Below are 71,409 nucleotides of genomic sequence, written 5' to 3' on the forward strand. Positions count from 1 at the left end.
CTGAAAGACACACTAAGTCTTCATCTGAAGCAGAGTTGAATGTGGAGGTTGACCCTCGTTTCAAACCGTTTGTTTCTCGTGGATTTGTGTCAGTAACCGGTGAGGAAGCAGATAAAGTACCGGTAACTATCCTCAGAGATACAGCCGCCTATCATTCATTCATGCTGGCTAGTGTTCTGCCCCTCTCAAACGAAACTTCGTGTTCTTCTGATTTGTTAGTGTGGGGAATTAAAATGAGTGAACTGAACGCCCCACTTCACATGATCCATTTGCATTCACCGCTTGTGTCGGGACGTGTGAAAGTTGCCGTGCTCCCACGGTTTCCGATTAGTGGCATTTCGTTTATTTTGGGTAACGATCTGGCCGGAGGAAATGTGTTTCCTCTGCCAGAGGTCGTCAATGATCCCATTTCGGTTGCACCTGCTTGCTGCCCCACCTCTGTTTCTTCTGCTTTGTCGGTGCCAAATGTGTTTCCTGTATGCACAGTTACTCGCGCACAGGCTCGTAAATTGGGTGATGTGATGGATTTGTCTAGCTCGTTTATGGCTACATTAGATGAGGGTGAGCCCTCCTTTTCAGTGTCCCCCACTACTGAATGTGAAAAGGTACCAAAAGGTGTCATTGAGCTTGATGTGTTTCCTACTGATTCAGACTTGAGTTTAAACATGACCCGAGAAATGTTGATGAAGGCTCAGAGACATGATCCGTCTCTAACTTTGTGTCTGTCCTCTGTTGTAGCTGCCGAGGACGACAGCCAGCCTTGTGGGTTTTTCTTGGACAACGGTGTCTTAATGAGACGGTGGAGTCCCGAATCCAGTGAGATGCGCGTTGTTAATCAGGTGGTGGTGCCAACAGACTATCGAGCGCAAATTTTGAGTCTAGCACATGACTCCAGCTTAGCTGGCCACCTCGGTGTCAAAAAGACATACCATCGTGTGTTGCGCAACTTCTTTTGGCCAGGGTTAAAAACCGACGTAGCGAAATATTGCCGCACCTGTCACATTTGTCAAGTTGTGGGAAAGCCCAACCAAACTATTCCTTCTGCACCCCTACATCCGATCCCGGTGCTTGGGGAGCCGTTTGAACGAGTGTTGGTTGATTGTGTGGGCCCGTTACCAAAAACTAAATCCGGACATCAGTATATTCTGACTGTGATGTGCGCTGCGACGCGGTACCCTGAGGCCATCCCACTGCGCTCTCTCAGAGCAAAACCAGTTGTAAAAGCTCTAACTAAATTCTTTTCAACTTTTGGTTTGCCCAAAACTATCCAGAGTGACCAAGGTACAAACTTCATGTCCAAACTTTTTGCACAGGTAATGAAAGAGCTAAAAGTTAAACATGTGAAATCCAGTCCTTACCATCCAGAGTCCCAAGATGCGCTTGAGAGGTTCCACCAAACCTTAAAATCGATGATGCGCAAATACTGCCTTGAGTCTAACAGAGAGTGGGATGAGGGCCTCCCTCTTCTGTTATTTGCTGTGCGTGAAACTCCTCAAGAGTCTTTAGGTTTCAGTCCCTGTGATTTGGTCTTCGGCCATACCGTGCGCGGTCCCCTTCGGCTCCTCAAAGAGAAATGGTTGTCAGAGTCGCCAAAAACTGAGCATAATGTGCTGGATTATGTCAGTTCTTTTCGTGAGCGTCTCAACCATGTGTGTCAGTTAGCCCGTGACAGTTTGGCACAAAGCCAAACTAAAATGAAGCGTCGTTATGACAAAAAATCTGTCTTCCGTGTATTCCAACCCGGTGAAAAGGTTTTGGTGCTGCTGCCACTACCTGGATCCAACTTACAGTCTCGGTTTTCAGGTCCATACACGGTGGAGAGAAAAATTAGTGACACCGACTATGTTGTTCACACTCCAGATCGGAAACGAAAGTCCAGAGTATGCCATATTAACATGCTGAAACGTTACTTATCCAGAGGGAGTGATCCCCCGCAGCCTCCTTCTGCGCCCGTTTTGTCTGTTTCTGCTGCTCCTCCTCAGTACCATCTTGCTGAAGATGGTTTGGCAGAGAAAAGTGGTTTGATGCCGGCCGCTCGTTTGAGAAATTCAGAGATACTGAGTAACTTGGAGGTTTTTTTGTCCCATTTGTCTGATTCGGCCCGTGCAGATATTGTAGCTCTGATTGGGGAGAATATATTGCTCTTTTCTGATCATCCTAGCCAAACCTCTGTCTTGTATCATGACATTGATGTGGAGGGCCACAAACCCATTAAGCAACATGCATACAGGGTGAATCCAACTAAGCGAGCCATGATGCAGACGGAGGTGAGCTATTTGATTGAACATGGTCTTGCTGTTCCCAGTACGAGTGCGTGGAGTTCCCCCTGCGTTCTGGTTCCGAAACCCGATAACACTACTCGTTTTTGTAACGATTACAGAAAGGTAAACTCAGTCACTAAACCCGACTCTTTTCCTCTCCCCAGAATGGAGGACTGCATAGATCGTGTAGGCTCCGCCAAATATGTGACAAAACTGGATCTGTTAAAAGGTTATTGGCAGGTTCCTTTAACACCACGGGCCTCCGAAATATCAGCTTTTGTCACTCCTGATACCTTCCTCCAGTACACAGTTATGCCATTCGGGCTGCGTAATGCTCCCGCTACGTTCCAACGGTTAATGCATGTCGTCTTATCCGGTGTTGAAAATTGTGAGGCTTATTTAGACGATGTAGTCGCCTATTCCTCCACCTGGTCCGACCATCTCCACACCCTGTCCGTCATTTTCAGCCGTCTTCGTGAGGCCTCTCTCACACTCAACCTTGCAAAATGTGAGTTTGGCAAAGCCACTATCACTTATTTAGGAAAACAGGTTGGTCAGGGACAGGTGCGTCCGTTGGCTGTAAAAGTGCAGGCGGTTATTGATTTCCCGGTCCCACAGTCCAAGAAAGCACTGCGCCGTTTTCTTGGAATGTGTGGATATTATCGTGGTTTCTGTCGAAACTTCTCTGAAGTGGTGGCTCCTCTCACAAGCCTAGTAAGTCCCTCGAAAACATTAGTTTGGTCCCCCGCTTGCCAGGCTGCCTTCGAGTCTGCCAAGGCGTTACTGTGTAGTGCCCCAGTCCTCGCTGCGCCCTGCTTTACACGACCTTTTAAACTGGAGGTTGATGCCAGCGCGTGCGGCGCCGGTGCGGTTCTCTTGCAGGAGGATGATCAGGCTATTGATCACTCTGTTTGCTACTTCTCAAGAAAGTTCAATAAGCACCAGCTTAATTATAGCACGATTGAGAAGGAAGCTCTTGCCCTCCTGCTTGCTCTTCAGTATTTTGAGGTTTATATCGGGTCTAGTTCACAACCTGTACAAGTGTACACTGATCACAACCCGTTAGTATTCCTCGCGCACATGCGTAATTCTAACCAGCGGCTTATGCGCTGGTCTCTTCTCCTCCAGGATTTCAATCTGGAGATTCACCACAAAAAGGGCACAGAAAATGTAATAGCGGACGCTTTGTCTAGGTGTTCCTCAGATCCACAGGAATTAAACATTCAGGGGTGTGTTTAATTCTTGGGTGTGGGGGTGTTATGACTGGTCATATTTTTGTAGTCTGTCTTGTGTGGTTGTGTGTGTGCCCTTTTGATTTTCTTGTATTAATCTACTATGCAGATAGGTGTGTTCCACAGCCGTGCGGTCATTGGTGGGAAGGTTCCATGCCCTGGATGGTGATTGGCTGAAACAACAACCACCTGATATAAAAGGAGCCAAGATGGCCGCCACCATGTGGGCTGCAAGCAGGTTGCAGACTCATCCTCCTCCTCTCCCAACCGGCCACACCTTGTACTTAGAACTTTGTATAGTATTGCGGCCGTTGTTAATCCAAAAAAAAGGGGCCGCGAGGGACTAAGCAGGGGAGGAAACACTGTGACGCGCTTGTATAAAGAATTCAGTTCCACTCCAATTATGCGTCTGAACATTTATTCTTTTCTTTGCTTGCACGTAAAAATAATCCAGGTACCAGTTCCCAAGACAACATTTGCGTGCGTGAGTGCGTGATTGCGTGATTGCGGTCAACAGAAAAATATCACCTCCTCGAGCTCACCCCCTCTCTGTCAAACCCTGAGCAGGTGAAGGTAATGAATGAAATACTATCATCAGCTGTTACCGCCCATGCCCCGGTGAACACGCCCACCACCCAAAGTGTCAATGAAATGTGCAGGTGCAATACGAGACCGTGAACATAAAAGCAGAGGAGAATTATGGCTCCTACATTCCAGCCCCTTAATTATTCCAATAATAATTACACCACTACACATTATATACAAGAAAAACTTGAGAGAAAGATACAGTTCCTTTGAATGTCCTTTTCTTCTTTAGGCCAACACAAAAAATAGTCCAAAGTCCATGTGACAGTGTCAAAATTCATAAGACAATGAAGTCTATGAAGTTCAAAGGTCAGCTGCACGTCCTCATGGATCTTCTGCTTCCTGTAGAAGGCAAACCTTTGTAATAGGTCTGTCCAGATAGCTGGTCTTCGTCTTGATCCGCACCTGGCGCACCAGTCCTCTTCTATCTGGGATCGTTTGCACAATCCTTCCTGTGAGCCATGAATTGCGAGGTGCTGAATCATCCACTATGAGCACAATATCTCCAGGAAGAAAGTTGCGCTTGACACTTGACCACTTCTGGCGCTCCTGAAGCAGAGGCAAGTATTCCTTGACCCATCGTTTCCAAAATAAGTCGGACATGTATTGAACTTGTCTCCATCTGCGACGAGCATACGTATCTTCTCTTTGGAACTGCCCCGGTGGAAACGATGGCATGGTCTTGAGCAACAAAAGATGGTTAGGAGTTAAAGCTTCCAAGTCATTGGGATCAGTGGATGCTCTGGTTATGGGTCGACTGTTGATGATAGCTTCTGCTTCGCAGAGAACTGTGTGAAGACCTTCTTCATCAAGGTTTTGCACCTTCAAGGTGGAATTCAGGACCTTCCTCACAGATCTAATCAACCGTTCCCATACTCCTCCATGATGTGATCCAGTGGGGGGATTGAAAATCCACTTAATCCCCTTCTGAAGGAGGGTGTCGTTGATTTGAACAAGGTTCCAACCTTCCATGGCCTTCCTCAATTCCCGCTCAGCTCCGACGAAGTTAGTTCCATTATCTGAGCGCAACTCCAACACTTGTCCACGTCTTGCTATGAAGCGTCGAAGAGCATTAATAAATGAATCCGTGTCCAAAGATGACGCTACTTCGATGTGGATGGCTCTTATTGCTAAGCAGGTGAAGAGAACTCCATATTTCTTCACCGTGCTCCTCCCCCGCTTGATTTCAAAGGGCCCAAAGTAATCTACTCCAACACGTGTGAATGGCGGTTCATCTGGAGAAACTCTGTCCCGAGGCAAGTCTGCCATTTGTTGGTGTGCTGGAGCAGCATACAGTCGCCGACAGACAATACATTTCGACAGGATTCTCCTTATAGCCACACTAGCACCTGGGATCCAATACCTTTGACGCAGGCTAGATAACATGTGGTTGCGACCACTATGTCCCACCTCCTGATGTATATGCTGAAGAATGATATCAGAAATGTGAAGATCTTTCGCCAATATGGCAGGATGTTTAGCTTCTTCAGGCATAGCTGCTCGGCTAAGACGCCCCCCGACTCTTAGAACACCATCGTTGAGGACTGGATTGAGCTTGTAGATATGGCTAGTCCTTTTCACACTCTCTCCCTTTAGCAAGCTGTTGAACTCATCTGGAAACCTCTTCTTTTGACAGAAGCAGATGATCTCCATCTCAGCCTTTCTGAGCTCCTCAATTGAAAGAGAACCACTAGCAGCTTGAGCCTTGACACTCTGCATCCCCTTCTCCATTTCTCTTTCCTGTTGGTTCTTATCCAGGCCAGACTGAGCAAGAGTCACACTCAATTGCCTCCTTTCCTGACAAAGACGCAGCAGCAGGCTCTTAAACCTGAGGATCCAACCAACCATTTTTTTTAGATGGGTCCAAGAGGAGAAGTGATTGATCAAACGGGTTACTGCATCAACCTCCTCTTCAGCCTGTACCGCGTTCACCTGGCTCATCTTGATCTCAGGGTCATCTAGGGAGATTTTCCCAGAACTATCAGGGTTTACAGGCCACTCCTCTAAAGGTCCACTGAGAAACCGAGGTCCAGACACCCAAGCGTCGTCCTTCAGCAGTGACTCCACTTTGACTCCCCTGGAGGCCATATCAGCAGGATTGTTGGTAGTATTAACATACCTCCACTGAGACGGATTCGACACACTGAGTATCTTTGACACCCTGTTGGCTACGAAAATTCGGAACCTTGAGGTCTCATTCCTGATGTACTTCAGTACAGAAGTACTATCAGTCCAAAAAATTGAGTCATGAAGTTGCATCCGCAGCTCCTTCTTCCATATCTCATCCATTCGACTCGCCACCATGGCAGCCGTCAGCTCCATACGAGGGATAGTGATCGGTTTCAATGGGGCAACCCTGGCCTTCCCCATTATGAAAACACAGTGCACTTGCCTGTGAATGTTGTGTAATAACAGGTAAGTCACTGTCCCATAGCCGCTTTCACTTGCATCTGCGAAATGGTGTAGCTGAGCAGACACTACCTCCCCAAAATCCACTGGTTTCAGGCATCTCTCAACCTTGAAATCTGCAAGCTGACAGAGTTCCTCCAGCCATCCTGTCCATTCTTGTGCAGCCGACGTCGGTATAGCATTGTCCCAACCAAGTCCCTTTCTGCATAAGTCCTGAAGAATCTTTTTGGCAGATAGAACCACAGGCGCCAAGATTCCCAAGGGGTCATAGATAGAGCTGACTGTGGATAGGATCCCTCTCCTGGTTAAAGGTCTGTCTCTGATCATGATCTTGAACTTAAACATATCCGACTGCACACACCACTGTACGCCCAATGCTCTTTCTATAGGAAGTGTGTCATTGTCCAAGTCCAGATCCTTAACCTCCTTAGCTCTCTCTTCTGGAGGTATAGCAGTCAGCACAGCACGTCGGTTGCTAATCCACTTTGTGAGTTTAAAACCCCCTTTAGCACAAAGGGCACGCAGGTCTTGATATAGTGCTACTGCCTCCTCTTCAGAAGCCACAGATGAAAGGCAATCATCAACATAGAAATTGTGCAGGACTGTGTCAATTACCTTGGGGCTGAACTGCTCCTGATTGTCCTCTGCACACTTCCTAAGTGCAAAACTTGCGCAACTTGGTGAGGATGTAGCTCCAAACAGATGTGCAACCATTCTATGCTCCACCAGGTTCTGATAATGATCTCCCTCCGGCCACCAGAGAAACCTCAATAGATCTGAATCTTCAGGTGGTACTCTAACCTGGTGAAACATGGCCTCGATGTCTGCCATGAGCACAATGGGTTCCTTTCTGAACCGAGTCATGACACCAATCAGTGTGCTGGTAAGATCAGGACCCTGCAGGAGTTGTGCGTTCAACGATGTTCCCTGGAACGTAGCTGCACAGTCGAATACGACTCTGATCTTTCTCTTCTGCGGGTGGTATACACCATGATGTGGTATATACCAGACCCTACCATCACTACGCTCTAGGTCCTCATCTGATACTTTCTCTGCATAGCCCTTGGAGATGATGTCATTCATGAAAGCAACGTAATCTGCATGAAACGAAGCATTCTTATCAAACCTTCTCTTGAGGCTCAGAGCCCGCTGTTCGGCAATCCTTCTGTTATTTGGCATGTTCACATCCACTTTCCTCAAGGGTAAGCCAATACTGTAATGGCCATCGATCAGCTTTGCAGACTTTGTGACGTACTCCATAAAGCGATCGTCCTCTCTCGACAAGCCCATCTGCTCATCCTGACTGCACTCAGGGAAATCGACCTTTAGCTGCTGCTTCCACATGTCGTCAAATCTTGCCACAGAGATCCTATTGACTGTGACATGTGGCTGTCCACAAATAGCTGCTCTACTTCCCTCTCCTCCGAGAGGTCCATTTATGGTCCAGCCCAACATGGTTTTAACCGCGTATGGGCCTCCATCAACACTCCGAACAACTTGCCATGGCTCCAGTGCCTTGGGAACATTTGTTCCAATCAACAGGTCAATCTCTGAATCAATCTCTGTTATTTGTATGTGTTTCAGGTGTGGCCACCTTTGGAGGTCTTTCTGTCTAGGAATGTTACTTTGATGAACTGGCATGTTTTTCTGTGTGAAGATATCAGGCAGATCACAAAAACAATCACTATCCAATCCAGCCACTTCCAGATCTGAGACAACGTAGCTTTCAACGACCTTCTCCTGACCCATAGTGCGAAGGAGAATGCCTGTTCTTCTTCCCCTGAGATTCAACCTGTTCATCAGCCTCTCTGTGCAGAATGAGGCGGAGCTCCCAGGATCCAGGAAGGCATAAGTAATCATTGTTTCATGCCCCTTCTTAGGCTTGACATGAACTGGCACGATGGAGAGCGTACAATCATGCTCACCAGCCCCTGTAAGACCACTGGTTTGGACAGAGATCAGAGCCCCGCCCAGTGCCGACTCCGATTCTCCCTTGGTTTGCAGTGAACTTGTTTCTTTTTCTTTTGAGTGAATATGAAGTATGCTAGGGTGCTTCAGACTGCATACTTTGCATGAAAGCCGTTTCTTACAGTCTCTACTCATGTGCCCAATGCACAGGCATCCAAAACACACACCATGTCCCTTTAAGAAATCAATTTTCTCACTGTGCGCCTTCTTTTCCAATTGAAGGCACAGATCCAGTGAATGTCCACCTCCACAAAACAGGCAAACCCTTGTCCCAGATGAGCTTCTCTCCTTCGGCTTTGTCACAGGCTCAACTTTCCTTTCCACTGTGGCAATGGTGGTAGCAAAGCTACTCCCTTTTGTCCTAGAGCGAGGTTGAAACTTAACTCTCACATCCTTGGTTGCTGCAACTGATGGAGCGTCTTGTATATCCCCAAACAGTGGATCACTTGCAATCTTCACTTGTCGTTCAATGAAGCCAACAACGTCAGTAAACGTAGCTCTCCGTCCACGCCTCTCCTGCAGCTCACATGCCACAGTCCTCCACCTGTCCCTGAGTTTGTAGGGCAACTTTTTTATGATGGTTAGCATATTGGCAGGCATGTCCAAATCACACATGTATTCAACTTCTTCCATGGCGTTGCAGCAGCCTCTCAAAAAGAGACCAAATGCCTGCAGAGCTTTCACATCTTCAGATTTTATTGGGTGCCATGAAAAAGCCTTTTCCATGTAGGCTGAAGCAATTTTCTGTGCATTGCCAAAATGCTCTTGTAGCAAATTCTTAGCCTTGGCATATCCTCCATCAGGGACCATATGCTGACAACTCCGAACGAGGTCCCGAGGCTGCCCCCTGGTGTACTGTTCGAGGAAATATAGGCAGTCTCTTGAGTTGTCAGTCTTCTTTTCAATGCTGTTCTCAAAAGCCCTTATGAATGTGTGATATTGCAAAGGGTCACCGTCAAAAATTTGAATGTCTCTTCTAGGCAAAAATGAAAGAGACTGCTGTTGAACTAACAAGGCTGTTATTTCATTCTGTTTCTCCAAGACTGTGATTATGTTGTGCTGGTCACTGCTTGGAACCAGTGCTGCAGGGGGGTTGCTTTGGTGCTGAGGCTGTGAAGATGCTCGACTGCCTGGCACTGGTGCTGCAGGGAGATAGCCTTGGTGTGGCTGAAACAGAGGAGGTGCTTGAGTTTGTGTTGCACTTTGATGTATTTTAGCCTCTGAGCGTCTTGACAATGTGGGTGGAGGTTGTAAATCCTGATTTAAATATCCCACTTTAGGTCTTGCGCCCAAAACATGTGAACCATTCTGGCCAGCTGAAATGTTTGTATCAGGCACAAATGGGGTTGCATCAGCGCTGAGTGTCTTTAGTTTCCTTTGCCCCTTTTCAAAGTAAGAGGTCATGCCATCAGATTTCACAGATGTACTACTTGCTACACGAGATCCTCCAGAGCCTCTCAGCACATTCACTTTAGCCACTGATGCAGCTATCTCCGTTTCAAGTGCAAGTTGCTCCTTTTTCTTCCTTAACAGCTCCTCCTGTTCCTCCAATGCATGCTTGTCCTTTAAAAGCCTTTGTTTTGCCATGAGAGCGGCCATGTCAGCCTCAGCCTGAATGCGAGCTGATGATGTTGTTGAGCTACTGGACCTACTTCCAGTAGAGCTTTGCTTTCCAGACCGTCTGCTTCCAATGTTTGACACACTGTCGTATGGTTTAATGTCATCTTGTGCAACAGAGGCTCCATCATTTTGTCCCGAGTGCTTTGAAACATGAGATGAAACATGAGACTCTTTCTCAGCTTGATGTGTATCAGAAACTTGAATGAGAGTTGACCCCTGTTGTGTTACAGACATGGGAACATCATTTGTTCCATTTATTTCATCATTTAATTCATCATTCTTTGCAACCTGGGCAATGGTATTGCTTATTTGTCTCCCAGTTTCAGAACACCACTGCTGAGCATCCACAACAAATCCATTATTACATCTGAGCACATTTGCAAACCATTCATTTTGTTTTTCCTGTTCCTTTTTAGGAAGTAAAGGAATCAGAGACTCATGGAACAGGGTGGTGTTTTCAACCATTTGATTCAACTTCTCCATTTGAGACTGCACTTGTGGGAAATTATCATCATTTTGCATAAGATCCTTTATTGTGTTTGTTAAACCTTTAATTTTGTTAACCATTGCTTTACGTTCCTTCTGGAGAGTTTCAATTTTATTGAACAGGGCCTTGGTAGTGAGTTTAATTTCTCTTTTTTGTTCATCCATTTTTGAACCATTTTCAACTGAACTCGCCTTTGATCCACTCACTGACATTTTCCAGTAGCAAACTCAAAATCCACTTCAAAACGATCAATCACTTCACCGCTGCCTCATAAACGTCATCCACTTCAGCAAACGACACCAGCAAACAACATCACGTCCCCAATGGACAAGCGGCAGCAGAGTTTTCAGACTGTGCTCAAACAAACAATCCACACAGCAAGAACTGAAATCGAGTTTCTACATACCGCTTCTGTTGCTGTGTCGTTTGCCCCACCTTGTCTCCGTGGCTTCCTTTTGTGAATGAAAGAACGAATGAATGAATGAAGCGCGTGCACGCGCAGCGGTGCTCCAGGCGTTTCAATGTTTCCTTAGATCCAAAGCGCTCCAGCGCGATATGAGGAATCCTTAATGAACGAAAACAGTTTACTCCTCTTGATCAACACTTTGGATGAAAACTTTTCTGTTGACATATATTGCGGCCGTTGTTAATCCAAAAAAAAGGGGCCGCGAGGGACTAAGCAGGGGAGGAAACACTGTGACGCGCTTGTATAAAGAATTCAGTTCCACTCCAATTATGCGTCTGAACATTTATTCTTTTCTTTGCTTGCACGTAAAAATAATCCAGGTACCAGTTCCCAAGACAACATTTGCGTGCGTGAGTGCGTGATTGCGTGATTGCGGTCAACAGAAAAATATCACCTCCTCGAGCTCACCCCCTCTCTGTCAAACCCTGAGCAGGTGAAGGTAATGAATGAAATACTATCATCAGCTGTTACCGCCCATGCCCCGGTGAACACGCCCACCACCCAAAGTGTCAATGAAATGTGCAGGTGCAATACGAGACCGTGAACATAAAAGCAGAGGAGAATTATGGCTCCTACATATAGGTTTTGGAAGATATTGACTTTTGAGTAAAGTAAGGGTGGGCTGCCAATTCTGTTAACTTCGTTTTCTCCTGTTTATTTTAGTTAGGGAGGTAAGCCTTGTGTCATTTGTTTTCTTTTGTTTGACAGGTCAGTTACCTACTCCTAAAACAGGACCCTTTTGTTTGTTGTTTTGGCCTTTGTCCACCCTGAAGCCTAGCAGCTCAGTCTCAGATTACTTTTCAAGTTGATCTACTTTTGTTAATAAATCACTTCCTTTTTAAAGTGAAACCAAATCTTGTTTGTGGCTACTTGGGACTTGGGGAAGATGGGGCCTTTTCATGTTGTGTCCTAGGCACCCCTAGACTGGGGGCATAACAAAAGGGGAGGCATTTTCATAAGCCTTTTTGGCTTCCACCTCTCCTGCACAATGCTTCATTTGACCATTGTTTTTACTGTTTATACAGGTTCTGTTTTATGTGCAAATAAACCACACTAAACTTGGATTATTATATACATATTACTTTTCATTCAAAGTAAGTTTTTTAAAAAAAATGTAACTTTATCAGAGAAAGCTAAGTGAAAGGGTAAACAGTCTGACATCTAGCAGCATCTTTTGTGCCCCAGTGCCAAACATCTCCATCCTGCCCTCCTGCAGCATTAGTTTATCCCCTAACATCATCTAATCATTTATAAAAAGCATTCTTGTTCCTCTCCTAACTGAGTTGGCACTAGCCTCGCACATCTGTATGATCCTTCAGCGAATAACAGAGAAACATGAGTGGAAATGACAAATTAAAAGAAAATGTAAATGTTTAACTTGAAGGAAATCAATATGTAAATAAACTGAAAATATGTCAAATGAATGTAATTTAATTCCCTTTTAATGTATTTTCTATTATAGGAATTACACACATAAGAATGTCGACAACATTTCTGAGATTCTGAGCACGTAGTTGTAGTTTGTAAGAGGTTGACAGGTCATTATTATATATTTCTTGTAAACCCGTCTTAAAATGTAATACGGGACCTATTGTAAAATACTGTCGGAAAGGGATGTCTTCCCCTTTTCCCACGACTGGTGTGTGCCTTGAATGCAGCACGTGTTATGTTTCGTTTTCAATTCTCCACAATAAAACAATTCTAATCCACTGCAGCAGCGTCGTCAGTGTCTGAGTCTGACCGAGAACAAATATGAGTCTTGGTGAGTAGCCATTATCAGAATAACTTGATTATTTTTTTTTTTGTTGAAAGGTGCTTGCTTACAGTGTTTTGTATGAAGGTCAGACTGAGCTTTAAGTGGGCCGCAGCGGTACGGAGTACCCCCACTTCTCAATATTAGCCTCTGGGGTACCGGGACTTTTTACGGCGTACCAACAGGTGTTGTGCCAAAAAGTGATTGCCTGCCAGAATCTGATTTCTTCTGATTTCGGGCCGCGGGAGCGCGCACAGCAGCCCGTTGAGCGAGAGCACTAAAACGTCAGATTTTCAGATTACGAAGCTCAAGAATGAGATCAAGTCATATTTAGGCAGAAACAACTTTTCTTTTAACTGTATTTGGCCTTCAATCAATTTTTGGCAGGTGAAAATGCCTATTTTGTGTTGTAATGGTCCTTTAAAAGAGTTAAGCAATCCTGTGAGCTCTAGTGTTTATATTATGAAGCTCAAGAAATTTGATCAAATCATATTTAGGTAGAAACAACCTTTCATTAACTGTATTTGGCCTTCAATCAATTTTTGGCAGGTGAAAATACCCATTTTCAGGGTAAAAATCAGATTCTGGCAGGCAATCACTTTTGGGCACAACACCGGGACTTCTCATGAGCTCACAGTTCTCTGTTCTCTCCTTGTGATTTGGCTACAGTGGCGTCGCAACGCGACTGCCCCTCGTGAGACGTTCACTCGTAAAGCCTGATTTATGGTTCCGCGCTAAATCGACGCAGAGCCTTGTTGTGTTTTGATGTAAGCCCAGTGGATATTTAAAGCTTACAGAAGGCTGCATTTAACTGCTGCTATGTCATTCCTGCAGTATTTCTGCAGGTGTTTTGGTCACTGCTATTATTTGTAATATATTATATTATTTGTAATCAGCACAAATTATCTGTCCCCATATGATCAAATCCACCATCCCCCCCCTTTTTTTTTTACAACTCTCTGTACTGTCTGCCAGTGAATGTGAGCGTTTTCTTGTGTACACATAATTTGTTTGGAAAATTCAATAAAACAATTTTCTTTTTAAAAATCAGGATAATGTCCTAGTATTTAAATATATCACTTAATCATTTGCTGTTACCCACCGCCTAATTTACCTGACATCAGTTGAATAAGGAGAGTAGGCTACCGGCACTTATTTTTGTCCACTTAAAGCACTGAGCTGCTCAGTGATGTTTACAGTAACTGGTTCATGTGAATTGTCCTGTTTTGTTTCAGGAAAAGTCGCCGCCATTGCAGGAGGAACAGGTATGATTTCAAATAAATAATTTTATCTTTTCTTTCACACATCTGCCTTTTTTGTATTGTTGCTGTAAATACAGGACTGTCTCAGAAAATTAGAATATTGTGATAAAGTTCTTTATTTTCTGTAATGCAATTAAAAAAAAACAAAGTGACATACATTCTGGATTCATTACAAATCAACTGAAATATTGCAAGCCTTTTATTATTTTAATATTGCTGATTATGGTTTACAGTTTAAGATTAAGGGTGCGTCCCAATACTCCCCCTCGCCCTCCTTTTCTTCCCTAACCCTAACTTTTGCGCGTTCCCGTGAAGGTAGTGGTGTCCCAATTCCTCTTTTCACCTAGGGGGAGGGGGCATAACGAGGGCTAGGGGCTGAGAATAGCCCCTTCAAATCGAGGGATTTCAGATGCTGACTTGGCGAGCGAGGGGGTATGAAGATTTCCCAGAATGCTTTTCGTCGTCATTTGCGGGACTGAATCAAAAAAAAAAACATGGAGGACATTTCTGTTTTTTTTGGGAGTAAAATCAATATTTTGAGTTAGTTTCTGCATAAAAATGCATTTTGATTACATTTCTCGGCGCAAACCGATATTTTACTTTCATAATATTCACTCAGTGAATGTACATCATCCCTTTTTTGTCCGTTGTTCGCTAAGATCGCGCCGGAATATGGTTACGTAAGCTACGTAAGCTACGCCGTAGGCTGCGTCTAGCTCGCCGACCGAGGAAAACATGCTTTACAGACTCGTCTCGATTTTGAGCAAGCAAGCATTTTTTCATTTTTTTGAGTCAAATGGCGAACTGCAAAGAGCAGGAGGATATTGAACCCACAAATGTAAGTATAATGTCCCATGGAATTAAAAAAATCACAGTGCTTTTGTATGTTTTAACAGTTTGAACAGTACATAGAAATACCACATTGTTTATTGTTTATTTTTAATACCAAAGAGTGAAATTACCGGAGTGAAATTACTTGTTGGACAATGTTAGAACCTGGCCAATAAAGCTGATTCTGATTCTGAGTTAACGTAAGATAATATGTGGCTGTTCATGATGAGTCGGGTAGATAACATTGCTGTGTCCTGTTAACTACTCGTTAACTCTCATATTTTCTACAAATTTGTTGTATATTTCACATTACTATAAGGCAGAAACGTTATTTGGGGGGGGGGGTTACGAAGTAATAACGTCGCTTGCTGCCTTGTTATCATAGTTCAAACTTTTTTTTGTTGTTGTTTGTTTTTTTTTTTTTTACGAGGACGTTTGTGCATTGCAGTAATCACATTTCATTCCAGGGACTCCGGATCAGGTCCGACACTTAATAAGGTTTAGGACTACCAACGAGGAGAATTTCACTAAGAAGAAATATGCTGCTAAACCGCTGTGGGAGTGAGTGATCTAGCTATCTGCTTGCAGAATATCTGTGATGGGGTCCTTAACCATGGTATAACTACTATTCATCACTGTTTTCTGTTACAGGAAACTCATCAAAGAGCTGGAACTGGAGGGGAAGGAGACCACAGCAAAAGTTGGCAAAACATGGGAAAATCTTAAAAAAAATATAAGGTAAGCAATGGTTATGGTAATTAATATTATCTGCTGAAGAGATGATGCTTAACAAAAAAAAATCCATGTAAAGTATTTATTAATAATCTTCTGTAAATTGTGTGTGTGTGTGTGTGTGTGTGTGTGTGTGTGTGTGTGTGTGTGTGTGTGTGTGTGTGTGTGTGTGTGTGTGTGTGTGTGTGTGTGTGTGTGTGTGTGTGTGTGTGTGTGTGTGTTCCGAGACAGACAGTGGGGAGGCCACAGCAGCCTCATGGCCTTTCTACAAAGAGATGCATGAGGTTTTGGGGTCCAGACCTTCAATCCAGCCTCCATGTTTGTCGGCGTCTTATGAAGATCCCTCGCAAATACTCATGGTAAGTTTAGCAGTAAAAAAGCACAATCTTATTCCCCAGTCCTTCTTCCTATAGCTAGCTTGTGCTACGACCGGTGGTTCCTCCTGATTGTGAGTGATACGACACTACAGTACCTGAAGATCTAACTGTTATTTTCTTTTCAGAACATAATCGACCCTCCATCCTCACCGGTATCCTCTCTGACAAATTCAGAGGAAAGCACAGAGGTAATTTTTATTTATACAGTGATAATGAACCTGGTATGATGTTGTGGGTGTGTATGATAGTCCAGTCATGTGTGTAATCATGTGTATCCATCTTTTTTTTTATCTCAGAACACTTTGGAAGACGCCAGCACATCGGCCTCAAGCTCTGCCTCACCAGCTGGAAGAGGAAGCTGGAAGCTTCAGGCATCAGGTCCACTTTCCCCCCGATCCCCCCAAAAAAAGAAACTCTCTATGCAGGACTTCCTTCAAGCTGAGGCCGCCAAAGAAGACAGAAGATGTCAAAAGAATGAACAACACATGGACAGGTTCCTGAACCTTTTAGAGAAAATGGTGGACCAGACACCTCATCAGCAGTAGCAGCACATACACTGCAATATTTTTTTTGTACATATTTCTGTGCAAATTTTTTTATATGGAACAGCACCTTTCTTTGTTCTGCGTGCAATGTTTACTTTTTTCTTTTTAAAAATGTTATTTGAATATAGCAAATAAAGCCTTTTTTACTGCGGATTCTCTCACTATCCTTATTTTACTATTGATCTTGTTGTACAGTTTATAATTTGAGACATTACCTTACTTTGACAAACCCCAGAAGAGAAAACTGTTGTGTAACAAGTTTTATTAGACAATTTAAAAGTATTTCCAAGTGAGTAAAACCACACAAGTACAAAACTATATGAAGAACATATGGACAGGTTCCTAAACCTTTTAGAGAAAATGGTGGACAGGACACCTCATCAGCAGTAGCAGCACATACACTGCAAACTTTTTTTTTTGTAAATATTTCTGTGCACATTTTTTTATATGGAATATAAGTGCCATATTAACAGCGCTACAGCTGAAATTAAAACAGCTTTTGGCTCTCAGCTTCCTGATCAGGCTAGGGATGGAAACGAGGGGTAGGGGGAGAATTGGGACAGGCACCTGGGCCAAGTGCCCTAGATTTCAAGTGCCCTAAAATCTCCCCCTTCTTTTTTAGGGCTTAGGGAAGAAAAGAAGTGCGAGTGGAGAAAAGAAGGGCGAGTGAAGGAGAATTGGGATTGGCCCTAAGATTCCCAGAATATTCAAATTTTTTGAGATAGGATATTTGAGTTTTCTTAAGCTGTTAAGCTCGTATTTGTTATCTGCCTTGAAGAAGGCCTACATGGTTGGCAGTTTTTGACTTTTACTAAGCCATGATTCAATAAAGGCTTTTTATATTTTTCTAACTTCTTGAGTGCCTCGGTTTTTCTAAATTGTTTTTCAATCTTTTGGATCCCCATGCCGAAGAGCACCTGAAGTATACTTTTCATACACCCAGCAGCACTCCATGTGTTTGTAGTTGCACTTTTGTTACGTACTGGCAGTGTTGGGGTAGTTACTCAAAAAAAGTAATCCATTACATATTACTAGTTACTTTAAAAAAAGTAATCCCTTACACTACTTAGTTACTGGTTGCTGAAAGTAACTAGTTACATTACTTTTGGATTAGTCCGCAATATCACCTGAGCTGCACCATAACTCGATTGCCAATGAACAACATATACAGGACTGTCTCAGAAAATTAGAATATTGTGATTTTCTGTAATGCAATTACAAAAACAATTAAAGCTGCAAGCAGCGATGAACGGGCCCTCGCACTCACGGCCACCGCCCCCCATAAGCATATCAGAAATGACATCACCCACGACTTCCTATTTCAAACCATTCAAAAGTTATAGCAGAAAAAAGGGACAACCAATCAGAAGAAGGGGCGGGGCTAATTAAGGCCAACGAAGCTCAAGGACTCCATAACGAATCTGATGACACCACCCACGACTCTCTATGTCAAACCATTCAAAAGTTATAGCAGAAAATCGGGACAACCAATCAGAAGGGGCGGGGCTAATTAAGGCCAACGAAGCTCAAGGACTCCATACAGAGTCCCATGACACCACCCACAACTTCCTATGTCAAACCATTCAAAAGTTATGGCAGAGAAAAGTATTCTAGGGGGCGCTGTTGAGCCGTTAGGCCACGCCCATTAATGCAAACCATGAAATATCAAATTTATCGTCAAGTCTGTCTTGCATGCCAAATTTGGTGACTTTTGGAGAACTATGAAATATGGACCAATCAGATTTCAAAATGGCCGACTTCCTGTTCGGTTTCGGCCATGGCTCCAAGAGACTTTTCTTTAAGTTGTGCCATGATACAGGTGTGTAGCGATTTTCGTGCATGTACATCAAACCGTATTGTGGGGCTTGAGGCACAAAGTTTTCCGGGGGGCGCTGTTGAGCCATTTTGCCACGCCCATTAATGCAAACCATGAAATATTAAATTTATCGCCAGGCCTGGCTTGCGTGCCAAATTTGGTGCCTTTTGGGGAACTATCAAATATGGACCAATCAGATGAAGGGGGGGTGCGCTTGTTGGCGTCTAACGTCGCCACGGTAACACTTTTGAAAGAGAAAAGTAATGCGTGTAGTCGCAGGATGGAGACGCACATTTTGATGTATAACACATCTGGGTTCACGATACGGTTCGGGCCGTATTAATTCTCGAAGGAATGGCATATATTGCTCCAAAATTACGCGATTAATTCAGAATGTTCAAAATGGCCGACTTCCTGTACGGTTTCGGCCACGGCGCCAAGAGACTTTTCTTTAAGTTGCGACATGATACAGGTGTGTACCGATTTTCGTTCATGTACGTCAAACCGTATTATGGGGCTTGAGGCGCAAAGTTTTTTCTGTCTGAACCAATCAGATGAAGGGTGTGCACGCTTTTTGGCGTCTAGCGTCGCCACGGTAACGCTTTTGAAAGAGAAAAGTAATGCGTGGTGTCGGAGGATGGAGACGCACATTTTGATGTATAACACACTTGTGGGCACGTTACGGTTCGGGCCGTATTAACTGCCGAAGGAAGGCATAAATTTCGCCAAAATGACACGATTAATTCAAAATGGCCGACTTCCTGTTCGGTTTCTCGACATGACGCCCAGAGACTTTTCTTTAAGTTGCGCCATGATACAGGTCTGTACCGATTTTCGTGCATGTACGACAATCCGCATTGTGGGGCTTGAGGCACAAAGTTTTCAAGGGGGCGCTGTTGAGCCATTTTGCCACGCCCATTAATGCAAACCATTAAATATCAAATTTTTCGCCAGGCCTGACTTGCATGCAAAATTTGGTGACTTTTTGGGCACGTTTAGGGGGGCAAAAAGGCCTTCCTTTTGTCAGAACAATAAGAAGAAGAAGAATAATTCCTGCAAATACAATAGGGCCTTCGCACTGCAAGTGCTCGGGCCCTAAAAATGTCATACATTCTGGATTCATTATAAATCAACTGAAATATTGCAAGCCTTTTATTATTTTAATATTGCTGATCATGGTTTATAGTTTAAGAAAACTCAAATATCCTATCTCAAAAAATTGGAATATTCTGGGAATCTTAATCTTAAAATGTAAGCCATAATCAGCAATATTAAAATAATAAAATGCTTGCAATATTTCAGTTGATTTGTAATGAATCCAGAATGTATGACATTTTTTTTTTTAATTGCATAACAGAAAATAAAGAACTTTATCACAATATTCAAATTTTCTGAGACAGCCCTGTAGTTGGAACCTTATTACTGCAGTGCCCAGATCAGCACCAGAAGTCCCGTAAAATCACGTAAAATCCCGTCAAATCACGTTAAAGGCTGATTTATGGTTCTGCGTTACACCAACGCAGAACTTACGGCGTAGGGTACGCGGCGATGCGCACCGTACGGTGTCCGTCGTCGCGTACCCTACGCCGTAGGCTCTGCGTCGATTTAACGCGGAACCAAAATCAGCTTTAAATCAGACAAGTGTTGCGCAACATGTGCCCAACGCGTGAAGACCATGTGAAGACGCATGAAAGGCAAGTTTGATTTTCTTTTCTGTTCTCCTGTTCTACATGCTGAAAAGCTTAAAGTAACTAAAGTAACGTATTTTTTATTGTCTTAGAGTAACTATAACGGGATTACCCAAATTACAACTCTAACGCGTTACATTACTGCGTTACTGCCGAATGTAATCTCGTTACAGTAATGCGTTACTTTGTAACGCATTACACCCATCACTGCGTACTGGTATTATAAGTTTGGGAATGATCATCCTACGGATGTTTGAAAACAAAGTGGTAGCCTATATAAAGGAGCATAAAATTCAACAAAGAACACAATTTAAATATGCGCACAGTACAATATGTATTTCCTTGTTAATGTAGTGTATTTCTTTCAATCTACCCATACCAGCGCATCCAGTATGCCAGGCTCAATCACAGAGTAATTTCATTTTTGTAAGAGCGTGTAAACTGATGGTATCCTGAGTTAAATATTCCAGCTGTGTTATGACCAACTAATATTACTTTCCATTTTGAGCATGATGTCATTTCATTTTTGTAAGAGAGCGTATAAATTGATGGTAACCTGAGCTAAATATTATCACTATTTACTGCAACGTTTTTGTTCAACTTGCTGAAATTGTTTAAATTTTGTGGTCATAAATAAATTAATAACCAAATTACTGCCTGACTTGTTTGTGTTGGATCTAAAACTATCTTGCTAGTATTTACATGTATGCATTTCTGTTAACAAAGGGAATCTTAATTCAAACACTACTCAGATTAAAGAAAAGCAAGTCTTGTTTATTCAACACCAGCAGGTCAACTGAGGATTTGACTAATATAAAATGAAAACAAATGAAATTGAACCTCAAATTATGAATAAAAAAATGATGAAGAAAACTACATTTTGTCCTCCATCTTCTAACTTAGATAACAGGTCATCCCTCTTCTTTTCCCCCTCCTCCTCCTTTTCATCCAGCTCCCTCAGCCTCTTTTCTTGTCTTTAGTCTTGAAGAAAGTCCAAAACTTCATTTGTCCTTTTCTTGTTTTTCTTCCCTCCGTTTGTTGGTCGCTCCTTGTTTGTAAAGGAAATAATAGGACCGTTGAAAAATCATCACGGGACAACAGTTTCTGAATTTAAATCACCAGTAGGATATGTATTTATACTTACAGGTGAACTTCTTTCGTCTCGCAGTCGCACATTAATCTTTTCCTCCGCCCCCTGTTCTATTTCGTCCCTACTGACCGCCAGGCGGTGCTGTAAGCACTGGATATCTTCCCTCGCGCATGCGCAATGTCGAGTACAATACCAACAATGTCACGTCACCCGTGACCCCTGCATGACCCCCGGAAGGGTATATCTTCCGGCGTCAGCATGGGATCTTCTCCTTATTCTTCTCGCATCGCGCGTCTGAAGTACAGGACGGAAATAGGAGCTTTGTGAAGCTCCTTCCTTTCCTCCCTAAGAAACCCGCCGGCCTCTGTGCAGCTTCGTGCCGTAAGGTAGGAGTAACGATTTTTTTCGTCCTCCGAGGAGCTGTGGCCGACGCGGTATTGATGGTGTCGGGTTGCGGCGGCGTCTCCCCGCCCCGCCCCCCTGCCCAGCTGACAGAAGGTAAGATGTCAAGCTGCGCCTGACACCTGATCACAATCTGCGCAGGGAGACAGCGTTTCGCTTCCTCTCCCCACTTATTAATGTGACGACATTATTTTTTCCTTGCAGATTATTTTTTTCTTTTGAAAAAAAAAAAAAAAAAAGGAAAAAAAAAAAGAAGACGGAAAAGGATTATTTTTTTCTTTTGAAAAAACAATACAAACACCTTTTTTGGTCTTTCTTACAGCCGTGGTGAAGGCCACGCCCCTCTCCCACCGGCTCATTTGTGGTGACGGCAGCGTTTCGCCCCCTCTCCCACTTTATTAATTGGACATTATTTTTTCCTTGCAGATTATTTTTTTCTTTTGAAAAAAACAACACAAACACCTTTTTCGGTCTTTCTTACAGCCGTGGTGAAGGCCACGCCCCTCTCCCACCGGCTCATTTGTGGTGACGGCAGCGTTTCGCTCCCTCTCCCACTTTATTAATGTGACATTGTTTTTTCCTTGCTGATAATTTTTTTCTTTTGAAAAAAAAAAAAAAAAAAAAGGAAAGAAACGAGAGAGGATTGTTCTCTTCTTTTTGAGTAAAGACGCCTATTTTTGCCTTTTCTCATAGCCGTGGTGACGGCAGCGTGGCCCTCCCCTCTCCCGCCTGCATATTGGCGGTGACGGCAGCGTGCTCGCTGTGGTGACGGCAGCGTTTCCGCTCCCCTCTCCCACTGACACACCCGTATTGACGGTAGCGTGGCTGCTCCCCTCTCCCACCTGCATATCGGTGGTGACGGCAGCGTGCTCGCTGTGGTGACGGCAGCGTTTCCGCTCCCCTCTCCCAATGACACACCCGTATTGACGGTAGCGTGGCTGCTCCCCTCTCCCACCTGCATATCGGTGGTGACGGCAGCGTGCTCGCTGTGGTGACGGCAGCGTTTCCGCTCCCCTCTCCCACTGACACACCCGTATTGACGGGAGCGTGGCTGCTCCCCTCTCCCACCTTCATATTGGTGGTGACGGCAGCGTGCTCGCTGTGGTGACGGCAGCGTTTCCGCTCCCCTCTCCCACCGACACCTACGTGGTGACTGCAGCGCGTCCGCTCCCCTCTCCCACCGGCACATCCGTGGTGACGGCAGCGTGACCGCTCCCACCGACACATTCGTGTGAACGGCAGCGTGTCCGCTCCTCTCTCCTGCCAGCACATCCGTGGCCGCCCTGGACCCTGCGGATGACCAGGACCTCTGCGTGTCGTGCCTCGGCCCTGAGCAGCGGGGCCGTTGGCCAGCCTCCCCTCATCTCAGCCGGGGTCTTCTCTGAAGCGATCGGCAAAGAGAGTGGTGGGGGCCCCCAAACGACGGCGGATGACGAGCCAGCTCTCCTCGAAGGTAGATCGCTTGGCTGCCGACATGGAGCAGATGAAGGCGCCCCTCCTCAATCTGCAACCTGGTACTGGCCAGGTGGAACCTGCCATGCCAGAGTTTGCTCTGGGGTCGCCACCGCCGCTGCCGGAGGACGCCATATCCATTGCAGCCTCGGCGAGCCACTTCAACGTGTCATCAGGGGACCCGGCCTCACAGCGCTCGGGGTTCTCCTCGCACTCATCTGCCCAGAGCTCTCGGGAGGGGACGGTTTGTTCCTCCGTGCAGAGCATTATCCGCCGGCCCCCGGGCCTCGCCCCCGGCCGCCTGCCCACGGCGGCCGGCGCGGCTTTCAGCGGTCTGTGAGTCAGCCTGCTGGTGACTTTCGCCCCCCTGTGCGCGGACCGTCCCACCAGCGTCGGGGCGTTGATCCCGACCGTCGCCCCCCCCGGGACGTCCGGAGCCCGGGGGAGACGGCGCTAAGGCCACGGAGCCGGTCGTCAGCTACTTTTCCGGCAGCAGCTCGGTTACTGGGCTGCCTGCTCATTGGGGCCCGGGTGGTTTCCACCCTAGCCCAGGGGTACGTATTGCAGTTCCGACACCGGCCTCCTATCTCTGGCCGGGTTGAGATGACCATCGTCAGAGACCCGGCAAACATTCCGGCTCGGGCTCAGGTGTTGCCCGCCCTACTGGCCAAGAGCGCCATCATGCCGGTGGACCCCCCGCCGCGGCCTGGGGGTTCTACTTGAGCTACTTTCTCATCAGCAAGAGAGACGACGGACGTCGTCCCATCTTGGACTTGAGGGACCTCGACGAATACATGAAGGTCCTGCCCTTCCGGAGGCTTGACCACAGCAGATGCTCTGCGTAGGTCAGGAGGAAGTGGTTTGCAACTGTGGACCTACAGGGCGCTTGTTTCACGTGCCGGTCGCGGCACGTCACCGGTGGTTCCGGGGGCTAGCCTACCGGGGCCACCGTTGTCGGTTCAGGGTGCTCCTGTGCGGGCTCTCCCTGTCACCGAGGATTTTTTTTTCACCAGGTGCGTGATGGCAACCCTTGCCCCTCTTATACCTTTGGGCCTGCTGTCGCTACGCCCCCTGCAATGTGGCTGGACAGCCTCGCCTGGATGCCAAGAGGCACGGGCGCAGGCTGGTCAGGGTTTCGCGGGTGTGTGTCTATACCCTTGCACCCTGGAAAGGCGGGACATTCCGGCTGAGGGGTGTGCCCTTAGGCGCTGTCCCCTCCCTGCCGGGAGGCTGTCATCAGTAGTCCTCCCGGGTCCGCACGCGCCACATCAACGTGCTGGAGCTCTGGGCTCTGCACTTCACACTAACATTTTTTGCAACTCCCGTGGGGGAGGCACGTGCCGGGTCGGTCGGACAGTGTGTCCACTGTTCCTTGATCAGCCACCAGAGGGGGCCCCGACTCTGCACAGCTGCTGCAGGTGTCCCGGGGCCTCCTAGCGTGGACAGCTCCTCGCCTGCCCGGCCTTCGGGCGATGTTCCTGCCTGGAGACAGGAACCGGGTGACGGACTTCCTCTCCCGGCGCAAGCCGCCTTTGCAGAGGGTCCTCCAGAGGGCTCACGGGCTCCTCTTGGTGGCCCCCTTCCGACCGGGGAAACATAGTTTCCACTGCTGCGGGGGCTCTGCTGCGACACAACATGACGCCCCCCAGAGGGACCGTCTTTTCCAGCCGGGGATTCAGGTTTTGCACCCCGACCCCGTCGCTTTTGGCTCTGAGTCTGGCCGCTGCGGCCCCGACCCATTGTTGTCAAGCTGTCCTGAACCCGTCAGGGCTGGCATCTCGAATGCCCATGTGCCTCCCACCCGCCTCTGGTATGAGTGCGAGTGGGGGAGATTCTCTGCCTGGTGTGCAGACGGGGCAGAGGACCCTGTTCTTTGCCCCGTGGCCACGATCCTGGGGTTCCTTTCGGTCCCTCCTGGATGGTGGCCGTGCTCAGTCCACTTTAAGGGTGTATGTGGCGGTCATTTCATCGCAACATGCCCTGGTTGAGAATGCCACCGTGGGGTGCCACCGGCTGGTTTCTCTTTCTCAGGGGGGCTCTGAGGCTGCCCCCCCCCGAGGAGCCCAAAGGCCCCAGTTTTCGATTCCATTCGATTTTATTTATATAGCGTCTAATACAACAGATGTTGTCTCTAGACGCTTTCCAGAGAACCAGAACATAAACATGAATATAAACCCCCGAGCGGTGTGGGACCTGCCCATGGTGCTAGGTGCCCTCTCTTCTCCACCCTTTTGGGCCCTTGGCCCGGGTGGGCCTGAAGTGGCTCTCTATGGAGATAGCTTTTCTCCTCGCCATGACATCGACGAGTCGATGAGTTACATGCCCTGTCAGTCAGCTCAGGGGCTACGTTGTGGCCGAACGTGGCGTTCCTGCCCTAGGTCCTGCAGAGAGTGGGCCAAGCCCTTTGTGCCCCGTACGGGCCCTTGCTGCTTATGCTACCGCGCCTGTGCGACGGTCGGAGCAGCTTGTTCTCTGCCATGGTGGCCCCAACAGGGGGCGTGCTGTTTCTGGACAGCTCCGTCCCACTGGGTGGTGGACACCGTCGAGCGCGCCCACAGGGCCAGTGGCCGCCCCTTACCAGTGGGGGTAAGGTGCCACTCGACCAGAAGCGTTGCGGCTTCTTGGCTGCCCTGCAGGGGGTGCCTCTGGAGGACATCTGCACCGCGACTTCATGGACGTCGCCAGACACGTTCTCCAGGTTTTACCGGATCAATGTCGCCACTCCCCAACCATTGGGCGTGGTTCTACTCCCGGGTCCTTCTGCCCCTGGTCAGTGAGGTATGTGACCGGGATCCTACGTGACATTGTTGGTATTCGTCATCCAGTGCTTACAGCACCGCCTGGCGGTCAGTAGGGACGAAATAGAACAAAAGTTACGCCTGTAACTACGGTTCTATGAGTCCCGGATGACCGCCAGGCCTGCCGGTCACTCCGAATCCTCGTGCTCTCGCGAGAAGATTCTAGGAGAAGATCCCATGCTGACGCCGGAAGATATACCCTTCCAGGGGTCATGCAGGGGTCACGGGTGACGTGACATTGTTGGTATTGTACTCGACATTGCGCATGCGCGAGGGAAGATATCCATTTCTTACAGCATCGCCTGGCGGTCATCCGGGACTCATAGAACCGTAGTTACAGGCGTAACTTTCGTTTTGTTTACATTCTCCCTGGTAACCTCCTTTTATGTCACAACGCAATGAACTGTGGGTAATTCCCTTTCCAAATGTCTGCTGAGATGCAGACTTACGGTAAGTGAGCAGTAAGGGCTCTGATGTCTGCCGGGAGCCCTCGCACACTTAACGACTTTAGGAATGGGACAGCCCTGAACCCTTAACGACTTTAGGAATGGGACAGCCCTGAACCCTTAACGACTTTAGGAATGGGACAGCCCTGAACCCTTAACGACTTTAGGAATGAGACAGCCCTGAACCCTTAACGACTTTAGGAATGGGACAGCCCTGAACCCTTAACGACTTTAGGAATGGGACAGCCCTGAACCCTTAATGACTTTAGGAATGGGACAGCCCTTACGCAAGTCGCGGGAGCCTCTAAGTGTGTGAGTCTGTGAGGGTGGAGATTGGAATTCAGGGTACGTGATCTTGAAGGACTCTTATCATGTGACTGGCTGCCAGGAATCAAGCAGGTGACCAGGTGTCAACTCGTAAAATGTCTTGCAAGGGAGAAACTAATGACACATGATTAGCATAAAGTATAGAGGGAATCTTCAGTTATCTTTATCATTTGATTTGAAGATAAAACTTTGAATGTACAGCCTGTTTTCCTAAGAACAGTTGGAATATGTAATATTATTCAACCAACAGGGGTCCACAGATGTAGTAGGGCAGATTTTGATGGTGGCACATTCTGAAGTGCTCAAGTTATTGTGTATTTGCACACAATGAAGAAATTACAGAACGCTTTTTTACTTACACAAACTAAAATTTTGTACATGTTTGACATCAAGCGGTTGTATCCTTGTATCAACTGTAATTTTGGTGACACTACAGTAAGTAAAAGGGAAGTTATTGAATGTTTTTAATAGTAAAAATAGTCCCAAACTCTCCAAGATCACATGTTTAAGATCAGGCTGTTGTATCATGAACAGGAGATCGTGGATCATGGTCTGAGCAGATTTTGGTGACTTGCCAAACTTATTAAATGTGTTTTACACACAGATTTGGCAAATTCAGCTTTGCCGTATTAAAAAGATAATATTGTAGTATACCTGACATAGCATCGCTGATGCTTTCTTTTATTTTGGTGACACTACAGTTGGTGATGGTTAAATTATTAAATGTGTTTGATTATAAAACATTTTACAAAATTCTGGTGACAGTGACGTTATTGAATATTTGGGTTCCCAATTTGCAGATGTCTAAGTCAGCCTCTGACAGCCAGTTGCATATTGAAATCAATCTTTTGTGCAGTATAGAGTCTCCTTTTGTTAACCGTTTGGCTTGTAGCTTATTTTCTGTGTTTCAGTGGTAGAACAGAGGTAAGATTAATGCTTGTACATATTTTGTTTTTTGGAGTTATTGACTCCAGAAGTGGAAATCTGCTAATATATAAAAGTCCACCTTTACCGGAACCTGTAAACAAGACAATATCCACTCGTTTTTTCTCTCCATTTGTCTCCTTAAACAAAGACACAAAATCCATTATCTGTTCCCTGGTGTTATGCTAATCTATATCTAGGTTTAGCAAGAACCTTTATAGTTTAAGGGTCACATTATGTTTTTCGTTGTCTCCATGTAGACAGCTGTGTTAGTGTACTTCTTTGATTATTGCAATATTTGGCCTAAGCCTCATATTTGATTAGCTCTCTGATTAAAAAAAGAAAATAAAACACAACAAAGAACTGCTGTATAATTCAGAAACAATCAAGGCAGTCGTATGTAGAGTGCTAGCAGCTGCCAGTAACTATTATAATAATTGTATTTATATTCAGTGATTCATGATTGTAAAATGTAACTAAAAACATAATGCAATGCTTCACAAATCTCCTGAACCTGTACTTGAATCCCAATGGAACATTAAAAGAACATCAGATGTTGAAACTTAGATTTTTGATGCCAGCAGCACATCTCTAAAAAGTTGTCAAACGTTTTTGTGTGTCTTGTCTCGTCCATGTCCAGTGGGAGCAGTAGGGGCGGTGGCCTTGGCTCCTGTTGTTTTGACATCTATTGGTTTCACGTCAGCTGGAGTTGCAGCAGGATCCTTCGCTGCAAGTATGATGTCATCTGCAGCCATCGCTAATGGAGGATCAGTGGCAGCTGGAAGTGTGGTGGCGGTTTTGCAGTCTGCAGGTATTTTAATTTGATTGGTGCTTTAATAATTGCGTCTTAATGGTTTTGCGACAGATCTCCACTCATTGTGTTGCTTGTGTCTTTGATTGACAGGTGCTAGTGATCTGTCACAGTTTGCATTATTCACCAGCAGCCTTCTTGTTCTGAATCAGTTCTTTTACTCTTTTTTTTTCTTTAATTTTAATTTTTTTATAAATGTATTGGCTTATTTGTGAAGTTGCTAAAGTCAGTAGGCCTGCTACACCCTTTTTCCTTTTTATATCTCCTTGTCAGAACTACGTAAATGTGCAGTTCCTCCATCAACATGCTTCTCTTACTGAATTTAGTGAAATAAGTGCCGGGTTTCCTGTAATTTGACGTGGTAAAGAACCCCTTTTATGCGAGCACAAAGAAATCAGAGTACCACCAAGCGTTTACTTAAGTTTTGGGACAAATCTGGTTTATCCAAGAGGAAAAGCTGGACTGTGCTTAACTGTGTACTGTGGTGCACCACTTAGAGCTCTCTGCTGCTCTATAGTCTAATCAAACTTGTCATGTTTTGTCCGCTGGTGCCGCTGGTTTGTCAACGGCCGGCACTGCAGCCGTGGCCAGTGTTGGGGCTGGTGTTGGAGCAGCCGTAGGATGGGTGACGAGCCTTTTTAAGAAGAAACCGAAGCACGGCGACAATGATGATGATGGTGATGATGGTGATGATGATGAACAAGTTTTAAAAAATAAAAATAAAGAATAAAATAAAAGAGGAAAATTAGAATAGTAATTATTGCACCTCCAAGAGGTCTTTTACACTTTAGAAGTGTTGGTATGAATGACATGCTAAGTTAAACTGACAATTTCAGTAATGGAAAAAATCTACACAGACAGAAAACTAAATGAATAACAGCCAAATATCTCGAAATATCAGCAGTTCCAAAATTCCAAAAAACTGGAAGTAAAATGTAGATTAAAAACAAGATGTAATGATTTGCCAGTCTCAAAAACCCATATTGTTTTCCCAATTAAACATTAAAAAGAAACATCAGTTGCTGAACATTTGTTTTTGATGGCCCATGTGGATACTGAGCGACTGAAGATTGTGGAGACTGATTTTTGATTGTTTTTAATCAACCCTGAATTATCTTTGAAATGCCAGAACTCGTGCCTAAAATCCTCTGTAATCACAATATTGCTGAAAACAGCTTGTTATTCTTGCAACCCTTTTTCTTTTAGTCGTAGCTATTTCATTTACGGTTTCAGGCCTGGTGCGTGCCGATAGGCGCTGTCTGCAGTAGTAACAACATAATGTCATCATGGTCACTGTTTATGACCCCCCTCTGCAAATCCAACGTTGGCAAATTACTTTTACTTTATATAAAATAAAGTGACCACCACATCCAACAATACACAATAAACAGATTCATTTTCCTTTCATTTTATTCTTTATTTCATTCAAAAAATAAAACAAACAATTCAATACAAATACAGTACAAATGTTCATAACTTGTGAATGAAAAAGGAGCAGAAAGAAGAAGAATCTTATCTAATCTGCCCCTTTTTCCAAGAAATGAATTCACAAATAACATAAATTAAAAATAAAAAAACCAAAAACTAAGTAAATAAAAAACTAAAATAAAATAACCGCCATCTATGGGAATGTCAATCAAACTTAACTAACATTTCATTATATTTACTTAACATACAGGCTTTAATTGTTCTTTTGAATGTAATGTTTGATTTGGATTCTTTGTTTTCTTTATTCAGATTGTTCCATAAACTGATTCCTTTCACAGAAACACAACGTTCCATCAATTTAGTCCTGAATCTTGGTTTTTAAAAATCTCTGTTCCTTTTAAGTTATACTTGCTTTCTCTTTTTTCAAATCTTTTCTGAATGTTGATTGGTAAAGTTTTTTTATGAGCTCTAAACATAATTTGCAGAATACCATAGTCTACTAATTCATGAAATTTCAACAATTTTAACTGAAGGAATAATGGATTTGTAGGATCTCTATATCGTTTTCTACTGATTATTCTTATTGCTCTTTTTTGCAAAATGAAAATTGACTGAATATAAATGTTTTACAGGCATTTCCCCAAACTTCAACACAGTAGGTCAGATATGGAACAATCAGAGTATATAAAATAAAATGTACAGTGCTTTGTTGTCCAATGAATCCTTTACTTTGTGTAACAGAGCAATTGTTTTTGATATTTTTATCTTTGTATAATGTATATGTGATATCCAATTCAAATTCTCATCCTAAAACACCCAAAAACTTGGTTTCCCTTACTGTATTGATTTGAATCTTGAATCTTTTTCTTTATTTCGGCTTGTACACACTTTTTGCATAACAAGATGAAAAGGAAAGAAAAAACAACATTTATTATGCCGAAAAGGTGTAGGCTGAAGCCGTAGCTTATAGGGCCTACCCTTTTTTCTTATGATCAGCAAAAATATGAGACATTAGCTTTTACTCCGTGGAAACAAACAATACATAAAGAAGACAAAAATAAGTAAGACAAAATATAAAATTGACGTTTCACATTCTAGAATGTTTTTTTTTTTTTTTTTTTTTTTAATTCAAGATCTTTTTATTGAAATTTTCACAAAGTAAAAAAGGTGAAATGCTGAATGTTAATTACAAATATTTTGAGTAGGTATGGGCATGTTGATCATAGCATACACCAGTGTACAAAATATAAAAAACAATTAAACAGTATGAAAAAAAATGAAACAGTAACAAAAACAAACTACAGACCAAACTAATCCCTCCCCTGTCACTGCCAGAATACTAATCACAATATGAGGTCACTCTAACATCAAAAGCCTGCACTAGGAATACAGAAGAAATATGAAGTATAGTTCACAGGGTCTGGAATGCTTCTAGAGAAGGTCGTGGTCCCTTCGGCCCGGAGCCAAAAGGGCCTGTTGACCCACCGGTTGATGAAGCAAAAAGAGACAGATGAACGCGCAGCGCGGCGTTTTGATCCTACGCGCGCTGCGGTGACGTCATCGGTGCCTCATTGCAATTGGATGCGCGCCGCTTGTAGGCATGCTGGGGGTTGTAGTTCATGGCCAGGCTGCCATTTTTGGAGGCACTTTCTGGAACGTATTTGATTGCTGAAGCGAGTATCTAATTTTCTCCAGTTTTAAGCAGGACATGATGTCTTCCAGCCATTGTGCACGAGTAGGAGGGAAGGGATCCTTCCACCTGAACAGAATTGCCGACGAGCCAAAAGGGAGGCAAAAGACAAAGTGTGCCCCTGTGCAGTGGTTAACTTCCTTCCTCCCTCCATGACCCCAAACAGGGCAGTCAGTGGGTTTGGTTCTAATCTGATTTTAAGCACCAGAGAGAGAGTATGAAATACTTCCCTCCAGTACTTGTTTAAACATGGGCAGGACCAGTACATGTGGATGAGAGAGGCTTCTGCTACTTTACATCTTACACAGTATGGACTAATATCTGGGTACATGGAGGATAACTTTGCTTTGGAAATATGAGCCCTGTGTACCACTTTAAACTGAATTAAGCAGTGACGTGCGCACAGGGAGGTTGTATTAACCAGTTTGAGTATGGACTCCCAGGTATCCTCTGATAAGGGAAGCCCTAAGTCCTGCTCCCATGCTGCTTTGAGTTTATCTGTAGGGGCACTCTTAAGATCCAGCAACATGCCATAGAAAGATGAAATGAGCCCCTTTTTAAATGGGTCTGTGGCAAGAACTTTGTCAACTGTGGTCAAGCCTATTGATGCACCAGGGCTGGGTGTCTGGGAAAGAACAAAATGTCTAGCCTGATGATACCTGAAGAAATGTGATTTTGGAAGGCTGAATTTACTACTTAACTGCTCAAAAGATGCCATGGTGCCATCTATGAACATATCTCTAAAACGAATTATACCCCTCCTGTGCCATTCCTGGAAGGTGGGGTCCTCACGGGATGGTTTGAAAAAGTGATTTGATGCAATGGGGCTAAGAAGAGAGAAGCTGTGAAAACCAAAAAACTTCCTAAATTGGGCCCAAATTCTAAGAGGATGTTTAACCACTGGGTTTTTGATTGATTTAAGTGAAGGAAGTGGAAGTGAGGAGCCGAGTAGGGCAGGAATTGACAGGTCATCAGTTGGATGTAACTCCATCGCCACCCAGTCAGGGCGGTCAGCGCCGTCGCAGTAGAAGGACCAGAATGCAAGGCAGCGCAGGTTAGCAGCCCAATAATAATAACGAAAGTTTGGGAGGGCCAGACCACCTGCAGACTTTATTTTTTGAAGGTGAGTCTTGTTCAAACGTGGCCGTTTACCCCGCCATAAGTATGAAGATATAACTGAGTCAAGGGACTGAAAAAAAGAACCAGGAATAAAGAGTGGTAAGGTCTGGAAAAGGTAAGATGGTCATTTTAACTGAATTGATGCGACCCACAAGAGACATTGACAGGGGTGACCATTTTGTAAGGATTTGTTTGGTCTCATTTAACAATGAGATAAGATTCTCTTGGAGCAGGTCTTTGTGTTTCCTTGTCACAGATATGCCTAAATAGGAGAATTTGTCATGTACGATTTTAAAGGGAAAATTGGAAAGGTCTAAAGCATGCGATTCAAGATTGGTAGGGAAAAGCTCACTTTTGCTGAGATTCAGTTTGTAGTGTTGTGCAACTCGGGTAGCTTGGCTGTCCAGTTATCGAAGGCTATTAATGAATATTATTAATAATTATTAATAATGAATAAAGTTGACTATTTATCAAATTGAATTATCAAAATGATAATAATTCTCGTCGGGGCACCACCGCCGGGGCCTTACTCCGGAGGAATTGTGATAACTAAACAGCAGAAAATCAGTCTCATATGATTTGAATTATCCTGCATAACAGCAAATCCTACTATCAATTACAGGATAACAGTTGAAGGCGTGATATCCGAACACTAGGCTCTGCTTAAACAAATCAATTTGTGACCAAATCTTGCATGAAATAACAACAACCACTCATTAAAAATCAATCAGGATTTATTTACATACAGGTGTCAAAAGATGATACGCAACACCCCAAATAAACCTGATGGCAGAACTTAAGTATTATAAAACAATTAATTAACTAGAAAAACAACAATCAATAAAAATGAAATGAAAGTTAAATGCATGGAATGAAAAAAAGAAATCAAAGCAATAATAAAAATGATATCACGAACATGTACAGTTTAAAATATTGCAGTGTTTAAAGGAGCCGGGCTCCTGTGGTATTTTAAAGATGGCGGAACTGTAACCACGCCACGTGCAATTAGAACGGATGGTGATCCCGGTGTTTAAACCGTGATCAACTGGCGAAACGGCGCTTTAAAACATGAATGACTAGCAGAAAGTGGTGACTACAAATTAATGACAACAGTCATGATGATAATGTAATCTCAGCTCTGAACACAGATTTAGCTCTGAAAACGTTCTTAAGTTACTGATAAACAGAGGTCACGACTTCACACAGCTCTGAACCGTTCTTAGTCCTACTGATCTGCCGTTCACGGGCTCACGTTTCCTCTGGGATCCGGATCGGGTGCCTGCGGGTTTTGTCGACTGGGCCGTCCCTTCCCCTGAAACGGATTAGACAGCGGCGGGGCCGCCTCGTGCCGGGCCGTGGTTCCGGACCAAAACGGAGGCTCACACGCATTCCTAGGCGCGGCGGGGGACCGGTCTCTCCTGCCGTGCTTCCCTGCGCGCCGGTTGCCGCCGCGCGGCCGTCCGGGCCCCGGGGGAGCTCACGCCGGGCGAGACGCCGGCCGTCCGTCCCCGATCCCTGCGCGGTTAGCAGACAGGGGCTCGGAGCGGGGAGGGGGGGGGCTTCAGTCAGGGCGTTCAGTCGCAGCTGTGTTCCGATCTGGTTACCGGGAGCGCGTGGGCGTCGGAAGCTCGGATCTGTGAAACTTAAAAGGACAGAGTTTAGTGAAAGGCCGGAGCCTCCCGGAGGCCGCCGCTTCAACGGCCGGACCCCGCGGGCCCGGTCCCATGCGGGCCTCCTGCCTCCCCCCAGCCCGGGGGGGAGAAAGATGGGATCTTGGCCTGGAGCCAAAGATCCAGTGCCGATGAGATGAAGTGGAGAAGAGAGAGGAAAAGGAGAGAGGGATGAGCCGCGCGGTCCGCGCCGTGGGTCCTCGGATCCTGCGGCTGGAGCACGCGGCAGATCTCTCCTCTTATCCCCCCCTTTGGGGGGGGGGGAGGTCGTGGTCCCTTCGGCCCGGAGCCAAAAGGGCCTGTTGACCCACCGGTTGATGAAGCAAAAAGAGACAGATGAACGCGCAGCGCGGCGTTTTGATCCTACGCGCGCTGCGGTGACGTCATCGGTGCCTCATTGCGATTGGATGCGCGCCGCTTGTAGGCGCCACCCCCCCCACGCAAGGCATGCTGGGGGTTGTAGTTCATGGCCAGGCTGCCATTTTTGGAGGCACATTACAGCCGATTTTCAGCTGAGTCGTTTCAAAGTTGAATGTACACATTCACAAAATGTTCACATACATTTATAAGTTCAGAGTTCACATGGGCACATGGGCAACCCCAACAGTAGCCTGAGAGTTTCCCAAACTGACTGAGAAGTGACAGCGCAGGGGGTAATGAGGCCAGAGGGTGAGAGATGAAAAGCAAGAGGTCATCGGCATAAAGCGAGACCTTATGTTCCCTGCCACCTCTCCAGATACCAGACACATCCCCACAAGATCGGAGCGCTGTGGCAAGCGGTTCGATAGCTATGTCAAAAAGCATGGGACTAAGGGGGCACCCCTGACGGGTTCCACAATGCAGATTAAATGGTCTTGACCGTCGAGAGTTAGTACGAATTGAGGCTGTTGGGCACAAATAGAGAAGCTTGATCCACAGAGCAAAGTTTGGACCAAAACCAAACCTGTCCAGCACAGCAAAGAGATAATCCCTTAAGAAGGTTTGAAAGAAGTCTTTCGCTGTTAAGAGCTACTTAACTGATCTGGGAAACCGGGCCAATATTGAAAAGTCGCCTTGTGTTGAAGTAAGACTGCCTACCTTTAATGAAGCCAGTTTGGTCTTCAGATATAATTGTGGGGAGGGCATTCTCCAGCCTATGGACTAGGACTTTAGCTAAGACTTTAGCATCCGTGTTTAAGAGGGAGATGGGCCTGTAGGAGGCGCATTCAGTTGGATCCTTCCATTTTTTAGCTATGAGGGTGATACAGGCCTCTGAAAAAGAAGGAGGGAGGGAACCGTGGCTGAAGGATTCTGAAAAAACTGTAGATAGCAATGGGGAAATCAGAGTAGAAAATGTCTTTAGAAATTCCGCCGGGAAGCCATCAGGGCCAGGACATTTACCCGACTGCAGTGAAGAAATGGCTCGAGTTATCTCCATCAGGGATATCGGTTCTTCTAATGTCTTCCTTAGATCTGGTGAAAGACTGGGAATACTGAGACTATTTAAAAAGTCTGCAATCTCATCTCGATCAGTCTGAGATTCCGAGGTGTATAGCTGGGTATAAAAGTCCCTGAATGCTTCATTTATGAATAAGTGATCTGTAGTTACATGGCCATTTGGTAATCGAATCTTAGAAATATTTTGTTTAGCCTTAGAGCCTTTAAGTTGGTTGGCTAATAATTTGTCAGATTTGTCTCCATAAACATAAAACCTGGTTTTACTTTTCAGAAGTGACTGTTCAATTGGGTGAGTGGTAAGCAGGTCAAATTTGGTTTTAAGTTCTAGCCGCTTTTTGTAAAGATCTGGGGATTTAGTCCGAGCATATTCTTCATCGACCTCTTTGATTTGGCGGGCAAGGTCTGATCGCTCCCGTATAAGATTTTTGCCTCACCCTAGCAGTGTAGGATATAATCTGTCCCCGGAGATAAGCCTTGAGGGAATCCCAGACAGTTAGACTAGACATTCCTGGAGTCATATTCGTGGATAGGAAAAAGGCTATTTCCGTTTCCATTCATTTAACAAAATTTCTGTCCGACAGCAGAGTTGAATTGAATCGCCACTGTCTGTCTCTCTGAGGTAGGTCAGGAAGGGACATGGTTAGGACCACAGGAGCGTGGTCGGAAATGACAATGCTCTGATAAGCACAGGAATGAACCAGGGGAATCAGTTGATTATCAATAAAAAAATAATCAATCCTCGAGTATGTGTGGTGCACTTGTGAGAAAAAGGAGTATTCTCTGTCACATGGATGTAAAGAACGCCACACATCACAAACACCGTAGTCAGAAAGGAACGCCTGAATAAGACGGGCTGACTTACTTGCTGTGCCGGGGTTGGTAGAGGATCGGTCTAGAACTGGGTCGAGCCAGCAATTAAAATCACCACCAAGTATGAGAGAATATGTATTAAGGTTAGGGATCAGCGAAAACAGTCGTTCAAAAAAGACTGCATCATCTGAATTAGGGGCATAAACGTTCACAAGTACAACCAATGTATTGAATAATTTCCCAGAAACGATCACGTAGCGACCAAACTTGTCAGAAATCACATTGTGCTGCTCAAATGAAACATCCTGACTGATCAGAACTGAAACTCCTCGGGCCTTAGCTTGAAAGGAGAAGTGAAATCTCTGCCCTGACCACCTCGGGAACAGGCGGCTATTATCAGAACTGCAAATATGAGTTTCTTGTAGAAAGGCTATTTCTGTTTTAAGATGTTTTAGATGTGAGAAGACCCTTTTCCTTTTAACAGGGTGATTCAGACCCTTAACATTCCAGCTCACCAGCTTCAAGTATCTATTCATAATATCTAAGAAGAAAAATTAGGAGGTGAGCACAATGACCTAGGCAAAAAAAAGAAAACGGAAAGGAGGTTGAATGTGACCCACATTAAGTAAGGAGTTGAAAAGAGTTAATGCAAAGTTTCTGGCAGTGAATTATCCCCCCGACCCACCCACCCCAACTAAGACAGCTGCTATAGAAAAATAAAAAAAGCAGCAAGCTCTTCAAAACAAAGTGCAATAACGCATCTTCCTGTCCTACACACTAATAGCTTTTGCATACATATATGAAATTAGCACCTTAAAACGTGTAGATATAAATAAAAAAAAGAAATACCCTCTCAAATCTTGACTTGGAAGTCCCGATATGAGCCCAGAAATATTTGTACAAAAATATAAAATATAAAACTTCCGACTTAAGCAGCGTAAAAGTAAGGATAACAGCTTACAATTATTACGAAACTTATAGATAAATTGGAAAAGCTTTTATTCTTTCGTTTCTTTCTCTCCCTCTCCACTACTTCTTTCCTTTTTTTATTAAATAGCCAAAAAGACTGCAAATTAATAACATTTGCAAAGGGGCAGTCAAACTAACAACAGAGAAAATAAAGTTCTAAACCCACTAACTTCTTCTTCAATTCAGGCAAAAAAAGACTGAAAAAACAAAAACAGTTGTCGCGGGGGTACTCACCCACACCTCAGGATTATTATAATGACTCACGTAAAAAAAGAGAGAGAAAGAGAAAAAAAAAAAAAAGTCAGTGAGCGGCAGTGAACCACACCGAGCTGCAGAGTGGAGGTGTGAAAGCGTTCAACAGTCCCATTACGGCGGGTTTGGAGACTTGCTGCGACTCGCAATGAATTTGCGCGCCTCATCCACAGAGCCGATCCACTTTCTGGCTCCCCCGGACAGCGTGAGACGGAGCCAGATTATAAAGCTCGGACATAACTCCGCTGTATTCCGTTCGTTGGCTGGCAACTTCGGGGCTGTAATCCTCCACGACCCGGATCGGGTGGCCGTGATATTCCAGTTTCCCTCTCCGCCGCGCTTCCCTGACGAGGATATCCTTGGTCTGGTACCGGTGCAGGCGGAGGATGACGGGACGCGGTCTCTGTCCGGGGGGCGGCTTGGCGGCGAGAGAGCGGTGCGCTCTGTCTATTTCTGGCGGTGACGGCAGCGTATCGTTCCCGAACACCTCACACAGCAGCTTGGAGAAGAAAGCCGCAGGAGACCCGCTCTCGGTCGACTCCGGTAAACCCAGGAAACGTATGTTCTGCCTCCTGCTTCGGCTTTCCAAATCCACCACCTTGGCCTTTAGCCGAGCATTATCATCCCGTAAAGTCGAGCAGATGCCTTCAAGGTCCGTAACTCGCTGGCTGAGGTCTTCAGTGGCGAGTTCAAGGGATGAAACACGTTGGCCATGGTCCTCGACCGCGAGCCGCGTTTGGTCCAGTTTGGAGTCGAGCTGACTGAAAGTATTTTTGAACTCGGTGGCCAGGGCGGCTCGGTGTTCCTCCAGCAGCGTGGTAATGGCCGCCAGGGTTAAGACAGCGCCAGCATCGTCTTTTTTGCCCGACTTGCCGCTCTTCAAAGCCATCTCGGAGGTAAGTGGGCTCGTTCAAGACAAAAAAAAGAAAAACAACAAGAGGGAATCCTTTTTAAAGGAAAAAGTTTGAAAGTTTGGGGGCTTGGTGGTTTAAAAAGTTTGGCACTCACGGGAGCACTCGCAAAACACGTCTACTCCATCTGCTCACCAAACGGAAGCCCTTGGTTTTTCTAGAATGTTTTTGATAGTATACTTTATAATTATAGTGTTTTATATTTATTTACAGTATTTTCTTTAAACAATTTCTTAAACTTGAGGGTAGAACGACACATTTTTAGGTTGTTATTACAACTATTCCAAATTTCTCTAGCCTTAACTGATGTACATCTCTTCTTAATATTGGTTCTTGCTGTCGTCATCTCAAACATGAGTTTCCCTCTCAGGTCATAGCGGGTTTCTTTTATCTGGAACAGGTCCTGAATGCAGTTTGGAAAATATCCAAATCTCTTTATTGTCTTTTTTCCTTTCACTCCAGTGTACAATTTCATCAGAATAAAAAAGGTCCTTAAAACAATCATCAAAATGAGAAACTCTCAGACAAATCCTTCCTTTGATCCGCCTGGAAACAAAATTAAAACTCAATCTTACAACAAATGATTCTATTACATTTAACAATGAAAATGATACTAGAAACCATAAATGACAAATGTATTTCAATACCATCTATATTAATTGAAGTGTCCGTGTCTCTCCTTCTGTTACTAAATATCATGAAGTTTGTTTTTTCAGGATTCAGTGATAATTTATTTACCTCAAACCATGTTTTTATTCTTTTAAATTATTTTTTAACCAAATTCAACACCTGTGTTATTTCTCCCCCAGAATAACATAAAGTAGTGTTGTCCGCAAACAAAATACATTTGAGCAGTTTGGATACATAAACAAAATCATTAATATACAAAATAAACTGTTTTAGCCCAAGGACCGACCCCTGAGGTACGCCACACTTAATATATTGTGATTCAGATTTGACTTTATTTATCTGCACATACTGCTTTCTATTCTCTAAGACCCCGTCCACACGTAGCCGGGTATTTTTAAAAACGAATATTTCCCCCCTCCGTTTATAAAAAAATTTGCATCCACACATAACCGAAGATCTGCGTTTTCGACACACATTCATGAGCATTCTAACCTGTAGATCAGCTGCGGCTCCCGGGGAAGCTGCACCTCCGCGGCTCCGGGGCTCCGGGGCTCCGCGGCTCCGGGGCTCCGCGGGGGCTCCGCGGGCCCTACACCGTAGGGTGCGCGTCGCCGCGTACCCTACGGCGTAGGGCTGCGTCAGTGTAACGCAGTAAACGGTGGTCAAGACCAGAGACCATTTATTTAATAGCTTGGAGAACAGATGCTGGATCATCTGTAGTTCTGTAGTAAACAAAAGGCGCACGTCAGAGCAGATTTGTTGTTGTTTTGGCGCATAATGTGACGTTCGAAAACGAAAAAACTCCGGTTGTGTGTGTCTACACGCATACATAAACGGAGTTTTCAAAAATCTTCACTTTGCCCGGAGTTTTTTTAAACCTTCGTTTATTTGCGTTTTTGTGTGGATGACAGGTCAAAACGTAGGAAAATATCTCCGGTTTAGCAGATATCCGCAGATATCCGGCTACGTGTGGACGGGGTCTAAGTAGCTTGAGACCCATTGATGTGCCAGCCCTCTGATACCGTATTTGCTCAGTTTTTTTAGAAGTATGGTATGATCTATCTATGGTATCAAAGGCCTTTTTGAGGTCAACAAAAACACTTACAAAATAAAAAAATAATGTCTCTTATCAATTGCAGTGGAAATTTCTCCAGTTAATTCCATAAGTGCCATTGATGTGGAGTGAATGGTTCTAAATCCATACTGACCATTGCTTAAAATATTGTATCTGTCTATAAATGTATCTAACCTAACTACAAATAATTTATCTAATATTTTTGAAAATTGCGGAAGCAAGGATACTGGTCTGTAGTTGGAAAAAACATGTTTATCTCCATTTTTATAGAGTGGAATTACTTTGGCTGTTTTCATATTATCCGGAAATATCCCTGTTGAAAATGATAGATTGCAAATATATGTAAATGGTTCAATAACCAATTCAATTATATTCTTTACTAATATCATGTCCATATCTACACAGTCAGTGGATCCTTTACTTGCACAAGTTTTTACAATATTCAGTATTTCTTTTTCTACTTTACCAAGAAAAATACTATTCACATTATCCATTATTGTGTTTTCATCTGTATTGTCTTTTATTGTTGGTATGTTTGCTGCAAGACTATGTTTACAAAAAAATCATTAAACTCGCTTACTATTTCAGTTTTGTCATTAATGTCATAATTATCTTTCACAAAATAATTTGGAAGAGCTGATTTTATTTGATCATTTTTTATTACACCATTTATTATTCCCCATGTAGCCTTTATGTTGTTTCTATTTTTATTTAGTAAATCACCATAGTATTCCTTTTTATGTCTTCTTATTATCCATACTAATTTATTTTTATATTTCTTATACCTATCTTCTGCTTCTTTTGACCTTAGTTTTAAAAAACATCTATATAAATAGTTTTTCTTCTTGCAGGCATTTCGTAGTCCTTTGGTCATCCATGGTTTGTCAATAGCATTTTTCTTGGCAATACTCCTGAGTCTACAATGTTTTTCATACAAATCTATCCACAACGCCATGAATGAATCATAAGCTATATTTACATCATCTACATACACTCCATCCCAATTCTGTTTTTTTAGGTCTTCTTTCAGTGCCTCCAATGCTTCGTTAGATCGGTTTCTTATTAATATTTCTGAGGTGATTTCCGTTGTATTACATTGATAATTTTTATAAACTGTAAAAACAGGTAAATGATCACTTACATCAGTTATCAAGATCCCACTCACTACTTTTCCATCAACTGCGTTTGTAAAAATATTATCAATAACAGTTGCACTCTGTGATGTAATTCTTGTTGGTTTAGATATCATTGGAAACAGACTCAAGCTATACATTGAATTTATGAATTCACTTGTTGTGTTCATTGAATTTGGATTTTCAAGATCAATATTAAAGTCTCCAATTCAATTCAATTTTATTTATATAGCGTCTAATACAACAGATGTTGTCTCTAGACGCTTTCCAGAGACCCAGAACATGACCCCCGAGCAATTATTACATAAACAATGGCAGGTAAAATCCCCTAGTGGGAGAAAAGCATTAAAGGAGACCTATTATGGCATTTAAAGTATATTTTAAACAGGCCTTGAATGTCTTAAAAACAATCTAAAGCACAGGAGGGCACAGGTCAGTATGCAGCTCCTGAAGTTCTGACCTCCAAACATGCACAAAAGAGAAAAAAGGGGGCCAGCACAAGAAACTACAGGAACGATGGACAAAAATGATGACTATGAGATACTTGTAATAAATAAAAATGTAAAAGGAGAAGAGAGGAAGGGAAGAGGAGGGGAGAAGAAAGGTGAGAGGCACCGCCCAGCGGATCATGTCGGTGCCCCCCTGCAGCAGAGGCCGATTGCAGCATATCTACCACGAAGCTATGTTTGAGACTAACTAGTATAGTCTTGTTCTATAGCTGCAACTATGACTACTGACTCTAACACACTAGAGTTTACACTAACTAGAGATTTACTAACACCAGCTAGAGGTTTACTAAACACTAATTATAGGCTTTACTAAACAGAAAGGTTTTAAGTTTAGTTTTAAAGGTGGAGGTGGTGTCAGCCTCCTTAACCCAGATTGGAAGTTGGTTCCATAGTAATGGTGCTTGATAGCAGAACGCCCGCCCTCCAAATCTACATTTAGATACTCTAGGAACTACGAGTAAACCTGCACTTCGAGAACGGAGAGCTCTGCCAGGAACATAAGGCACCATCAGTTCTTGCAAATAATGCGGAGCTAAGCCATTTTGGGCTTTATATGCAGGTAATACAATTTTTAATTAGATTCTGAATTTTACAGGTAGCCAATGGAGCAACGCTAACCCTGGAGAGACGTGGTCTCTCCTGCTGATTCCTGTCAGCACTCGCACTGCTGCATTTTGGATCAGCTGGAGCCTATTCAGCAAATTACTTGGACATCCTGCTAATAACGCATTACAGTAATCTAGTCTAGAAGATACAAACGCATGAGCTAGGTTTTCTGCATCACTCTGCGAGAGGATTTTCCTAATCTTTGCAATATTACAGAGATGGAAAAATGCTATTTTACAAACCTGATTAACATATGGTTTAAATGACAAATCCTGATCGAAAACACCAAGGTTTCTCACAGTTGCACTGGAAGCCATCGCAACACCATCTAATCCCTTCCTAAGATGCTCTGGACCAAGAATGATAACCTGTTTTATCTGAATTTAGAAGCAAGAAATTTCCAGACATCCAGTCCTTGGTGTCCCTAAGACATGCCTGAAGTTTAACGGTTCTGTTTCATCTGGCTTCATAGACAAATAGAGCTGCGTATCATCAGCATAGCAATGAGTGTATGCCGTGATTCTGGATTATACTTCCCAATGGCTGCATGTATAAACTGAAGATTGGCCCTAGCACTGAACCCAGCGGACCAGCATAACAGACCTTTGACTGTTCTGAAGGTTTTACTCATGACTAGAAGCAAGAATCTTTCTGAAAGATTCTTGCTTCTAGTCATGTCCCACAAACCACCTTCTAAAATAAAATTATCTGCAATGGTCATTCTAAACAGTGCCATATTGGTCTACACCACTTTCCCCAGGAACCATGGCCATGTTGAGGTCCTGCCAACCACCAACCTTCTGCAAGTGAAGGTCTAAGCAGCATCCATGCTTAGACTGCACAGCAATGCTACCAAACTCAGGATGGCTTGTAATGCCAGACTTTCAGGACACGCATTGATGTGGGGAGGAAGTGTAACCTTCAATTCCATTTTGCATTGTTATTTTGGTTTACCTCAGTTAACAGCATTTTGTCACCTTTATTATTAAAAAAAACATTCCCCAACACCATGTACAAGTTAAAATCTTTATTGGCCAAAGCTGATCAGAATCTTTTATGTAGAGAACATATTTCTGCCAGCCTTGAGACACCTAAGCATTTCCTGCAGAAGTCTAGGAGGCAGCTTGGAAGAGCTTTTTCTGCTGCACGGAACCGTGGTCGTCAGAAGCATGCTCTGTCAAGTAGTGGACGGCCTGTGAGTAGTCTTTGCCCCTCTCATGGTGCTGGCTGAAGGTAGTCTGGGTGCCAGGAGGGTACAGGCCATACAGGAGTTTGTAGTCAAAGTCTGGATAGGGGGAAGCCGAGAAACCACCCACACCAAACTGGGGAACCACCACATTTGTGAATCCCTGCTGTCCTTGGCCCAGTTGGTCAGCTGGATAGCCAAATTCTTCTGTCTGCCGCTGGAAGTTGCCATGTTCAGCTTCCCTCATAACACTGGCAGTTTCTCCTGCCTGGAAGCTCGGTCCAGGTGGTGGTAGAGGGGGTGATGGGAGAAAGTCACTGGCATCCATGGTCTGGGCATCATCTGCTTCAGTCAAGCTTCGGGGAGGAACAGCCCACTCAGTTCCTGTGGAGAAACAAGTCAGGATACAGTACCCAACCACAAGACTAGTACCATGCAGACTTATTTGGTAGACAAGACTGACCAGCTCCAGCCGGCCCTGAACCAACAGCTCCTGCTTGAAAGGGTGCAGAAGAACCAGATACAACATAGCCAGGCTGAAGGGGCACAAGTGACCCAGTGCCGACAGCTGCTGCCTGAAGGGGCACAAGTGACCCAGTACCGACAGCTGCTGCCTGAAGGGGCACAAGTGACCCAGTACCGACAGCTGCTGCCTGAAGGGGCACAAGTGACCCAGTACCGACAGCTCCTGCTTGAAGGGGCACAGGAGACCCAGTACCGACAGCTCCTGCCTGAAGGGGCACAGCAGACCCAGTACCAACATAGTATCCCACAGCAGGTGCAGCTGAGTCCAGGCTGCTCCCTACTTGAGTTGTGTAGCCAACAAGCTGAGGGGGGTTAGGGTTTTGGACAAGTACTGGTGCAGATACCAGTCTAGGGGCACTGTAGAGTACTGGTGCTGAATGACCTGTGGGTGCTCCCTGGTAGGAGGCAAAGTTGCCACCAGCACCTCTGCCACCACCAATCTGTTGGTGAGATTTTGATCCTGAGGACAGAAAACAGAAGATTTAAGCCAAGTGTGATACAACTACGCATGTCATGTCCTCAGCAAATCATATCCTACCCTTCAAATGCATCCCACATGACTCCACAACCAACAACACACAGAGGGAAACCCTGAAAAACAAGAACACAACAACATCAGAAACTTCTAGAACCAGCTGGAAACAGTTGCTTCCAACCAAGACTGGACCAAACCTCAGGAAGAAGCCTGCAGTCTTCATTATGAAAGTCAGAAGTAAAGGAGTCAGCACAGCTGAGAGTTTTTCAATGTTGCCAGGGACCAGATCTGACCAACCACAGCTTAACGGGCTAACGACACACAGCTGCTGTGGTCTGACTCCAAGGAACATTTCTTACCTCAGCTGATGCTCCAACTGACTACGTTATAGACCACAATACTCCCAACATAATCAGATGGAGGAAAGAGTTGCATTAAGAAATATATACGTAAATAGCATCTTTAAACTAATCAAGTTAGTATTTTCTGTAAGTGATAATCACATTAAGGTAGGTGGAGTATCCCGACCATAAACTATATTTAGATGGACAACAGCAATCTGATTATTGCCTGTAACCGAATTAACGTCGTCCTCATGTTTCTTCTGGGTCTACCATGGCTTTTCAGGAGCTGTCAATAGTGATTCTGGGTCAGTTGTACCTCTTCAGGGATGCCAGTGACCTTCTCCCTTCACCCTCTCTACCACTGACTAGACCTGGGGCCTCATGTACAAAATGTGCGGCGCCAGGGGTTAATTTGTGCCGGATCCTGCCGGAACAAGATCCGGCACCTCTCGATTTTGGCCTCCCTGTGTTCCGGGACTTATTTGGGCAGATCTGGCACCTCTCGTATATATAAAACAATAATAATATAAAAAAGTTTTTTTTTAATGTATAAAAAATAATTATATGCATAAATTCATTTACAGAACAAATCCCAAGAATTTCATGTTGTTTATAAAGATTTAACGTCATTTGAAAGAGTCGGAGATTTGTTGATGCAATGAAAAGATGGGCCAGCAAACCATGCCCCTGACCAAAAAAACTTTGGAAATTTGCTGGATCTGGGGAGCAAGCAGCGAGCAACGCAAACATGTCAAAAAGACAGCGGAATTTACTGTCTTTTTTCAAAAAGAAGGAAGAGTTGCATGATTCTTCAAAACGAATCAGAAAAGCAACAAGCGGCGATGAGGGCAGCTGCAGCACAATCAATGTGGTCCTTGCGCCACGGACACATACACATGAATGGATTTGTGTCGGTTGCTGTGTGGATTATGTTCTCACTACAAATAAAAAAACGGGCTGAAGCCCCCCCAAATTTGATCTCAGCCCCCCCCAAAATTAAGAGGACATTTTTCCCTTTCCAACGATACCAATATTGTGTTTGTACAATTTAAAACTGCGTTATTTTGGGGTTGATGCAGCCGCGTCTCTCTGCCTGCAGTCACTGCACTGTGCAGCAATGTCCCGCCCACAGCACCATCTGATTGGTTACACACAGAGACAGGCACGGGAAACAGCCAATCAGCGGTGAAGGCTGTGCATGCTCTGTGCTCACACAAACATAGCGGAGAATAAGTTTAGCCGGGTAGAGAAGCTCCGGAGCTAAGTTTCCAAGGTAAGTTAAGGCAGCAGACACCATATTATTGTTATTCTAGCTTTCCAAAGTGCACCAGATTGATGCATTTAAATGCATTATGCTGAAAAAATTTCCCGGGGGGGTGGGGGGGGAGGGGGGGGGCGGTTGTGTTGTGCGTGCGTCCCCCCCCGGAAATTCCCCCCCCCCCCCCCGCCCGGTACCCTCTCGATGTTCCGGGACCTCTTCATGGACAAATTAAGCACTGTGCGGCATACAAAAAACGTGCGTATGCCACTTTCTACGCTCACGGTCGGATATACAAAGAATGATTTGAACGTAGAAAGTTGCGGTCTTTCACGCACACACCAAGGCTGGCGTATGCACTTTTCTGAGGTTTTGTCCGTTGGCGACACTCACTGGTGATGCAGTGAAGTGCAGAATATGAGGAAAAGTGACGTCAACAATCAGTTCACGACCACCTGAAGGACACGACAGTCCCGACATCACCAAATAAGTTACACAAGAGTGGAGCTGCAACAATCTCACAATCAACCACATGATCTGAAGATACAACTAAAGGCAGGAGCTCAACGATGGAACCCGCAAATCCCGATGGCAGCTTTGGCTCCATTAGAGGAACCTGCTGATGCATCAGATCACACCCATCTGCTGGTCCAGGACTAAGACTGGACCATCAGCTGGTTTAGGTACTGTTAAGTGTTGATGTATGATTGCTTATTATTACTGTACTGTTGTTTATCACAAGAAGAGCTGACGTCATGACGTCAGCGACTACTATAAGTGGGAGTGTTCGTGCCCCGTTTCTTTCTCTCTGCCCTCTGCACTGGCTCTGATAGAGAGCAGTCTGTTTGTGCGTTATTGAAATAAATATGCCAGCTGGCTAAAGAAATCAAGTCGTTTCATATTAGAATTATTCTTCCGCTGCAAGTAGGCAAAAGGTATAAGCCTACATTGCTAGTGTGACCATGGTTTTTATCAGGTTATGGGCCCAGGTCACGAAATAGATTCTAAATGTTAGTCGACGACGAGCAAACTAGTAAGACGTCTGCCTGCTAGTGCGGTGAAGTAACGGTAGCTAGTTAGCTGCAAAGTACAGCTAGTTTAGCGGCGGGAGAACCGCGGGAAGCTAAAGCTAGGCTAACGGGCGGCAAAACGGAGCTACAAATGTATGAGCCATGGCGAACAGAGGCAAGAGCAAGTGGCCCACGTTTGACGGGAGGGCAGAGGAGTATGAACTCTGGGAAGAGAGGATGCTGTGCTGTATGCACGGAGCAGGTCTGAAAAAGACTATTTTGGAAGAGCCAGCAGGACCCCTGACAGCAGAACAGCAGGCCCTGGATGACAAGCTGAACGCCGACGCATATTGAGCGTTGACGCCCCTTCTCGACAACACGAGTCTCGGACTGATATTCAGGGACACAAAGGATAAGGGTCGAGAGAGTCTCAAAGTGTTGAGGGAGCACTATATTGGTAAAGGTAGACCCCGCATCATCTCCCTGTACATAACAATGACTGCACTGAAGAAAGCTGACACAGAGACTGTGACTGAATATATTATCAGGGCAGAGCAGATTATTACCACTCTTAAAAGCGCAGGTGAGGCGCCAAGCGAAGGGCTGATGATGGCAATGGTTATTCGGGGGCTACCAGAGAAGTACAAGCCGTTCACGCTGATGGTGACGCACGGCTCAGCGGACATGTCGCTGGGAGAGTTCAAGGCCAAGCTGCGGAACTTTGAGGCTGCGGAGGACACAGACCCAGTCGTCGAGGAGGCGGGAGAGAGGGTGCTGAAGGCCCGGGCGGCGCCAAAGAGGAAGACGAGCGGGCCCCCAACGGAGCTGGCGTGTTGGAGATGTGGAGAAAGGGGCCACCGGAACGATGGCTGTAAAAACATGGTTTGGTGTAGTTTCTGCAAACATTCCGGGCATGCAGACAAGGCGTGCAGAAAGAAACGTGGACAGAGCGCTCGGTATGCGTGTGTCCAAGACGGCGTATATGACGACAGCCACGAAGGGCACCGAGATGACGGCCGGAGAGCGGCGGGAAGAGAGGACTACTCTTTCAGAGCAGAGACGGAGGACGGCAGCCGGTCAGCGCAGCAGATCCAGAGAAAGGGAATGATTGTGGACACTGGTGCGTCATCCCACATTATCAACGACAGGAGGTGGTTCAAGAACTTTGACAGCGACTTCCAGCCGGAGAGACACAGCATGGAGCTAGCAGACGGGAAGTGCACTTTCGGTCTGGCACAAGGTAAGGGAGACGCACAGGTGTGCCTCATAGACAATGAGGGGCGCCGGTGTACAGTGACATTAAAGGTCAAAAGCCCTCTACATCCCTTCCTTCCCCCAAGAACTGTTCTCAGTAAAGTGTGCTACTGCTAATGGTGCCAAAGTATTCTTCGAGGAAGCTTAAGATGCTCTTGTTAGCCTTGATGGCACAAGGTTTGATATTCATGTATGTAAAAGAATGTACTACTTGCAAACCGAGTGTGATGAAAATGATGTGTGTAATGTCAGCCATGATATCCAGACATGGCATGAGATAATGGGTCATTGCAATTACGAGGATATGTTGAAATTGCAGGATATGACAGTAGGCATGCATATTAAAGGTGCAAAGCGTAGGCCTGATAAAGAATGTGATGTCTGCATAACGGGGAAATTCACCCAAACGAGAAACAGAGGTCCAACTGAAAAGGTAAATACACCACTTGAGATGGTGAACACAGATCTTGCTGGCCCAGTAAACAATGAGTCTATAGATGGTTTTAAGTATATACAGTCTTTCATAGATGTGTGTACTGGAGCAGTGTTTGTTTACTTTCTTAAAGCAGCACAATGTAACTTTCAGCTTTTGTTGAGTTTGGCGGCATCTTTTGGACAAAAGCGGTAGTGCTTTACCAGAAAGAACACTACATTTCCCAAGAGCACCAGCGCGTACTGCCGGAAAACTCCTGTCCCAGTCACGTGCATTTGTTTTGTTAGCGAATGAAGACGGGACGGACTTTCAAAACTACTTTTCTGTTTCACCAAGTGAACAGACGGAACGCAAAAAAAAGATGTTAAACTGCTGGAAAGGAAAGAAAATAATGATTATTAACGGTCTGGATCCATATGAAATCCCCTATCAAAGAGTGGAGCTCCTCGTCGGAGCTCCACTCTTTAGTAAGGATTTACTGCCTCAGTTCTGCACAACCCACGTCTTACTACCTTGTTTAGGAGTGTCTGGCAGCTGCTTTGGTAAATGTTTGACTCGCCATGTGTTTCAATAAATTAGTATAATAGTACAACATACAGTACATGTTTTGTATTACTCTTACTTCTCTTTTCTTTTTTTGACTGCTATCTAATGCTGAAGAGGCTCCGAGGCGTGAGCAATATTTTTGTTTTCCTTGTGAGATTATTTTTTTCCTCTGCAGCTACAAATAGAGTTAATATCTTTTCCTCAACAAACTAGTTTTATCTGAAGATTGGGGTTAATCGCACCGCAGAGAGCTGGCCAGCAACTGCTTTTAGCTGGAGAAGTGGGGAATAAAACCCGTATGAACGATCCGACCCCGGTCTGTGTGAGTGTTTGTTTGTTTGTGGTTTAATAAACCCGTGTTTTTTTTTTATAGGGGCACGGTGGCGCAGCAGGTAGTGCAGCCGTCTCACAGCAAGAAGGTCCTGGGTTCGATTCCCGCCGGGGACGCTGTCTTCAGTCTTCAGCGCCCACACCCTGGGTGGGGTTGGCGAAAGGATCCTTCTGTGTGGAGTTTGCATGTTCTCCCTGTGTTCCCCTGGGTAGCGATGTGAGCTGCCCTCACAAAAGCATGCACACAGTCCTGGGCTGCCCCCTCTGGCCAACCGGGCGGGGCCCTCACTGGGTTGGCAGAGGATGGCAATGCACAGGACTGTTAGGTAGGAGCACTGGGTGATTAAATGGGGAAAAAACCGGGATGAAAATAAATAAATAAACCCGTGTTTTGATCCGACCCCCGGTGTGCGTGTTTGTGGTTTACTGAGGATGACGTCTGAGGATGTTTGGTCGTTACAGCCGCGCTCCAAGCGAGCCGACGACTCTTTAATTTGTTATCTCAGATACTTGGCCGACCTCCGTGGTTCTGCCTCCGATAAGAGGCGGTAAAAAGTTAAACCATTAGCGATCTTTTCCCCACGTCTGTTATGTGTGGAGCTGCTGCAGCCACAACACAGCAACGGGATACCAGCTTCTCCTGAGCTCTGCGCTCCACGCCCCGCCCATTTGGCGGATGAGTGAACGCTGGCGCGACTGGCTGCCGCTGCTCACCGGCACTTCTAAATTTATTTGTCTTTTCGCTGTCTCACGACCCACATCTGACTGTGCATCTGTGGTCACTCGGGTAAAAGTCCTCACTACCTACTCGTAACAACTAAACGGCTCGATTGTCACTCCTACGTGGCTGTGTTTGCAACGCTTGCTCACCTGCTCTGCTCCGGCGGCTACCGAGCCCCATCAGGACCTGCTCACCTCGCGTTGCCCGAGTCCACACCAACAATGTGGTCTGACGGGATCTACATCTGGTCCGTGCTTGCCTGGATTCTCCTGTTGCTCGCTCGCCAGCCCGTGACTGGACTGCTCCAATACTCAGCGGTGGAGCTCCTGAGACTGCGCTTCCATCTGCGCGAGCCTCCGCCGACTGGACTACACCTCCACCCGGACATCGCCTTAATACCCAAGCGGAGATACATCACACTCCCGTCGCTCCCTACTTTACACCGGCCGATCTGCCAACCACAGCGTCCTAGCCAGCCTAGCCCGGTCGGCTAACTCAGCTGTCAAGTGCGGCACCGCCACTGTCAACTTCGGTCTGCTAAACATCTGTTCACTCACCAACAAGGGGCATCTCATCCAGGATCTCCTCAGCGACCGTAAGTTTGACTTAATTTGTCTAACTGAGACATGGCAACAGCCCAATGACTTTTCCCAACTCAATTACTCAACTCCTCCGGGGTTTGTTTACATCTGTCAACCCCGCTGTTCCGGCCGAGGAGGAGGTCTCGCGATAATTTACCGCGAGACCTTGAAAGTCTCGCCGCTGTCTGTCCCTGCCTTCAGCTCCTTTGAATCCACAGTATGTCAACTGTCTGGACCTATTCCCACAACCATTGCAACCGTTTACCGCCCCCCGAAACCAAATGTCGAGTTCTTAAATGACTTCGCTGCTTTTCTCACACACCTTTCCACTCTCTCACCAAACACAATATTGCTGGGAGATTTTAACATACACATGGACAATATAAACCATCCTCTCACCAGAGACTTTACATCCTGTCTTGAGAGCTCTGGATTTCAGCAGCACACCCACTTCTCCACACACTCCAATGGACACATTTTGGATTTAATCTGCTGCTCTGGTGTCACCCCTTCTGACTGTGCTGCAGCTGAACTCCCCATCACTGACCACTTCCTCCTCTCATTCAACATCGATCTCACTCTGTCCACCACTAAGTCCCCACGTCTCATCTTCTTCTGCAATATTAAGGACATAAATTTGGATTCTTTCTCCTCTAGTGTCGACAACTTCATGGACTTTGCAGATGTAACCACCCCTGAACAGCTGGTTTCACATTACAATACAGGACTCCATGATATTCTCGACTCTCTCGCTCCACTAAAAACCAGATCTGTTTCTTTCACCCTTTCTGCTCCCTGGTTTATGCCTGACCTTCGGCTCATGAAAGCCAAAGGAAGGCAGCTCGAGCGGCTTCACCGTAAAACTGGTCTGTCTGTCCACAGAGAAATGTACAAAGATCACCTTATGCATTACCGGGACTGTATTGCCAAATCCAAATCAAACTACTAGTCCAGCATAATCTGTTCAAACGCAGGCAACACCAAGTCACTGTTTTCATTGTTCAACAATATCACCCGTTCCCCAGTCTCTATACCACCCCATCTCTACTCAACTGCCTTCTGTAACTCTATACTGTCTTTTTTCTACACCAAAATCCTGCAAATCCATCACGACCTTGGTTCTACCTCCCTCAGCGTCACTTCCGATCTCCACTTGCCCACCCACCCCTTCTCCTCCTTTGAGCTCCCCACCCTCTCGGAGATGTTTGACCTCATACACAGGTCCAAGCCCACCTCCCGACAGTCCTGGTTAAATCCTGCCTCCCCTCTTTGGTCCCCCTCATTTCTGCCATCATCCACTCCTCTCTCACCACTGGAACTGTTCCTTCATCATTCAAAATTGCTGCAATAACCCCAATCCTGAAAAAACCTGGTGCAGATCCTACCAACTTCAATAATTTCCGTCCTATCTCAAACCTGCCCTTCATTTCCAAGATCTTCGAAAAAATAGTCACTACACAACTCCAGCACCATTTATCACTTAACAACTTGTATGAACAATTCCAGTCTGGCTTCCGCCCCCTCCATAGCACCGAAACTGCACTTGTAAAAATAACCAATGACCTCCTCATGGCAGCTGATTCTGGTTTACTCACTATCCTCATCCTCCTTGACCTGAGTGCGGCCTTCGACACCATCAGCCACCCCATCCTCCTCAATAGACTTCGCGCCATCGGCATCACCCACACTCCTCTAAACTGGTTCAGTTCCTACCTCACAGGCCGCACTCAGTTCATTCAACTTAAATCTTTCACATCCCAGCCTTCCCCTGTCACTTCAGGTGTGCCCCAGGGCTCTGTCCTGGGGCCCCTCCTTTTCATCATCTATCTTCTCCCCCTCGGCAACATCTTCCGTAAGTACAACATCAGCTTTCACTGCTACGCGGATGACACCCAGCTCTACCTCTCCAGTAAGTCCACCTCCACCCTCCCACCTTCGTCCCTTGCTGACTGCCTAACAGATATCAAATCCTGGTTCTCTTCCAACTTCCTCAAATTAAACAGTGACAAAACCGAGGTCCTCCTCATTGGTTCTAAATCAACATTATCCAAAACCGACAGTTTCCCTATACTCATTGACAACTCCACTGTTTCCCCCTCCCCACAGGTCAAGAGTCTGGGTGTCATCCTCGACAGTACCCTATCTTTTCATTCTCATATCAACAACATTACCCGGTCCGCTTATTTCCACCTGCGCAACATCAACCGCCTCCGCCCCTCCCTCACCCCCCACACCACTTCTATTCTCGTGCATAGCCTCGTCACTTCCCGCCTTGACTATTGTAACTCTCTCCTCTCCGGTGTCATTCACAAATTCCTCCACAAACTCCAGTTAGTCCAGAATTCAGCTGCCCGCATCATCTCAAGGACCCCATCCATCAACCACATCCCCCCCGTCCTACAACAGCTCCACTGGCTTCCAATAAAACACAGAATCCACTTCAAAATCCTTCTCCTAACATTCAAGTCAATCCACAACCATGCCCCTCCCTACCTGTCGGACCTCCTCCACGTCGCCACGCCCTCACGCACCCTCAGATCCTCCTCCTCCATCCACCTGACTGTTCCACCTGCCCGTCTTGCCACCATGGGGAGCAGAGCATTCAGCCGCTCTGCTCCCCGTCTCTGGAACAGCCTACCACCGGATCTCAGGAACACCACCTCACTCCCTCACTTCAAATCCAAACTGAAAACCCACCTGTTCAGAACTGCCTTCTCCCTCTGACCCCACTTGCACTGTGTCATTGTCGTGGTTTTTTAACTTAATCTGAGTATTTGTTTACCCCCTAGCTTTTATTACTATGTTATACTGTTTTTAACCATTGTACGGCAACCTTGACTGTTTAGAAAGGCGCCTTCAAATAAAATGTATTATTATTATTATTATTTTCGTCTCGACTACGAATCGAGAAGGAGGGGGAAGTGATTTATGCCGTAAAGCAGTCAAAGCCGTAAAAAATGTGTAGTTTTTTAGTGTGGCAGGGTTCCTACCATGCTCCTCAAAGTTACATAGTGCCAGTGAAGGTGATACAGACCCCTCAGACCATGACAGAGGTTCATTAAACCTGTTGGAAGTTGATGTTCCATCACAATGACTCTGGAAATACGATATTAAGGTGGAAAAGTTACATAGTGCTGCTTTAAAGCAAAGAGTGATGCACTTCAGGCTACTGAGAAGTTTTTAGCCGACGTAGCGCCTTATGGCAATGTAAAATGCATACGGTCAGACAACAGAACCGAGTTCACTAACCGAGAGTTCCAGACACTACTGAGGAAGAACAGAATCAGACATGAGACGTCCTGTCCTTACTCCCCGCACCAGAACGGGATAGCTGAGAGGGAAGGACGTACTCTTTTCGAGATGGCCAGATGTAAGCTTATAGACAGTAACTTACCTAAGAGTCTGTGGCACTATTCCGTTCAGGAAGCAGCATACTCAAGGAATCAGTGCTTTAATAAGCACACAGGCACCGCCCCATACACAGCACTGAGAGGGAAAGAGTGTAATCTAGCCAGGATGCACAAGTTTGGATCAGTGTGTTACGCCTACCAACAGGACAGAGGTAAACTAGAATCTAGGTTTGATAGAGGACTCTTTGTAGGGCATGACAAGGGCAGTCCTGCTTTTCTAGTTTATTATCCCGGTAAAGGGAATGTGCAGAAGCACAGACTGGTAAAGTTTGTCACCCAGACAACACGTGAGAACGAGACACAGACGCAGGAGCTAGGAATGGACCCTAGAACAGATGGTGAGGAGAGATATACACCACAGTCTAGTGTGAGCACAGACGAGCAGGCTGATGGTCCACAGTCAACTGAGGATGGTGGCGAGAAGCACCCCAGGGTGACGTCACATGCCTCAAGCAGTGGGAGATATCCCACCCGAGAGCGTAAACCGCCGGGGTATCTGAGAGGTTATATTACTCAGGAGGACGGTAAGGAGGATGACAGTAGTCTCACCAGCATAGACTATTGCTATAGAGCGGTGTGTTGTGTACCGACAACCTTTAAAGAGGTCATGACATCACCAGCGTCAGGAAAGTGGCAGAGAGCGATGGACGAGGAAATTAAGTCCTTAGAGGACAACCGGACCTTTACTTTGACTAAGTTGCCAGAGGGCAGAAAGACAGTGGGAGGAAGATGGGTATACTCCATCAAAGAGGACAGTGACGGACACGAGCAATACAAGGCTTGGTTTGTAGCCAAAGGATACAGTCAGAGGGCGGGGATAGATTACGGTGAAACATTCTCGCCTACAGAAAATCTGACCAGTGTTCGTGTAGTGATGCAGAAGGCAGCCCAAGACAACTTGATCTTACATCAAATGGACGTTGAAACAGCGTATCTGCACGCGCCCATAGACAGAGATATTTACATGGAACAGCCTGAGGGTTATGAGAAAGAGGGAGAGAAGCTAGTATGTAAGCTAGAGAAGTCCATTTACGTCTGAAACAGTCAGGGCATAATTGGAATGAGATGCTTCACACATGCCTGATAGAAGACAACTTCACACAGAACCCTGCAGACCACTGTGTGTACACTAAAGAGTCTAAAGAGGCAGAGAAGGTAATCTGAATTTACATCTGAATTTTTTTTTGCGTATGCAAAAATTCCACGCACGGATTCACGTTGAAATCCACGCACTCTTTGTACACGAGGCCCCTGCAGCACGTTTTGAAGCAAAGTACTTTCAGCTTGAGATTCTCGGGGAAGGAGGCTTCGGATCAATTTATTCTGGGAGAAGAAGAGCTGATCATTTCCCAGTAGGTATCACACCTCTCTTCTCAAGCCTCATGAGTACCGACTCTATCTGACACACTGCTGACTCTGACCTGCAGGTGGCCATCAAACACATCCCTAAAGGGAGGGTGGAGACTCCAACAGTGGTGAGCAGTCTGATCCTCAGTTTTGTTCTCCCATTACGTTGTTGGCGATGAGGAAGTCACACATACAAAACTGCATCTACTTCATCATCAGTGTTATTATTGTCAGTACTTTTATTTTGAAAATTATAACCTGTTCTGATCTGGGAAATAAAGCAGTGGTCGGACCTGTCACAATGTGGATTGAGTATCCTTAACACCCCCGTTTCCTCATGTTTCCTAATCCACTTCCCCCACCTTCCTCTTCATCCACTTCCACATCTGTTTTCTCATCCACTACTCCCTCACTTCCTCACCCACTTCCTCCTCATCCACTACCCCCCACTTCCTCATCCACCCCCCACTTCCTTCTCATCCACTCCCCCCCCAACTTCCTCATCCACTACCCCCCAATTCCTCATCCACTTCCACACCCATTTCCACTTCCGTTTTGTCATCTACTTCTGTTTCCTCATCCACTACCCCCGTTTCCTCATCTACTTCCTCATCCACTTCCACACCCATTTCCACTTCTGTTTCCTCATCTACCTCCGTTTCCTCATCCACTTCCCCTCGCTTCCTCATCTGTTTCCTCATGTTTCCTCGTCTACTTCTTCATCTGTTTCCTCATGTTTCCTCATCTACTTCCTCATCTGTTTCCTCGTCTACTTTCTCATCCACTTCCACACCCATTTCCAGTTCCGTTTCCTCATTTACTTCCGTTTGCTCATCCACTTCCCCCCGTTTCCTCATCCACTTCCTCATCTACTACCTCATCCACTTCCTCATCTGTTTCCTCATGTGGATTTTACATATTTTAAAACTTAAATTTCTAATAGTTGCTACATGACTCCTTTTTCCAAGATATCAGCTCACAGATTAGAGAAAACAGGAAACCAGAGCAGATGGAGGCTCAGAACATGTTTAATCAATCCTCAATAACCAATCAGGACCAGACATTGATCCGCCCGTCCCTCCCCGCGGACACCAGCGTTCCTCCTCCCCAGAACGCCACGCCCTGCGCCCCGCCGCCGTGGGCGTGTCCCGCCAGCTCCTCCACCCTCCACGGCGTCACCTCCACCAGCCGCAGCGAGCCGTCACCGCCGGCCGCCGCCAGCCACGCCCCCGAGCCGCTGAATGCCACGTGGTTGACCGCCGGCCCGACGTCCAGCGTGCTCACCGGGGACTCCGGCTTCCTTGTGTCCCAGAGATGGACGACCCCGCCGGCGTCGCAGGACGCCACCACGTGGGTGACAAGGCTCCCGGCGACAGCGTTGCACGGGGAGCCGTGGCCGCGCATGACCACGGTGCACGCGGCCATCCTCGCGTCCCATTGGACAACGGTCCGGTCCGACGAGCAGGTGAGGAGGAGGTTGGACGCGGGCAGGAAGCAGACGCCGTTGACGGAGGCGGCGTGGCAGCGGAGCGTGAGCCGGCAGCGGTGGCTGCACAGGTCCCACACCTTGGCGGTGCGGTCGGCGGAACACGAGGCGAGGAAGTCCCCGCAGGAGTGGAAGGAGCAGCCCCAGGCGGGCTGGCGGTGGCCGCGGAGGGTGAGCACGGAGCGGCCGCCGCCGCGGCGGAGCAGATCCCACAGCTGCAACGTCGTGTCTCCGCTGGTTGTGGCCAATTTGGAGCCGTCGGGATGGAAGCTGCAGGCCGTCAGCCAATCGGAGTGGCCCTCGCCGGTGAGCAGCAGCTGGCCCACCTGAAATCAGATATACAATTCCTGAGGTGTATAAATATATATATATATATATATATATATATATATATATATATATATATATATATATATATATATATATATATATATATGTATATACACATACTACTACTACTACTACTACTACTGTCATTTAGCAGACGCTTTTATCCAAAGCGAGTTACATCATGGAGCAATTAGGGTTAAGGCCTTGCCCAAACTCCACCCCACCGACATGTGCGCTAGGAGTTATTGTGCTGACATATTTAGGGATATTAACAGCTAGTCCTATTAAGGCCACGTTTACACATAGATTTACACACGTATTTACAAAAACAGATATTTCCCCCTCTAAGTTTTGAAAAATACCATCATTTACACGAAGAAGCATAAAGTCATGCTAGCCAATCGGAATCCTGGAAAAAAAACATCAACAAATGACACGAGTAACTTCCAGTTACTTCCAAGATGAACCAGAGTCTTTGGTTTGGAGTGACAGAGAAGTGGAGTTACTTTTAAGTGCGACTTTAGAATATAAAACAGGTAAAAGAAAATATTGACGGTGGCCAAAAAAATTGTAAACAGGTCGTACACATGACGCTGGTGAAGTTCCTGTCGCATAATGTGACGTTCTGAAGCCTAAATGTCCATTTCCCTCTGTTTACAATCAAACGTGAAGACGGAGTTTTTGCAAATCTCCACTTCGGCCGGAATTTTCAGAAATGATTGTTTTTGGTGACTTTGGGCCAATCCCAATGTTCACCCTACTCACTATCACTAGCCCTCACTCACTACCACTAGCCCTCAAAATGAAGCCACAAGGGGTAGGGCTTTGTAATTTTCCTTAGGGATTGGGACACCACTTGCGGTGGGACTGCGTGGTTTACGTTCGGGTACGTAAGCGGTCCTGGGCATTTCACAGATTTTTGTGAGATCAGGTTGAAAACGTTGCAGCTTCACATAGAAGGTGGGCAAAAACACGCAAACACATAAGGAAACTTTATTTCTACTATTATCAATCTACAATATCTAGGCCATTCAAGCCGTGTCATGTGGAGAAAACTCTCGTAACAAGCAGGTTTACAGGTGACAGGCGCGGTGGGAGCATGAGGCTCCTTTTAAGAAATGAGACTCTAGCGCCACCCTTCGCCACGACGGCCCTCGGGGGTACTGCAGCCAACAGTGAAGCCGGCACGGGAGAATGGGGAGAACGTGCATGCAGCGTCATGTGACGTCACATCCACAGGACAGCGCGGGAAATTCCGGTCACAATTGCAGCACATTTTGCAGCACACAGCCTGTTCAAGGCAACGGAGAGATACACTAGAGGGCTCATTTGTTTTGGTTTGGAACACTTCATCTGACATTATTACTAGAAAACTTAAAACGTATACGAATTTTTTTCACAAAATCCTGCCTCAATCCTGCCTCATGCTCCTTTAAGCCTGAATTATGGTTCCGCGTTAAATTGACGCAGAGCCTACGGCGTAGGGTACGCGGCGACGCGCACCCTACGCCATAGGCTCTGTGTTGGTGTAACACGGAACTATAAATCAGCCTTTATTCTGGCGAGATCTGAAAAAACTTCGCAACAACGAGCAAGCGAGTGGTTATGTACATTCACTGAGTGAATATTATGAAAGTAAAATATATATTTCTCGCTAGAAATGTAATCAAAACGCATTTTTATGCAGAAACTAACTCAAAATATTGATTTATTCAATAAAAGAAATGTCCGCAATGTTTTTTTGTTTGATTCAGTATGCGAATGATGACATAAAGCATTCTGGGAAATTTTCTCTGGCCCTCGGTTGGCCAGTCAGCATCTGAAATCCCTCGCTCTGAAGGGCTAGATTCATCTATGACTACATTTACATGCAGTCAAAATTCGGGTTATTGCTAATATTCCGGTTACTGAAACATTCAGAATATTCTGTTTACATGGTAATTAATCATTTGGGATATCTGGATCAAACCAGCGACGCGCGGAGAACGTGATGACGCAATTCCCGTCATTTCCGCTTCTTCTTCCTGTATCCAAATTCAAAACAAATGCTGCTTCGTGCAACTAATATATCTCAGGGCTCCAGACTAACTTTTTTCACTAGGAGCACAGTAGCCCCTAAGTGAAAATTTTTAGGGGCACAATCAGAAATTTTAGGAGCGCACATCGTTTATCGACACGCTAACCAAATTTTTACATTTCTACTACATTTCAGTGTATTAGTAATACGTATTTCATAATAGATTAATGAATTACCACAATGTGCTGTTTCAAATGCAGTGTTACATTTTATTGTGCACTTTTAAAGATGCCGCAACATAAAGTAAACTGACAGCACCATTGCTGTCATTATATATAAAAAAACCATACATTCACATGATAAAAAAGTGCTTGGTAACAAAGTGCTTAGTAACCAGCCATGAGCCAATAAGCCATGAATTTAACTGTTAAACACAGTACTTAACAAATGTACAAATATATATAATATATATATATATATATAATATATAACATTTCCCTACTTGTGTCTTTACTAAAACCCTGAACCTAAACCAGTTGACCAAATTCACTGCCTTCACTCAAATAACTAAGGATCTTACCAAGAAATATTCTTATTTCTAACCTAAAAATGCCATTACACCTGATAACACACATCACTTAAAAGGTTAGGTGTTTTTCCCACGTGTTAAAATTTAACTTTCATCAAATTTTAAGTTCTAGTTACGTTTTAAGTTAGAGTTTTGGCAGTGTTCAAAATAAAATTATGAGACCTGCTGTATTGGAGAACATTTTCTTTTTTTTTTTTCTTTACCGGGTGAAGGCTGATTTATGGTTCCGCGTTACAACAACGCAGAGCATACGCCGTAGGCTACGGCGTGGCTCTGCGTCGATTTAAGGCGGAACCATAGTTCAGGCGGGGAACATATCAGAAAAAACAACCAGAAGAATATAGAGTGGATTAAAAATAAAAGTTAAGCACTGAGCTACATGTGTCTCCCGTCTGGGCCATTGCAGACTCATTGCCTGAGCAAGATGTTACTAAAACCAAACATACCCGCCGTCTCTTTCTTATGTGCGCGTCGCGGCGGTGCTGTGTCGCATTAAATGGGGTCCGGGCGTAATACCTGCTTTGAGCTGGTGAAGTTAAACGAAAAAAAAAAAAAAAATAAATAGATCCCCCGACTCATTCCCTTTCACACTCATTGGCCTGCAATATGCGGGTTCATTGACGCACTCCCTCCACGTTTAACGTGTAAAAAAAAAAAAAAAAAAAAAAAATTTACTGGTCGCACGTGTGCGAGTGGACATGAAATTCAGTCGCACATACTCAAATTTTGGTCGCAAAATGCGAGCATTTGGTCGCAGTCTGGAGCCCTGATTATATATATATATATATATATATATATATATATATATATATATATATATATATATATATATATATATATATATATGTATGTATGTATATAGATTAATGATTAGATTAATTTCATTAGTTGCATGAAAAAACAACATTATTAGTCGGTTGTCTCATTGATGTTGTTGCTCTTCATTTGAAACGACCTACGTCATCCTCCGTGACGTCACAGACCCCCGCATCGTCCCGCAGCCCCCGCAGCGACCACAGCCTCCAGCTGCGGTCGTCGCTGCCCGAGGCCAGCAGCGGCTCCCCCGGGTGGGCGGCCACGCAGCTCGCGGGGAGGTCGTGGGCCCGGATGGAGCCCCGGAGCCGGAGGGAGCCCTTCCTCCAGGGCTGGCCGGGACTCGGGGCCGCTGGGCGGACGGGGAACTCCGAGTCTCGCGGCGGCCTCTGCTCCGGTGGTTCCTCGGGAGTCTCCTCCTCCTCCTCCGGTCCCGGGTCCTGACTGGGGTCCTGACTCGGGTCCCGGTCCCTCCCAAGGCGGAGCAGGACCCTGTGCCTCAGCGCTGCCCGGTGCTGGACGCCCAGGCGGCTCAGCGCGGGTCCGAGCGAGTCCCGGTGGCCCCTCAGCCGCCTCAGATCCCCGGCGAGCGAGCGCTTCTCCTCGGCCACGCGCCGCGACTGCTCCCGGTGGAAGTCCCGCTCCCGCCGCGTCCTCGCCAGTCCCTCCGCGGCGGCCTGGACCTCCCGCTGGAGGAGCTCCGTGTCCCCGCGGACCCGCTCCAGCTCGGCCCGCCCGTGGGAGCGGGCGTCCCGGGTGAACCACTCCGTCTGGAACCCGGCCAGGGTCCGGCTCAGGCCGGCCCCGTGGACAAAGTTCTGCAGGAAATCCTCCACCGCCTCCGGGACGCCGTCCTTCAGGGTCTCGTCGTCGTTTGTGTCTCTCTTGTGCTCCATGTCGGACGCGGTTCAGTCGCTCCTAGCGACGGCTTCGTTTAAGCGTTGCCATGGTGACGGTTTCGCGCGTTGTCTCGCGTCGTGTGAATCAGGGAAAACACTTTTTTTGGGACAAAAATTCACAAATAAGGAAATATACAGGACTGTCTCAGAAAATTAGAAAATTGTGATAAAGTTCTTTATTTTCTGTAATGCAATTAAAAAAAAATGTCATACATTCTGGATTCATTACAAATCAACTGAAATATTGCAAGCATTTTATTATTTTAATATTGCTGATTATGGCTTACAGTTTAAGATTAAGATTCCCCGAATATTCTAATTTTTTGAGATAGGATATTTGAGTTTTCTTAAACTATAAGCCATGATCAGCAATATTAAAATAATAAAAGGCTTGCAATATTTCAGTTGATTTGTAATGAATCCAGAATCTATGATATTTTTGTTTTTGTAATTGCATTACAGAAAATCACAATATTCGAATTTTCTGAGATAGTCCTGTATATATTTATACATATTTTTATTATATATATTTTATACATTTATATTTTTATTATGTATATTTTTATACATTTATGTATTCAAAATAAAAGCAGAATTGTGTTGTCCGGGTGTCCGTGAAGGCCTCACGGGCGGAGAGTTGACTGCATTTATGGCCCTTTTCCACTAGTATCTCCTCAGCTCTACCCGCCACGCCCCCGTCTTGCGCTTTTCCACTACGGGCCAAGGCGGGCCGAGCCGTGCCAAGCAAATACTTTTTCTGTAACCATTCTGGCGAGGTTCTAACCGGGCTGAGCCGGCACTATATCTGACGTCACCCCCCTCCACGCCGCTGATTGGTCGGCGAATCAGGAAGCGGGAGTCAGCGCGAGAACGACTTGCGGCTCGCTGCGATTTTATTATACAGCGCAAACGTCTGTTTCATGATCCAACTCTGAGGTGCAGATGTTCATAAACATGGTGGCTGACGAGAGAATTGAAAAAGGGATGTAGACGGGCGATAAGGAACGATCAGATCTACCAGGAGCTCTGTTTTACTCTCAGCCGCTCGCGGCTCCAGCTGATTTTCTCATCAGCGCCGACACGAACAAAGGGGTTGCGCAATCGAGTACGTCACAGCAGCTTCACCCCAACATGCCCACTTCTCACCTGGCTGTGGAAAAACAAACGAGGACAAAACGGGTAGAGGCGTGACAAGCCGAGTCGGGCTGAATAAGTACTAGTGGAAAAGCGCCATTAGTCATGCCTGGTACCGCACATGACCTTGAGTACTCGGTTGAAAAAGACGCATGTTTCTGTTTCCCCTGTCGAAAATATAGCAGTGTTGGTAATGAAAGGGATGTTGTTTTTACTGTGTTTTTACCGTTTACACGTTTACACTAGTGAACCCTTGCTACGAGGACTGTGATTTTTGCACTTGCACTTTTGTCCTCCCGCAACGAAGTTCCTAACGGAAAAATAAAGTACTTTTGAGTTTTTTTTTTTTTTTTTTTTTTAGTTTTTTGAGTTTGAGTTAACCAGAAAGTGGCACTTGAAAGTGGAAGGGGACTGCAGAAACATGCATCCAGCCAGTCATATTCAGGCTGCAGCGACCTGGTCAGAACACAAGTCCAGAGAGGCGACCTGGAGCGACAGTTGATAATATGCTGGTCGGTAAAACAGCACTTGAAAAGAACCGGTAGTATGTTAAAAGCATTGGAGATGTTATTAAGTTTCTCGGTGTTAATGAGCTGGGGCTCCGTGGAACAAAAGAAAACTTACTTGACCCCAGCAATGCTGATGATCATGATGACATTGCTTCTGGTCTTTTTTTGAAATTATTTGAGTACACCTTAGCGAAGGATGAGAAGCTAGCTGCTATTGCTAAGAGCATGAATAAAAATGCTACATACACATCTAAAGGTATTCAAAATAAAATAATTGCAACATTTGCCAGCAGGTTCTTGCAGAGATACAGAAAAAATATTCAAAAGCTGACTGCAGGATTCTGTATAAAAAGTGATGGGACAAGGGGCAGGACAAATGTATAAAAATCTGTCTATGTTTAAACAAGATTTGTAAGTAAATCTATACCAGAGGAGCACCTAATTGGATTACTTAACTTGCACCAACTTGATGCTGAGTACACCTGCACTGAGATATTAAAACACATTTCTGAGGCTGGCTACAGTGCTGACAATATAGTTAACCAGTGTTATGATGGTGCTTCGGTGATGAGTGGAGTACAAGGTGGTGTCCAAGCACTACTTCAAAAGAATCTGGACAGATATGTGCCATATATTCACTGTTACAACCACCAGTTACATTTAGTGGTTGTGCATGCTATGCAGGGTGAGCCACGTGCCAAAAGGTTTTTTGATCTCTGCAATTCCCTGTATAACTTCTTCCGTCAACACTATGTGTCAGGAAGGTATGATGCTCCTTGTCTCAGACAACTAATTAAAATTGGCTGGACAAGCCATTATGATGTGACAAGGTGCATTGTTGAGAATGAGGAACGTCTTTGTACTATCCTGTCAGAGATTTCAGAGGATGATGAGGCCTCAGTTGATTTGCTTTTAATTCAAATTAAGAGGCTACATTTCTTTGAGATAGGCACATTTCTAATGCGGGTGCTTAGTGTCTTAATACCAGCAAATGGAATTATACAGTCATGCTGTGGATATGTGTTCTGCAGGTTTGGTTGTTACTCAAACATTGGAGTCCTTGAAAGACATCCGCAAAGAGGATTGCTCAACTGAGCTTCACAGTTATCTGCAGAGGATCAGGGTGTGTCACATCAACCTAAAAGAAGGAGAATATTGAGCAAACACCTTGGTGAAAGTGTTGTGTTGTGAATTGTGGGTCATGCAGATACTGATAACCCCACCATCACCTCCTCTCAGTCTCTCAAAAGATCCTTGCTCAGCATCCTCGACAGGGCCATTTCAGAAATGCAAAACAGATTCTCAAAGAAGAATTTAGACCTAATGACAGCCATATCAAGCCTTGTACCCTCTTCTGAGAGATATATAGACTCTACCTTGTTGGAACCTTTGCATGCACTTACTGGAACTGGAACAGACTATGCAACTCTGAAAAGCAAACTCATTGTTGCAAAGCCAATGTTGTCCAAGTTATGTTGTCCAAATGAAACAGACCTGGCCACTGTGTCTAAACACATGAAGACATACGAGAAAGCATTTCCTGTGTTGCACAAGTTGTATGCCCTTGTAGTTGGTGTGTCTTCAGCTTCATGTGAGAGTTCCTTCTCCACACTTGCACGTGTCCTAACCCCCTACCGTCGCACCATGTTGCACGAAAGAAAAAAGAACTTGGTCATCTTGGCACATGAGAAATCTATAACAAATACATTAGACATGGATGAATTTGTTACCATTTTTGCCAGGACAAACAGAAGACTAATTTTATAGAGATAGACAGAGAGATTAAAAAATAAAAAAGATAAAATATACAAAAGAAATGCAGCCTCAACAGAGCACACGCCAGATATGATGATTGATAGATAGATAAATAGATAACTTCACCTGTTACGATTGATTGATAGATAAAGAAAAAAAAAAGCAAACAAAAAAAGCAGAAAACATCAAATAAATGCAGCCTCAACCGGGCACAAGCCAGTGTTCTATTTGTGCCGGTCCCAAGCCCGGGTAAATGCAGAGGGTAGTGTCAGGAAGGGCAATTGGTTTGGCATACTGTTGGTCAAAGAATGAGAAGATAGATGAACTGATATGATGATAGCATAGTTTTCTATGCATTTCGGGGGCTTGACCCCCCAAAATCTTTTCGCAGCAGCGTCGTCCATCCTACATTTCAGTCTGCCCACCTTAGTGGGCCTCGCTAAATCCGGCCCTGTCCTCAAGGTGAAGCTGGCTGGCTTTGGTCATGCCTGTGTGGCCTCCAGTCTGCGGGGGGAGGACATCCCCCTGAACTACGCCTACGTGGCCCCGGAGGTCCTGCTGGACCAGCCCTCCCTGGGTCCAGGAGTGGATGTCTGGTCCCTGGGCTGCGTCCTGGCCTTCTTGTTCCTCAGTGAGGAGCTGTTCCCGTTTGACTGTGAATATGAGGCCCTGCGGATGATCGTGCTGCTGAACCACGGCTGGATCAGCCACGGGGTCCTGAACGGCTCAAGAAGAATCACTCGCTTCTTCTGCCTGGATCAGGGGGTGTACTGCAACATCTGCAGCCATCGGGCCGGTACACGCTGGAGACGGGGAACCACGTCATGGACCACTGCGGCTTCTCCAAAGACTGCTTCTCCCTGGAAGATCTGGTGAGGAGAAAGATCAATCCCAGGAACTGCTATCTCCAGAAGGACTGCTGGAAGTTCGCCTGGCTGCTCAAGCAGATGCTGCGGATGGATCCAGGAAGACGGATCCGACCAGACGCAGCGCTCAGAGAGGATTTCATCACCATGAGACACCTTCCCCTGCAGCTCAAGGACCCGTACGTGACGGGAACGCTGGAGAGGATGAAAGTGTGCCACGCTGCGCAGACAAACAGCAGCTGAGGATGACTGACTGTATGTTAGATCTGCTTCAAGTGTGCCTTTACAAACATGTCATTCATCCAAATGGGAGCAAAATAAGAGAATTATTGTTCAATGACTGGTTGTTTTCAGTTCCTGATGACTTATATTTTCACTTGTGTCGGGATGTAAAGCCCCAAACCAAACCAGTCAGCCGCAGCAGCGTTGTTGATGGACAGCTGGAGGGAGGAGCCACACGCACCACAACAGTGCTGGTGCTGATGAGAGGAGGAATCACTCTTTCCTCACTCCTTTGTGGAGCATTCAACAATAGATCACACTTTTCCAGCAAGTGAGGAGATGTTGCTTTTGCGCCCAGTTGAGCAGCAGAGTTCTGGATGAGCTGCAGTTGTCTAACTAACTTTTTAAGGTGGATGTAAAGATGCTGTTACAATAATCAAGCTACTAAAGATGAATTCCTGAACTAGTTTTTCCAGGTCCTGCTGAGACATCAGATATTTTAACCTTGATATAATCTTAAGGTGATAGTAGGCTGACTTTGTTATTGCCTTAATGTGTTTTTCCAAATGTAGGTCTGAATCCATCACTGCATCCAGATTTCTGTCCTCGTTGGTGGTTTTTAGGTGTATAGATTGAAACTCTGTGGTGACCTGTGATCGTTTCTCTTTGGCTCCAAAGACATTTACCTCAGTTTTATTTTAGTTTCGCTGAAGAAAGTTGTGGCACATCTAGTCATTAATCTCCTCGATGCATTTACCAAGAGCCTGTACAGGAGGCTCTGTCTCCTGGTGGCATCTGCTTAGGGTTAGGGTTAAGCTCCTGGGGCCTCATTTATCAACCGTTCGTAGAAAAAGTTCTAAATTCTGTTGTAGGAATGAAATTTAGAATTTAGCGTGTAAGTACAAAAAAATCCGGATTTATCAAACGTGCGGACACCGGTCGTACGCACATCAGTGATGATAAATCCCACCTGTTCTTAACTGCCGTGCTCGTGCATGGTTAGCGTCATTTGCAAACAGAAATGCCTCCAACTGACCATATAGGGCAGCAACAACAGGAGGTTTTTTTTTCTTTTCAAACTTTATTGAACAAAATTCTGTAGGGTTTACAATAAAAGGCAAAGGAAACGAAAAACAATCAATTATCTACAGATATTCAACATTTGGGGGGGTAAAAAATAAGAAACAAAGACATCGTTTCATATAAGCTTTTGGCAATATCGTTTTTTTCACACATCAGTTTAAGAGACGATAAGTACAGTTTACGTACTCATGTGACCCAGCTCATTTCTCTCAGATATGAATGAAGCAGATTTCTCCTAAGACTGATTTCTTTCTGATTATCTCTTAAAATTGATCAGATTTGTTTGGAACTGTGAAGGGAAACAACTGTTGGAAATGATCCTTCGTATTGATCAGTGACCATCATTAGCATCATTAGCTGAAAACGACTGTATAAAGTGCTGAAACATCATTCAAGAACATACTCATGATATTAGATATATTCATCACATATTTAAGGGTTCCTAGGGACATTTTAGGGTAACCCCAGCCCCCTAAAGCAGGTCTAATGGTGACCATGTTTCCATTTCCCCGTGTTGTTTTTTGAGGTGGAGCCTCGTGGATTGATACTACAACATCATGTGGGTAAAACCTTAATACCTGGTTGTGTGGAAGACTAACCGGTTCCACTGAGATTTGAACTCAGATTACTGGAGTCAAAGTCCAGAGTGCTAACCATTACACCATGGAACCCTGTTCAGCTTTTATTGTGGTTTTATTGTGGTCCTGAAACCAGAACATGAGTAAAAAACAATATGCGCTTGAGCATCTGACAGAGTGCTGTCCATGGTGCTAGGAGCGTCTGGGTGTTTATGGTACCAGGGCCCTGGTCCTCCAGGCCCAAGGGCTGGCTCTTTCACTCCAGTGGCCGGTCGGTGGGGGGCTTAAAAGCGGGTCCCCGGGTTCGGACGGTGAGCCGGGTCTTTGGGTGGCTCCAGGTGAGCCGGGTTGTTGAGGTTGTTGAGTTGTTGTTGGGGTTTGGTGGTGGAAGCTCCTGAGGTGTGGTGGTGATGCTGCTGGGGTCTGGTGGTGCAGCTAGTGGGGTCTGGTGGTGGAAGCTCCTGGGGTCTGGTGGTGGAAGTTCCTGAGGTGTGGTGGTGATGCTGCTGGGGTCTGGTGGTGGAGCTAGTGGTGTCTGGTGGTGGAAGCTCCTGGGGTCTGGTGGTGGAGCTAGTGGTGTCTGGTGGTGGAAGCTCCTGGGGTCTGGTGGTGGAAGCTCCTGAGGTGTGGTGGTGATGCTGCTGGGGTATGGTGGTGGAGCTAGTGGGGTCTGGTGGTGATGCTGCTGGGGTCTGGTGGTAGAGCTAGTGGGGTCTGGTGGTGATGCTGCTGGGGTCTGGTGGAAGCTCCTGGGGTCGGGTGGTGGAAGCTCCTGGGGTCTGGTGGTGGAAGCTCCTGGGGTCGGGTGGTGGAAGCTCCTGGGGTCTGGTGGTGATGCTGCTGGGGTCTGGTGGTGGAGCCAGTGGGGTCTGGTGTTGGAAGCTCCTGGGGTCTGGTGGTGGAGCTAGTGGGGTCTGGTGTTAATGCTGCTGGGGTTTGGTGGTGGAGCTAGTGACTGACATGTTTTGAAAAAGGCGGGCATGACGAAAAAATCCTGTAAAAAATCTCTGTAATATGTTTCTTTTTTTCCTGTAAAGTTGGACATTTTAAAGATTAGGTAAACTGGGAATGACTGGCTTTTGGTCAGTTGTGGAACTGCAACGAAATTCATTTCTGCATAAGACCCAATGCGAGAAAGAGATGGTCGACCTTCCTGTGCCGAGCACCAAGAAGAGGATTAGAGGGGTTTTCCAAGTCCAAATAATATTATTGCAGTAATACATGTTTCCGCCCAGTTTCGAACAGGGGACCTTTCGCGTGTTAGGCGAACGTGATAACCACTACACTACGGAAACTTGCATGCTTTTAAAAAGGCGGGCGTAACGAAAAAAAAATCCTATCTTCAAATCATTCATGTTAGAAATAAATGTGTGATTTCATATAAGTTGTCCTGGTGCGGTAAAATTAAAAATCATCCATGGGTATTACCATGCTGGGTAGAAAATACAAAATGTACCACAAGGGAAGCCAACTGATTACTTTTGAAAGACAGTACTGGATATGGTTAATAACTGCAAATTAGGCAGTCGTCTTGCACATTCAAACATTACTCGTTGTTGGCAGGATTCGAACCTGCACGGGGAATCCCCAATGGATTTCTAGTCCATCGCCTTAACCACTCGGCCACAACAACCTGTCAGCTGTGTGTATGTGTGTGTGTGTGTGTGTGTGTGTGTGTGTGTGTGTGTGTGAATCTTCAGAAATAGACAATTTAGAGTCTTTATTTTAAAATGGTTGGTTTTACTTTATTTTAAAATGGTTGGTTTTACTTTATTAGGTTGAGACATATTTTCATCCTCATTTTGATTAAATGCATTTTCATCAACAGTCAGTGCAGTATGTTCATAGATCATACATCCACTTTCTTGTTTCCAAAAAGCTCTGGATAGATTTCAGTTAATCTCTCACATCTCATGTATGAGAGGATCTCTTAAGTAGCAGAGGATGGTTTCGATCCATCGACCTCTGGGTTATGGGCCCAGCACGCTTCCGCTGCGCCACTCTGCTGTTTAACCAGGATGTGACTCCGCCACACAGTGGCGGGGAGGGGGGTAGGGGGCTTAAAAGCGGGTCCCCTGGTTCGGACGGTGAGCCGGGTCTTTGGGTGGCTCCAGGTGAGCCGGGTTGTTGAGGTTGTTGAGTTGTTGTTGGGGTCTGGTGATGGAAGCTCCTGAGGTGTGGTGGTGATGCTGCTGGGGTCAGGTGGTGGAAGCTCCTGGGGTCTGGTGATGGAAGCTCCTGGGGTGTGGTGGTGGAAGCTCCTTGGGTCTGGTGATGGAAATTCCTGGGGTGTGGTGGTGGAAGCTCCTGGGTTCTGGTGGTGATGCTGCTGGGGTCTTGTGTGGGAAGCTCCTGGGGTCTGGTGGTGGAAGCTCCTGGGGTCTGGTGGTGATGCTGCTGGGGTCTGGTGGTGGAGCTAGTGGGGTCTGGTGGTGGAGCTAGTAGGGTCTGTGTTGTGTGGGTGTATCAGTCATTTACCACACCGTATTCAGGAACAGAACGGGACTTTATTCAACATCAATTCAACTTCATCATCCTCCTTCTTCCTCCCCGATGGAATGTCTAATTCTCATCCATTGCACAGTGTAACAGCGCCCTCTGTCGGTCATAAAGTATAACCGCCAGGCAATTGCAGTGCAGGCATATAATTCTGATAATTATTTATCACATGAACACAACAGTCTGGTGGTGGAAGCTCCTGGCGTCTGGTGGCAATGCTGCTGGGGCCACTTTCTTGTTTGCAAAAAGCTCTGGATAGATTTCAGTTAATCTCTCACAGGAATCTCATGTATGAGAGGATGTCTTAAGTAGCAGAGGATGGTTTCGATCCATCGACCTCTGGGTTATGGGTCCAGCACGCTTCCGCTGCGCCACTCTGCTGTATAACCAGGATGTGACTCCGCTACACAGTGGGGGGGAGGGGGGTAGGGGGCTTAAAAGCGGGTCCCCTGGTTCGGACGGTGAGCCGGGTCTCTGGGTGGCTCCAGGTGAGCCGGGTTGTTGAGGTTGTTGAGTTGTTGTTGGGGTCTGGTGGTGGAAGCTCCTGAGGTGTGGTGGTGATGCTGCTGGGGTCAGGTGGTGGAGCTAGTGGGGTCTGGCGGTGGAAGCTCCTGGGTTCTGGTGGTGATGCTGCTGGGGTCTGGTGCTGATGCTGCTGGGTTCTTGTGTGGGAAGCTCCTGGGGTCTG

General features: G+C 45.6%; 2 protein-coding genes and 4 non-coding genes across 8 annotated transcripts; 1 reads left to right on the forward strand and 5 right to left on the reverse strand.

Annotated features, from left to right (window-relative positions):
* Positions 1 to 12,664: 12,664 nt before the first annotated feature.
* Positions 12,665 to 50,335, forward strand: LOC133457672 (interferon alpha-inducible protein 27-like protein 2A). Of its 3 annotated transcripts, none has more exons than XM_061736976.1 (4): positions 12,665 to 12,790; positions 14,017 to 14,046; positions 28,112 to 28,282; positions 49,926 to 50,335. In XM_061736976.1, the coding sequence occupies exons 1-4, from the start codon at positions 12,781 to 12,783 to the stop codon at positions 49,946 to 49,948; spliced, it is 234 nt and encodes a 77-aa protein (XP_061592960.1). In that variant the 5' UTR covers positions 12,665 to 12,780; the 3' UTR covers positions 49,949 to 50,335. The 3 variants fall into 3 exon arrangements, with proteins under 3 accessions (XP_061592960.1, XP_061592959.1, XP_061592958.1); XM_061736975.1 differs by lacking the exon at positions 49,926 to 50,335 and adding an exon at positions 28,376 to 30,060; XM_061736974.1 differs by lacking the exon at positions 49,926 to 50,335 and adding an exon at positions 28,864 to 30,060.
* Positions 50,336 to 56,891: 6,556 nt separating this feature from the next.
* On the reverse strand, positions 56,892 to 62,083 carry LOC133457673 (sperm-associated antigen 16 protein). The gene is made up of 2 exons (XM_061736977.1): positions 61,323 to 62,083; positions 56,892 to 57,753 (listed from the first exon to the last, which is right to left on the reverse strand). Exons 1-2 carry the CDS (start codon positions 62,070 to 62,072, stop codon positions 56,992 to 56,994), a joined length of 1,512 nt encoding a protein of 503 aa, XP_061592961.1. The 5' UTR covers positions 62,073 to 62,083; the 3' UTR covers positions 56,892 to 56,991.
* Positions 62,084 to 68,243: 6,160 nt separating this feature from the next.
* On the reverse strand, positions 68,244 to 68,315 carry trnaq-uug (transfer RNA glutamine (anticodon UUG)). Its single transcript has one exon. It is a non-coding gene; the product is annotated as a tRNA-Gln (tRNA).
* Positions 68,316 to 69,444: 1,129 nt separating this feature from the next.
* trnav-aac (transfer RNA valine (anticodon AAC)) lies at positions 69,445 to 69,517 on the reverse strand. The gene has a single exon. It is a non-coding gene; the product is annotated as a tRNA-Val (tRNA).
* A 256-nt stretch (positions 69,518 to 69,773) lies between these two features.
* trnas-aga (transfer RNA serine (anticodon AGA)) lies at positions 69,774 to 69,855 on the reverse strand. The gene has a single exon. It is a non-coding gene; the product is annotated as a tRNA-Ser (tRNA).
* A 302-nt stretch (positions 69,856 to 70,157) lies between these two features.
* On the reverse strand, positions 70,158 to 70,229 carry trnam-cau (transfer RNA methionine (anticodon CAU)). The gene has a single exon. It is a non-coding gene; the product is annotated as a tRNA-Met (tRNA).
* Positions 70,230 to 71,409: the final 1,180 nt, after the last annotated feature.

The sequence above is a fragment of the Cololabis saira genome, chromosome 13 (assembly GCF_033807715.1).
Source record: "Cololabis saira isolate AMF1-May2022 chromosome 13, fColSai1.1, whole genome shotgun sequence".
NCBI classification, from domain to species: domain Eukaryota; kingdom Metazoa; phylum Chordata; class Actinopteri; order Beloniformes; family Belonidae; genus Cololabis; species Cololabis saira.

What these genes read in the sequence shown, in the direction of transcription:
- LOC133457672 (XM_061736974.1), top strand. An exon ending in CGCCATTGCAGGAGGAACAG is followed by an intron (nt 14,047 to 28,111) that starts GTATGATTTCAA and finishes GTCCATGTCCAG; the next exon opens with TGGGAGCAGTAGGGGCGGTG. An exon ending in GGCGGTTTTGCAGTCTGCAG is followed by an intron (nt 28,283 to 28,863) that starts GTATTTTAATTT and finishes CCGGCACTGCAG; the next exon opens with CCGTGGCCAGTGTTGGGGCT.
- LOC133457673 (XM_061736977.1), bottom strand. Translation starts at nt 62,072, where the DNA reads ATGGAGCACAAGAGAGACACAAACGACGACGAGACCCTGAAGGACGGC. An exon ending in GTGACGTCACGGAGGATGAC is followed by an intron (nt 57,754 to 61,322) that starts GTAGGTCGTTTC and finishes ATCTGATTTCAG; the next exon opens with GTGGGCCAGCTGCTGCTCAC.